Here is a 65,687-nt window from a genome sequence, read left to right on the forward strand (position 1 = left end):
ACGATACTAAATTAATTCCTGACTCAAATATTCAAATAAAATGTAAACATTTACGTAAGATAAAAAGAAGCTAGGAAAACAATATTGATGGTTCAAAAAATAGTATTAAATTCAAGCCCCTTTGAAAATTAATTACAGTAGAATACAAGTATATCTGTTTTTTTTTTAGTTTAAAATAAGACATGGTTAAATGTGTTGTAAAATTATTGTTTATAAAAATATATAAAAATAGCTTTTATAGATAAAAAATATACAATTTTTGCACACATATAAAAAAATGTGCAATTAATATTTGTTATGTTTTCACTTTATAAAACTTTTGGAACAGCTAATTTGTAGAGTAATAGCATAACAGACTTTAAGTAAAGTTAAAATCGTCCAAATACATGATAGCAAATACAATTTTTTTAACTAAAAATGCAAAATCTATGACAAATTCATTTAAAAAAGTATTGATTTAAAATAATTGGGATAATATATAATGTTTGACTATGGATACAATACTATACTTAATATCTAAAGTCAATGCTACAACTAACTTGTAAGTCTGCTTGTAGTTACCACGTTAAAATTGATCTTCTCTTTAGTTCTGTTAAAATATGTTGTCGAATACTATGAATAAGTACAAAGGTTACAGAAGTAATTTTTATATTATCTTAAATAAATTAACACAATCAAATAAACATATTTTAATCAATCCCATAAATAACAGAATAGTGTAGTAAAAACAGCTCTTTTGCAAAATATTTTCCTGACACTTTTTAATGAACACCCACCCATATAGGGGTTTTTTTTATAATGGTACCTAACTTTTACTTGATGTCAGCAGGAATAATTTTTAGTTGTGTGAATTTATTAGTTATATTTTTTTTATATTTTATTATGATGACACTTCTATTTTTGTACCATACTATTTAAGATGTTAATGAGTGAATAAAGAATTTGAATCAGGGGAAACAAATTTGTCCTTCAACCACACATTAAATTCAAAGAAGAGTATAAAAAATGAAGCTAACTCAAAGAGTTGAGAAGAATACAAACTAGAAGAATACATACTAAATTAAAAAACATAAAAAAATATATTTAGAAATTTTCCATATAAATTTTTCTTATAAATTAGCAGCAGAAATCAGAGAAATGTGATGGCACACATACATTACCTACAATATTTGTATACTTTATATGACAGTTAATACATTTCTTAATTTACGAATCTTAGGGAAATTTGATCACAAACGTTTAGCTTGGAAATTGTTTAAGTAGAACTTTTTCATACAGTTTGACTATTATAGTCAATTCTTGTCTGTTTCTCAAATTCGAAACTACATCTAACATTAATAAATTCTCTCTACACTAAAAGTATATATATTCCTAATACAAACTACTTTAAAATGTTAAGAAATTTTTAAAAAATCACACCAACCTCAACATACTTTTAATTTTACTTTATACATACAACACGCTAAAAGTTTGATAAATTATTAAAAGTATTTTAAAATATTATAATACTAACATAAAAATCAGGTATGTAAAAGGAAGGCCACAAAGTTGTTAGGCTGATTCAGTCTTAGCATTGTGGACAGGTTGTGCGACTTAAGTTTACAAACTACAAGACAAGCAAATAGTATTTAAAAATATAGCATCACACTTATTTGGTTTACGTTTTGTTTAAATGTACTAATACGCTTAACATACAAATAAAACAATGAATCTCAATACACAATTTGAAAATGACAAACATCAAACAATCAATATAAAATGCCACATTTTTTTTATAGAATAGCAGGCTTGCCAGGATAGAAATAGATCATTGTGCACAAGAAACAAATCTCTTTACACTAAACATATAAAATATAACATTTAACTATCACTTTTAAGCATTTTAAACAATGAAGGATTTAGTTTTTTGTGTCACAATGGACTCTTTCCCACTCAGGTAAGCATATCCTCCCGAAAATCCTTCAAAACTAGCGATCAATTAGATTTACTGTAGGCTACTGTTTAAACAGCAGTTTCAGAAATACTAAGTGTGATACTAATTGCAATATGGCAGGAAGAGTTTAAGTATATATCTCGACATGCTGTGCTACGCCAGCCACTTAAGTGTTGATGGGTTGTTGTTCTCCCAGGTTGGCTGCTTTCCTAGCCGCACTCAGGTTGGCAATAGCTGTCTGTCTCCACCGACCCTCGTCTCCGTGGATGTTCTGATCCTCGCAGACACACAGGAACAGTGTGTCTATCACTACCTACAACAAACACACAAGGCTGTAATTTTTGTTGAGTATTGTTTTAGATTTTTGAAATTATTTGCATAATTTATTGTTGCATGGGTTGAGCCAGACATAGTTTTGCACTTGGATATAGCACAATATTTAAAAAAGTTAATCTGATATTTTTTGCAACACGTTTATTGAATACAACTTATTGGTTTAATAAAATTCAGAAAGGTTTATAAAATACCTAGTATTTGAACATTTAAAAAGGAACAAAATTTCTGATATTTCAGGAATCATATTTAGGAAATACTAAATTTAGGCAATAAACGAAATAAAAATAGTAATTGTAATTCAGAAGTCAAAACTGTAGTCTAGTGGATTAGATTTCATCAATCTATCAACCAACAAAACCGATCATACTGTTCAACTATCAAGAGAAACATAAGAGCACAGGGTGTTTCAGTAAAGCGTAGCGGGCTATGCAGATTCAGATTCTACATGCAAAAATAGTTCAAAAATGTAGTGTATCTTTTTTTGATTTCGGCTTAGTTTAGCGGTAATCCGCCATTTTGTATTTTTTGAAAATAATTTATAACTCAAAAGCCCTTAGATATATGTTTCTGAAACTTGGTATACACTTTAAGTCTACAGCTAAAAACATTCTCCGAAAATATCTTTGATCAGGCTCATCGAATTTCAAAGTAGCGGCCACTTAAAGTCACATTCTATGAAAACCAGCTATTAAAATTTATTACAAATCGAATGACACTTTATTAGCGAAAAATCGCATATTAAATAAAAAAAAGTTCTATAACTTTTATAATGTTTTTGTCACTAGTTTCTATGGAATATAACTTTGTGAGTTTGAAATGACTGCCATTTTGATAACTACCTACTATTAATAATAAAAAGTTGCATAACTTTTTTTATTTATTAACCGTTTTTCACAAATAAAGTGTCATTCGATTTGTAATAAAAAGGGCTTAAAATATTGCGTTGCAAATTTTTTTATTGGGGATTTTCATGGAATTTGACTTTAAAAATTTTAAATGGCCACCATTTTGAAATTTGATGAGCCTGATCAAAGATATTTTCGGAGAATGTTTATAGCTGTAGAATTAAAGTGTATACCAAGTTTCATAAAAATATCTCTAAGGCCCCTATTAGACGAGGTAGCCTGGCGACGTCGCCAGCGACAGTAGCTGGCGACGCACTGGCCACCAAACCTAGTAGCCAGTTGAGTAGTTAGAATTTTACCGCCGTTACTCATTTTGTTGTGAGTGCTTGTCTTGCACTTGTACTTGTTGTGAGCGGTATGTTTACAGTGAATAATGAGTGATTATAAGTATCTTCTTATAAGTCTTCAGTATTCAACTTTGTGTCGGCCAACTTCTGACACTTTTTCATAAGTTCTTCTTGCTTTTTATTTGCTTCTTTCTTCTTTCTTTTGTTCACCTTTCGGAGGTTCTTCTTTTTTCTTCAATCTTCACATATCCCTTCGAATAAATCAGATGTAGACATTTTATCAACTGAATTGAACAATTCACCCACTCACAACACAACAGAACGCAAAAAAACAGTGAGCAAGTACCCCCGTGATATGAACTGACCGAGTGGCAACGTGATACTGGTGACCTAGTGTAATAAGCTCCATATGCTACAACGCAGCGTCGCCAATATGGGTAGCCAGTGGCGACGGGGCTCCGTAGCCAGTCGGTCGCCAAAGTGTGGCTGCGTCGCTGGCTACCCTCGTGTAATAACATCCATAAGAATCAATGACAAGCTGAGTAGCCAGTTTGGTCACTGGCGATGTCGCCAGGCTACCTCTTCTAATAGGGGCCTAAGGGCTTTTGAGTTGTAAATTATAAAAAAAAGCAAAATGGCGGATTACGGCTAAACTAAGCCGAAATCAAAAAAAGTTATATTACATTTTCGACTTATTTTTGCATGTAGAATTTGAATCTGCATAGCCCGCTACATTTTACTGAAACACCCTGTATAGCTTGAGAGCATAACTCAACCAAATAGCTTAAAGCTATAATTATACACCTAACTCATATTGTGACCTGGGAATAAAGTAAATAACCACTATGCTTGTGATTAAGTCCTGCAAATGAAATAGACAACTTGGTTTGATTAATTTTGCAAGGGATTTAATTATAATGTCTTTCTTTGGTGTGCAACTCATGAGGAGTTCTATGACAGAGCTAGGTGGGAGAGTGACAACAATATTAAACTGCAGACAGCTCTAGTAGAAGTTGATAAGATATATTCTAGTAAGTTGCTCAAATTAGGCGTTTTACTACTTTTTACATAAAGTTACTGTGAGTGACTCTACCAAAAACTTGTAAGAAAAGCTTAAGCCTACATCAAAGTATTTAAATTAACATCATCTAGTTTATTTACAAACCCCCCTCTTAAATAAACCACTTTCTAATCTAAAGTGAAATGTTTAACCATAGTTTTGTTCAGGATCCAGTCAAAATGCATTATCAACCATTACAAAATAATTGTAAAGTAAACAAATGTATGTACAAGTCTTCAGATTTGGAGAAGCAACCGTAACTCACCTCGTACAAACTAATGACACAGTGAGCGACGAAGTAAGCGAAAATGCAGACGACGAGTGTTGGAGCAGCATATAGATGCAAGTCGGGATCTTGCTTGAAGATGAACAGACCGATAACTCCAGTAATACACATGACTATCAGCTTGCCCAGGAACAGGATAAAGTCTCCAACACTATTCAGGGTAGCCAACCTCAGAGAATTGTTTACCAGGACATGCCAGGCCTACCAACACAAATAACAAAAACAAAACAGTATTAATACTATCAGTTAAGGTTCTAAGTACTAGATCATACTTCACAGGATCATTTCTGTAGTAATATCTTCATTTATAAATTATTTAACTACCAACCGTTACCAAGTAAACAAATAAGAATATTCATAATATTTCTCTAGTGGACTGAATTTAATCTATTTTTAAATTTAACAAACTGGGTAACTTTTTTACTTCCGTTGACTAGTTTTGAGTTTCGACCTCTAAGTAGTATTTTCAAAGGGGACGTTAAATTTAATTCATTGAATGTCGTCAATTTTCTTATTCAGAAGACGACATTCAATGAATGAAATTTAACCTTACGTTTTGAAAATGACTAGCCTACTTAGTTAGTAGTCAAAACTATCCAACGGTAGTTCGGCTGAGGAATAATGGACCTCAAGGTATGTAGCCTGTTACAATTGATTGACTGAAAAACAAAAATATATACGTCTAATAACACTTGTAATAATATATTTACACTTATACTGTTGACTCACAGGATGGTAAATACATATAAAAGTTGGTAAGTGGTGATCGATTTCGATGCTGATCAAGAAGTTATACAATTGATTACCAATTCTGGAAGGCTTTGACATGAATTAAAAGATTTTAATATGTTGAAGACATAAAAAGCTATCAATAAAATTAATTTAAAACAGAAAATCTTTTAATTATGGTTTAAAAGGATACCTTCATTTCATTTCATTTCATTTCATATAACTTTATTCATTAAAGTACAATACATAGATACAGGAATGGCGTCAAGAGTAATTTAATAAAACTAACTAACTAAAATACTCATCATTATCATGCATGGCATAATAACATACCATCAATATTAATAGCTTTTCAGATCAAATAAATTAAAACAAGCAGTGCAATATGAAAGTTTATACATGAAAATATCAAAATTAAAAATATAGATAAAACCTACCTTAGAGGTCTGCTAAAGGATATAGTATGATAAGTCCAACTTCGTTGAGTATTTTGTTCTTGACATTGTTATGAGTATTTCAAAATTTAGTTTAATGATATTATAGGGAATAGCTATCAATTGATTAATTGTTTCTCTATAGATCCAAAATTTAAATAATCAATAATTTTTTTTTTTTTAACCATACATAACTTTTATTGTACAGGGTTGGGCAAATGTGTGGATACCCCTAGTTAATTTTTTAATGGGCAACACCAGGAAAACTAAACTCCACATACCTTCATAAAAAATAAAACTGCACCTTTTGGACGGTATCCCAATTTTTCTCGGGACCCCAAATGGGGTATTTTGGGGGTAGCTCCAAAATTTTAAATGTAAAGCCCCATCGAGTGACACCTCATTTTAAAGGCCTTTATTAAAGAAGAATATCAGCGAAAACTAGAGGTCTCTATCTCAACCCAGTACGATATGGCAGTCATTTTAAATTTTCATCAGCCTGAGATAAACTTTTAATGAGGTTAAATTGTACGATGAATTTTCAAATGACCGCCATGTCGTACTGGGTTGAGATAGAGACCTCTAGTTTTGGCTGATATTCTTCTTTAATAAAGGCCTTTAAAATGAGGTGTCACTCAGTTGGGCTTTACTTTTAAAATTGTCGAGCTGCCCCCAAAATACCCCATTTCGGGGTCCGGGGCAAAATTGTGATACCGACCAAAAAGTGCATTTTTGTTTCTTATGAAGGTATGCGGAGTTTAGAACTCCTGGTATAACCCGCTAAAAAGTTAATATGGGATAGTGATGCCTACATTTACGTGGGTCCTCTCAGGCTGATAAAAATTTAAAATGACCACCACGTCGTACTCTGTTGAGATAGAGACCTCTAGTTTTCGCTGATATTATTTTTTAATAAAGGCCTTTAAAATGAGGTGTCACTCGATAAGGCTTTACATTTAAAATCTTGGAGCTACCCCCAAAAAACCCCATTTTGGGGTCCCGGGAAAAATTGGGATACCGTCCAAAAAGTGCAGTTTTATTTTTTATGAAGGTATGTGGAGTTTAGTTTTCCTGGTGTCGCCCATTAAAAAGTTAACTAGGGGTATCCACACATTTGCCCAACCCTGTATAAGAAAAGGTGAACAAGGAAGAAAATAAACTCTCAAGTCTTGACCAACTTGAAAATTTAAAATGCTATCGCATTGATATTAAATTGGCAACAGACATATTTTTAAGGGTTTTTTTTGAGGAATTATTGATTAAAAAATCATTCAATCTTATAAAAAAAGGATCAATATGGGAACTTATTCAAAATTCAAATTAAGTTCAACCGCATTGATAATTCACAAATATTAACTTTTCTAAATTTTACCTATAACTTATAGCGCAAAATTTATTTTACTTAAACTATTTTAGTTGAACCGACAGCATACCCTGGAAGCGGCTGGACAGAAGTTGATTCCCTGCATGGCGACCACAGTGTAAGCGTTGTGGTTTATGTAGCGTATGCAGTTCTCAAAAACATAGAGACAACAAGTACAACACTTGGCTAGGCACTGGGCCACCTCCGACTGCTCGTTCTTCTTCAACCTGTAATATTTATGTGTTGATCAAATGTAGTAAACCTTGAACAAGAAATATAAGACTCATCTGTCACCATTAAAAATTATCTGCTGGGTAGATGAGATGCCATAGTGCAGAGTCTTTTGATGGTTCAAAACCGAGTCCAGTTGTTCTTCATCATTTAGGCTTTTTCTTCATGGTTAAGTGATCAAGCTTACATTTTTTAAGTAGCCTAAGTCTGTGAGAAGATCTTTAACTGTTGATAGAACTAGACATTGCCAGTTTTAGAATTGAACCCCTGTTGATGAAGATCATTGATTTCTATTGAATACACCAAGTCAAGCTGATAGGATGACTTATCGTGAGCATTTAGCATATTCTTTATTACATCAACTATTTTAGTAACAAAAACCAAGGGAGGAATATAGTTTTAGCCCGTAGCACACTCTATGAGTAGCTCATTCAACAATATTCTTTAAAAATAAAATATATATATATACTACATAAAGTCCATTTAGATAGGAAGGCCAATTCATAGGTATGGTGTGCGGTTTTGTTGTGACTCACTTGGCGGAGATGTAGGACAGTATGAGGCGAGGCACCTTGAACAGTGTGATCAGTAGAGAGCCTAGAGCCATTGAGCCGAGGTGGTAACTGATGAGGTGACGGTACGCTGTCCACACTGGTGGCTTCGGATCCGTCTTGTCTCTGGAAAACCAGTTACTTAAAACAATTTTACCTACGACCGTTTTTTAAAGCAGCTGTTTCAGTTCAGTTCTTAGAATTGAAAAGTTTCCCATAGCCGAATTGTTTACAGAGGAATATTTATGATAAGCATTCTAAAGAACAGTGTAGATTTTAATACCTTGAGATGCATTTATTATGCACATATACATTTCCATCTAAGTTATGGAACAATTGTATAGGGAGGTAGTAATAAGAATAAGATGTTTTAACTGTTTTAAATTTAAAATATTAATTTAAAACTACCTATTAAACCTGTGTCCGTATAGAGAAATAGACTTCATAAATGATGTTAATCAAACCTTAGTTCTAAGACATTTCCTTGACTCTGCCATGCATGTAAACCAGTGTTATGGCAATAAAGTATTCTTATTCTTACTTTCATAACAGCATTTACTCATAACAACACGGGTAACGGACCAATGAGGTTCAAGGATTACTCATAACAACACGGATAACGGACCAATGAGGTTCAAGGATTGAGAGGGAAGAAGTAAAATTGTAATGATTCAAACGTCAACTAATCAGCTGTTCAGGCCAGTTTACTTGTTGAGTGGTGTAATAATTAGTGTTTGGCACAATGTTTTGTTGCATCACTGTCAGTGGCAATAAGAGGTTATAAACAAAAACATTACCTCTCTTAGAAGTTATGAGTATTGATTTTCAGTAATTAAAACACTGTCGTTGGTAAAGTAGTGTACGCAACTCGCCTAAATAGTGTTAACACTCACCAAGGCTCGTACGTTAAATTTTCTACTCGTGTTGTTGACACTATCTTTATGCAATCGTTGCGTAAACTACTATGAAAGATGTATCAATATATATTAGTTGAGACCCATTAATAAAAAAAAAAAATTCACTATGCCTACTTTGAACATTGATTTATTGAGAAAGAAGGGTGTTTTAATCTCTGTAAGGTAAACTCTCCACAGGTTTTTTCAAGACTGCAGTGAGAGGTACAGTAGACTCCCTCTTATCCGGACTCCTCGAAAACGAGGCCAATACGAATAACGGGTTTTCAGGTTAAACCGACGTCCCAAAAAAAAATTAAAATGGACCGTTTACTGTGATATATAACTTAAATTTAGGAGAGCATTGTATTTAAACACATGATCACTAGTCACAAATCTTTCCCACGAGAACAGTCGTTTCAGTACCGTCCACTTCCTACTAATCTAGTCCGGTTAAACCAATGTGCTGATAAAAATTGTCTGGATAAGAGGGAGTCTACTGTATTATTCTTTAAAAAGTGACTTGAATTAATTATAAGCCTAGCGTATTAAATATCTATATATTTAATACGCAGTTGTAACACTGTTTTCTCAGTAATTACTGGACCGATCTACAAGATTTATGTCTCAAATTAAAGGGGATAGTGTGTAGATTTGCCGAACTTCCTTAGAATTTACGTTTTTTCTAAGGGCTACGACCTACAGCCCTTTAAAGGTCGAGTCAATACAATTCTTATTGAAGAATATAATACATAGTTTATAAATTATTCGTCAGCTGCTTAATGTTTGTCAGACATTTGTTATTATTTTCATAACCTCACTTTCAGTATGCAATTATTAAACTTGGAGTTTCGGTTTATAAACACACGATTTTGATCAAGGAAAGTGTATTTGTTAACTTATTTTTGAAATGTTTTAGTTTTCCTTCAAAGTGATCTGAAGGAAAGTGGTAATTGAGTTTAAGTTTGAGTATGGAATGTGAAATAATACCCATAGTAGGAATGAAAACTTATTGTTTTGATCAATATAATTTATTCTTTACGGCCACCAGAATAATCATGGGGAAATCCGCTTGCAAGTTGTACATATAATTGCTAATGAGTGGGAAACATACAAACATTTTATAGTAGGTGACGAATCTTACTCAAGATCAGTGTTAGACGTTCAGTGGTACCAAACTTTACCTTCTCGAGATGGCGAGTACGCTGGGATACGTTGAACTACAATATATCAGTGAATTTCTTTTTCAAGTACACAGGGAAGTTGCTTGAGAACTAACTACAGATTAACTGGGACACAAAAATGTTTTAGTTTTCCTGCAAAGTTATCTGAAGGAAATTGGTAATTGAGTTTAAGTTTGAGTATGGAATGTGAAATAATACCCATAGTAGGGGACGAAAACTTATTGTTTTGATCAATATAATTTATTCTCTATAGCCACCTGAACAATCATAGAGAAATCCGCTTGCAAGTTGTACAGATAATTGCTAATGATTGGGAAACATACAAACATTTTATCGTAACTGATTAATCTTACTCAAGATCAGTGTTCGACGTCCAAATTTTACCTTCTCGAGATGGGGAGTACGCTGGGATATTTGGAACTAAAATTTATCAGTGAACTATACCCTAACTATATTTTTTCGAGTAGGCATACACAGGTATGTTGCTTGAGAAACTGTGACTTACGATTTCGGTTCTGGCGAAGAAGTATGTGACTTGATGTTTAATGGCAATGATGACTCGGGTTATTATAGCGTTATAAAACTTTATCATTAACCCCAGGATGTGAAAAGTACAAAAAGAAAAAGAAAAGGTAATCATCAACCGGGCGTAAAGAGACATACAGAACGAAAAAAAAACATGTAGAGAACCATCGAACTAAAAAGGTAAAGAGCAGTTATGGTGTTAAATGTGCTCTGGAAGTCCCTTCTAAAAAATAAAATTTTTTTTTAACTGGGGTCGTTAGATTGGATTTGTCAGTACTGCAAATCTATGAATTTTGAGTCAGAACAGACTAGGGGTGTGCGAAGCAGCAAAAAATTTTCGATTCGAAGCAACGATTCGATTCAAAAGATTTTCGATTCGATTCGATGCAACTCGATTCGAAGCAATACGGTATTTTTCTATTCATAATTGTCAATTGAGTGGATTAACAATAATTAAAATTTATCACATTTGTGTAATACAAATTTTTGTTGATGTGGTATTAGGCCTATTCATACTTGCATATGAATTTTAGGTGAAAAAATATTTATTTTCAATCATATGTATTAGAATAACTGCTGGAAATACCAGTGACCTGCTTTACTTGCCTATTTCATAATTTTTACTTGGAATTGGCTCAACTGCAAGAAAGAAGAAAATATTTTTTTTATCAAGACATTCATTCTCATTTTAATAACTGTTTCAATAACTAAATAGGTACCGGTAGCTAAATTACAACAAATTTGAATGGAACTTAATATAAAAAGACCATTAAGAAATAAATTTACATATCACAAGTTTAGGGCCTGTGGACCGGCTTCAGGACTGCAAGCAAGAAGAAAATAAAAATAATATGTTTCCACCATGCAACATGTATCATTCATTCCCTGCCTCCTAACCTCCTTAGTATAATAACCTCACACTTACATTATTTGTTACATCATCATAAATAAAGAATTATTAATGGCATCAGTAGGCCTACAGCTTTACATAGGCATTATTTTTATAGGGCCTAAAATAGTAATAGGCTAGAAGCAACATGTCAAGTGGAGAACTCATTGAAGAAAAGATATTGTGTAAACTAATTTCCTATAAAACTCAAATAACATCAACTCAACAGTAAATAACATACAAACATTGTTTATGGTATAATTAATAAGGACTAAAAAATGCATATCATGTCATACAGTAGTATAGACCTACCGGTACTGCAAGAGATTAAAATCCTATAAAACAACTGATTTTGATAGCTAATGAATGAAAAGAATTAAAAATCCATAAAATGAAGCTAAACAATATCACAACTAATTAGGTACCCGAAAAGTAACTCTTAAATAATATATAGAAGATTAAAATAATATTAAATCAAGAGACAAGAAAGTTAAATGCTATCTTCTAGTGCCCTTGGCAACACAGGTCAATGTTTTTAAACTACCCTCAATGTTTTTGGAACAGCAGGGCCTTTTTCTCTTAAGGAAGGGTAGTAGTATGTCAACAAAAACAATGAATCAGTCTCACCAGCCAGGCCCGGGCAACGATGTGTGAATTCAAGGTCATAGACCCTCCCCCTCCCCTCTTACACCACCCGGTTGCTACCCAGTTGCTTCAATTGCTGACAAAATGCAAGTGATGAAACAAGGAAGTAGAGACAAAGAAATATATTTCTTTATTCAAAAACACAAAACTGTTAGAGATTATTTTCAAAGAAATTAATTCAATGTAATTTGTGAGTTGTAAATATTGTATTGGATCTTAGAAATATATTTTTTTAACCCTATTTAACCAAGATACAGATCTGTTCACTATATCATATATTTCTTTTGTTTATAATTTATTATGTAAAATACTAAAATATATTTTTAATTAGGTATTGAATGAACAATAAATGATTATACTAGTATTTCTGGATAAATAGTCTTTCTATTCTTTTGACTTTGTTTTCTTTGCACTGTTAGTGTTGCGTCACGGCTTTTGTCTTGTTACTCTTATCAGTAGACGACTAGACCTGGCTCTGGCTAGTGGCAGTGCGGCAATTGCTCTGTTGTGTCTTTATTCTTAAAGGTCGTGAGCCAACTTAATTTTTAATTCTCATTTGAACATTTTAATTCCTCTGTAATAGATATAATAATATAAGAGTGTTTCTTTGGAAATAAATTATTCTTTTTTTTCTTTTGCCCCAACAAAAATTCGGGGACGGGGACCGACAGACACCTAACAAAAATACCAAATGTATTAGTCTATAACATTGATCTTACTAGTTAAGTATTAAGTAACAATTTTTCAGACTTATTTTTAAAATGATTTTGGAGTAACCTACCTTGTTTTGGCTAGGTTCACAGTAGTAAAATATTTCACACACTGCTCACATCAAGACATAAAACAAAACCTCTAATCATTTGCAATGTCAAAACAAAAAAATATAAAACAATTAAAGCTATATTTAATGCAAAGAATGTATTAAATAAGAACGCCTTCGTAAAGGAAACGCAACAGCAACGCGCTCCTGTATTGCGGGTATTGCATTGACTTTCTGCAGGCGTTTTTCGTATATGGATACTGACTCCCTCGTGAATCGAATCGTTTTTTGACCACCACTGAATCGAATCGCGATTCGATGCATCGAATCGAATCGAATCGAAATTTCGATGCATCGCACACCCCTAGAACAGACTAACTGGGACACAAACATTTTTTCCTTGTGTTGTCACAAGGGGAAGGTAAAATTAAAAAAAAAGAGGTTGGCGGCCTCTTTTAACCTTGCATTTGCCCGTCCACATAGACTAAGCACCCGTGCGTGGATCGTTTACAGCAAAGCAAGGAGTGAGCCGGTACAGTACAAAGGTGGACTGTACTGATAAAGTGTTATCGGCAGTGACCAGGATCCGAACCCACGACATCGCTGCCTTGGGCCCGAAGTCCGCGACGCTACCGACTGAGCCACCGACTCACTAAAATGAACTCCTTATCAACATTTTGAGTTTATGGAAAATCTTATCAACAGCGACTATAAAAAGTATTAAGGGTCAAAAGAGACAAAAAACTATTTGAGTAAAATATAATACAAATCTGCATTTGAAATGGCCAGTTCTAAGTCGCACTTGAATCAACATCTTTCTGGTAGTGGTAGTCTACATAGTTTTAAAATCCACGACTCCTTTTCCATCAAATTGGACCGTTAATACCCTCTAACATTGAACAAAGTATTCCCAACTTTATATATACGACGTAAACACAGCTTTTACTCACAGTATGGGTCAAAGATTCGTGAAATGCGACCAACTGCTGATGCGTGATTTACATGTAGGCTAAGTGACTATCTTTATTCCATACAACAAATGTAATGAAAAATAACCCCGCCGCAGCAAACCTGCCGACTAAGCGAATTTCCATTTGTCTGAATTGATTTTCAGTTAAATATATTTTTATAACATTAGGTTTAACGAGTACCTAGGTTTGCTGCTACAAGGAAACTAATAAAGTGTGTTTTTGAGTAAAATATTGATAGCTTAGTACAAAATAAATAAATTTGCCAAGTTTGATCAAAATATATCCATAAACAAGCAAACTACAACATTTTACAATATTCTCCTTAAGAATAACATGGGAATTTTAAATTTACAATTTTTTTAATTTTCTCTGTTACCAATAATCAAACAAAAATACTTTTATATACTAAATTATTTGTTTTTTTAAGCTATTTAAAAAGGTCTAAAGAGAAATCGGGAAATTTTGTGTTTTGAGGGTCAAAAGTGAGAAAAACCAATTTTTACCCCATAAAACCCCCCGTAAAGCCCCGTTCCCATGGTCCGATCGTGCTGGTTCGCGAACTCATTCAAGTTTATCCCGCTTTACACCTTTAAACCAAATTTCATCAAAATCGGACAAAAATAACTCAAGTTATCGCGTTCACGGACGTATATATATATTTAACAGCTCAAACTCAAAATTTAAACTAAGTTATAAAACAAGGAATAACGCTTTTAACATCATTCAAAAAAGAACAAATCCGAGACCCAACCCACCAAATTTATATAAGAAATCAGGAATTTACAAATTATCATGTAACAACTGTGAAAAATACTATATTGGTCAAACAGGTCGAACATTCGAAGTCAGGTACAAAGAGAATATACAGGCAATCAGATCAAACAATATGACAACACAAAAATCCTCATACGCCGAACATATACTTCAGACCGACCATACATACTCAGAAATGAATAAAAATATGCACATTCTGGATGTTGAAAATAAAGGTGAAAAAATGAATACAAAAGAAGACTTTTATATTTATACTCATCATATTAATGACAAAGACAATTTACTAAACTTGACACAAATTCAAAATCAAAACGTAATATTCAATGAAATTATACATCTTAAAGAAAACACCTCCTTCCCTTAACATAAAAATTATCACCTGTTCTTTAATAAGAAATATCTAATAATGTTTGTAAATAAAAGAAACTAATAGGTTATGTACTATACTGTGATCATGGCATTAATGTCCGAAACATGTAAGTAATATAAAATAAAATGTTTTTAGGGTACTGTGGTATTTTGATTAGCTTAGTAACATTTAAAGTAGCCCTCATTGATGTATACAATAACAAAATAAGTCTATATATATACATATATAAAAATTTGAACGAATGGTGTTTTTGGCCTCTGGGGACATCAAAATGAAAAAGTAAATCGGTCCCGGGTCTAGGTCTTACCGTGCCACCTATGGTAATAGCTACTTCCCTATAGGGAAATTCGCTAAAACGACGAATATAGGAATATACTTGAGCAAATTATCTAAATAGCATAAATAGCTGCTTATTAGGTTATCAGCATTGCCCAGTTCGTATACTAGGCCTATTTATTTTTCAAATGAAACTCGAATTAATATAAAACATTCATTTGGTTAAAATAATATATCGGTTTGATTAACATAAAATAGTTTATACATTCAAACTATCAGTTCTATTTCATGTAAAAAATTAAATAACCCCTAAATAAAATACAAAGATAAACAGTATTTGTTAATTATTATTTCTTTTATTGCTGACAATATTCCCGTGGCGGAGCACGGGCGGTTAACTAGTATAGATTAAATAGGCCTACCAATGTTATGTCAATGCTATAGGGACTAACCGTCATAGGGTTGAAGGCCTATATTATCATAGTGTATCATAGTGGTTGAGGAAGGGCCATAGTGTTGAGAAACTAGACTGCCAAAACAACTTACGAGTTTGAGTTAAATTTCTGAAGATGGAGAATTTAGGATGGGAAATACAAACAATTCCACTGATAATCAGAAGGCAGCAGGTTTGGTCCAGATAAAATCAGCAGCTTTTTGTGGTTTGAAACTGGCACAGTCCTTGATCATTGGGCTTTAAAAATTGGCATAGAAAGTAGTAGAACTTTGTTGAAGTAGTACTAACTTGTTGAAGTACCAGCGAGCGACGGCTCCTGCTATGACCATCTGTTGACAAGCCAAGATGAACTCCGAAGTCCACACAAGGCCAATGAAGTAGACCCACCAGACGTAGCGCACCCATGTACCATCAGTGTAGTCCACTAGGGTGAAGGCTGTTGAACGAGTATTGAACGATAATTTTTAACATGAAAGTTGATCAAATTCAAAAACTCCAAAATTAATAAAAAACCTTATTTCTTTAATAGTAAGGTTTATGTCTACAGAATACTTAAAAAATATTTATGGAATCATCTTCAATATCAAATAAGCATTCCATATTAATAACTCAATGTATTACTTAAAACATCAAATCAGGTTTAATTGAATTGGTACATTACAGATCAAGTCAAATGAGTTTACAAAAATTTTGAATCGATAATTACGTGTGAATGATGCAGCTGATATATTTTTCAACTCCATTAGATTTTTGTTGCTATCAACTGATTTGTTGACTGCGAACTGGAGAGTTTCAAGGACAGAATCACTTGAGAACGGCCTCAACGGCTTTGCACCTGGGTAGTCTGCAATAAATCAAATAAATGTTAGATATACCAGGATTAATATTCATTGTACTTAATAATTTACCAGGTTTGAGAGAAGTTTCACATCTGGGGCCCTATTTTTGAAATGGTTGACTGTTGAGTTGACTGATGAGTCACTCACTTTCCAATCGTTTCGTATTTTTCAAACGATTGACATTTGACTTATCCAACCAAAAGGTCCAAAACTATTCACCACCTATTGAGCTGTTGCATGGACGGTTGATTAGGGGGTGCGCATCCCCCCTAAGGCTTATGACGCAAATTTCCCCCAAATCAGTCGTAGAGTTCTGGGTTCACCCCATAAATCAAGTGTCACTTTAACCGTTCAATAGTTCATTGCTTGTACATTTACCCACTTACCACTGATTATTGAAACGAAACATTATAGTTACAAACAGATTGGCTAAATAAACTAAAAAATAGCATACAATTTTCAGTTGATGCTAAAAATAAAAGTAAAGTAAATGAAATTAAGTTTTATAAAATTCTCTTTCGTTTAATTGAAGCCGGTGTTTAGTAAATACTTAATCTATCGAGGAAAGGTAATGTCAGTTGCAAAATGAGTTAATTTAAAATATAAGAGTAAACATTTTGCCTACTGCTAGTATTAATCAGTGCATTCCAACACAACCATGCATGAAACATACGTAAAAAAGGTTACAAAATTGTTCAATAGGATGTGAATACTGCTTGCAATATCAAAAGTCAATGATAAAAGACTGTATTGTTGTTGCAACTTCTCAGAACTTTAAGTTTGGTAGAAACTAAAAATCATGATTACAAAATTGCTCAACAAAGCAAATCATGTACTGTAGTTGTGGAGTTCTCTAAAAAATTATAATTATGTGTATAGTATATCACCTTGTTTTAATAAACATGCATATTTAAAGGCCTAATCCAACCACATGTTAAGCAATTTAAAATCATAAACAACAATTTGTTAAAATATATTAAAACATTTTAAATTTACAGTTTCCACAAAAGTCTATTAAGAGAATAATTCCCACAAGCTTGATGTTTACAACTAGAGGGAAGAGGTTAATACAGCAACGGTTATACAATATTACTTATTTCCTTTGACCAATAAACATTTAAGACCTACTACTTAGCTGTACAAAATATTGTTGTACAACTAAATCGGCTGCTAGAATATTTAAGAATTGAAATAGAACACATAGTATTTTATCATAAACCAGTTCATCCTGTTACCAGACAAATAGGTCTGAACGTATTAATAGTTATGGCATTTACACATAGTATAAATAAATAAACAATACATAGGCCATGCCATTTTATCCAAATGCTGAAAAGTGTTGCACACGCTGAATATTTGCAACTGTCAACTTCAATAAATGTGCCTACCAAAATCAATGGCCTAGGCCTACTAAAAGCTAATCTAGAACGTTTGCATCGGCTGCTAGACTTTTTAAAAACTAAAATCAATTTGAAACAAAATTGAGACCAAAAATTTAAATTGTGGCTTTGACATTCCCTCACTCTTAAAACTATCGTTATTTAAACAGAAGAATTTAAAAGAATCCTTTGACAAATGGTTGGCTCAGGATCTTGGAATAAAAAATCCCCACATGTTACAATTTAAGAGGTTTTTCTCTTGATTTATTTTGAATATATAAACATATTTCTTCATTCAATGTGCCAACTATTTAATACATTTTCTGTTGCCTTGTAATTTTTTAACATTAATGCAAAAGGTATTCACATGGAAATTAGAGTTTTTTGTTAGCGTATATACCAACGGCCACTATACCTGCTTCACCGAAAGAATGTAAAACGCCAGTGTTCCGGTGCAGCTGTAAAACAGCTGATATTGGTTAGTCAGAAAGCTAAACACATTGTCTAAACTCCCTTCTACACTCACCATGCATAATTCAGCTTGTATGCACCTTGGTGTGAGTCGCTACATCATGAATTGATTTATTAGAGTTCTATAACAGTGAATCTTAAATGTCTATGATGTATATAATGTATTGAACCACACAGGTAGAACGTATACTCCAGTCCTATAACTTAAAAATCTAGTCTAGTGTATCTCTGGTAATAACTTAACAATCCGATGAAGTATTAAACTTACTGGCCGTAGCGAGACAGACAACAACGAGTAGCCAGAAGGCGTAGAAGATAATCAGCTGTACAAAAGAGACAACAGGCTGCAAGTAGAGTGATGGCAACGCAGCTAGACAGTCGGCAGCTTCCTTGAACAGAGTGGCAACAAAATCTACCCTACTGCGCATCACCAGCACTAGTAGTAGAATGATCACCTATAAACAAGAATAAACAGTTTGGTAAGCCAAGTGAAATGATGAACATGACATAAAAATTATTTGAAAACTGTAAAAAACTCAAACTTATATGAGATGCAATAATTTTTAGAAAATCCAAAACACACAGATTTTTGTTTCTTTGTGGGCTCTATTGCATATATAGCTTACAATGTATCTTTAAGCAAATACCTATAGGGAAGTAGCTACTATCGTAGGTGGCACAGTAAGACCTCGAGCCAGGACCGATATACTTTTTCATTTTGATGTCCCTAGAAGCCAACACTTTCGTTCAAATCTAATATATATATATATAGTCTGTGAACGCGATAACTTGAGTAATTTTCTTCCGATTTTGATGAAATTTGGTTTGAAGGTGTAAGGCGGGATAAAGTTTGAATGAGTTCGCGAACCAGCATGATCGGACCATGGAGACAAGGTTTTACGTTTTATGAGGTAAAAATTGGTTTTTCTAATTTTTAACCTTAAAAATACACAATTTCCTAATTCATACAGAACTTTATCAAAATCAAATTTTACATATAAACTGAAAGAGACTTTGAGCCAAAAAGCGTATTACAAAATTCAGACGTTTTTTAAAGATAAATTGTAATAGTTTTTACTCTTGTCAGGGTATAATTAGATTAAGGAACCTAGATATAAATTAGATATAAATTGACCATGTACCAGCTTGGGAATTACTTTTGTAATTATTGTATCAGGCGTTATGTACAATAAAGCTTTGTCTATTGTCTATTGTCTATTTAAATTTTAATTTAAAATCGAGTCAGGCAAATGGAAATTTGCTTAGTCTGCAGGTTTGATGCAGCAGGGGTATTTTTATCACAAGTGAGTGTTTTTAGGGTTGAAATATCAAAGATGAACTCACTGAAAGATTGATTAAGCTTTGCTTTAATGATCTACAATAACTAAGCTGCAATCCTAAGGCTAATGGTATTTTTTTTAACAAGGGTTTAAAAACATCTCATGCAGGATAAATATTCAAGGTTAAGACAAAAAACCTGTACATTTACATATGTGTCAAAAAACATCACTATCATTATCATTACCACTTGAAGAGAAATTTCAAATTTTAAATCAGGTAATCATGTTGTTTGACACAAACACATAATATTTTAGTAAAACATAAGATCAGGAGAGACTAAAATGAGTTTTTCAATCTTTTGAAAGACTTACAGTGACAATTGTAGCGATGATGGAGTAGATACAGAATGCCCTCTCGTTCTGTACGGCCTCGTCTAACAGCTGATCAGAAGACGTGCTGTCTAGCTGAGACTTGAGCTGGTAGAATGTTACCCACAAATATCCAGTGGCACCTGTGTCACAAGCTCATTGTAGTCATGTGAACCGTTTAATAATAGTCACTCTACCCCTGCCGCAGCAAACTGCAGACTAAGAAAATTTCCATTTGCCTTATTTGATATTCTCTAAAATAGTTACTTAATCTTGTTAGATTGATTTTCTATTTAAATACAACATTAGATTATTTAGGTTTGCTCCTACAGGTAAGTTAAAAGAGTGTGTTTTTAGTGAAATGTCAATACCTAAGTATGAAGTAAACAAATTTGCCAAATGGGATCAAAATATATATAAACAAGCAAAAAACAACAATTTTCTTATCTTACTACAATTATAAATGTGAAAGTTTGTGTGTTTGTTTGAAGTTTAATCACGCATCAACTACTGGAAGGATTGGGCTGAAATTTGGCATGATGATAGCTCACATTCCCGATTAACATATAGGCATATTCTTATCTCAAAAATCCTTTCGGGCTCCACCCCAGCGGCTCTGTAGTTCCCCATGTTAACCTTATGAGTATTCATATTTAATGGGAATTCAAGAATTTAGTCAGCTGTTTCAAGTAAAAAAGTTGGTTCTATGATATGCAAAAGCATTAAAAAGTTATAAAATCTATAAACAGGAACAGCACTATTATTATTTTTTGCATTTTATGAAAACAGCTAATTTGAACCAAGCAGCAACAAAAAGCTATGATACGCAATTAAAACTGTCAAAGTAGGATTGTTTACAGTTATGTTAATGTTTTTAATTTAATGAATGATTTTGTGATATTTTGAAAATTTTTGATAATTTGTTTCTCTCTATTGTTTTGTGAATTGTCAAAATCTTTATAATTACAATAAAGACTGGGACGGGTGGCGTCGTCCTGTAATCCAGCTACTACGAATTGTGGATATTTATAGGCATGCACTGTGGATGCGATACTCCCTGGTGTGGATTAACGTCCGCACGGGTGAGTACTACGACTATCCGCAGAGACCAATTCGTAATTACCAAGGCAAAAATGCGGTTCCGATTCCACTATAAACTGTAGGTCCCTTAGTTGCCATTAGCTGTATGGGCTGTATGGCAAACAGCTGTGTCTAAGAAACATGTCGGCCTTAGTCACTAACAAGACTACAAGATCGCGCCACTCATCCTACACTCATCCTTCACTCATATTTGGGTTAAAATATGCACATAGTGGCGTCCCCATCTTAAATAATTGATAATTGATAGATAATTAATAGTAAACTGGTTTCTACAGTAGCTTCAAAGATCTCCTACATGATTACATTCTCTGTTTCTCTGTTTGTGGGTAAAACTTGTGATCCTTACCAATGCACACCAAGCTGACAGCCACAAGAATGATGTGAGCAACAAAACTGGCCACCAGGTAGAACAGAGATACCATCAGGAGTGACAATACTGTAACACAAACATCAGTGGTTGACATTTACAATATATACTTAATACTCCCTGCTACCAAGGACCCTTTCCACTCCATGGGCTATTCAGTGATTTCACTATGCCTATTTTTTTATAATGTTGTTCCTATTAACATAAAGATCCAAATAAATTATTCCAAACAAGTTTTTCTGCAACTCGTGAGTAGTTTACCTCACTTTAGCGGAGCTTGATGAGAGTAGCCGACCTAAAATACACAAATGACAGGTCATGAAGGGTGAACCCTCAAATGTGGTATTTTTTTCAACACACACGTTCACCGTGCACTCCAACTTTTGTCCGTAACCCACTATTTGCGGCACACCAACAATCTGAAATGGCAGAGGCTATTCGCACGTCAGACGTGCGCCGCAACCGTGCACGTCTGTTCCAAATGACACCACATTACGTTCCTAATCCAGTTACTTTTATAACTGTTTGGGAACAGGTTGCACACAACGATAACCTTGTATTAGGAACGTTAGTACCTACTACCTCTTAACCTCATTAGCTGAAATCCGAAATGGATGGAATCAACTTTACGTTATCTGCCCGCAAGTGTAATATTGATTATGAAATGAAACTGTTTAATCTTAACTAAACTAGCCTAACCAAACTTGCTGTAACATTTCAAAATTCTGTTTAATAGCAGAATTCTGAAATGAAACTGTTCTTAATTAATCTAACCTAACCAAACTTTCTGTACGGTAACATTTTCAAAAATTCCTTTTGATAGCAGTGGCGTTCACACTCCATCGACCGTTCTAGAACATTCAATCCTTAACTGAATATGCTCTTCTTTTTCTTTTTTTAAAATAAATTCTTTAACGCTTCAAAATAGCAAAATTTTAAATGAACCTCCATATTCACCGAAATTAATTTGAGTGAGTAAGTGAAAGTAATTCAAAACGGCTTCTAGAAGTAACTAACTGTTCCCTTTGCATTATTTTGCAATACTGGAACGGGAACGGGTTGTTACGTCATTTTGACATGCGAATGAATAGTCACTTCGATCTGAAATACATTGAGTGTGTGTAATGTGTGCGCCACCAGTTTACACATCTACTTGTAATGTTCTACAGATAAACGACATAGTGGTTTGCCTTTGTGGGCTGTGATGTCTGCACTAATTTTCTGTAGGCCTATTGATTGTGTAAAATATAGTTTGGATTTTGAATTGAAATGCTAAAAATATCAGGTAAAACAACAATTGATACAAGAATTTATTAATACACTGAATTATCAATGGGGTTCAATGGAACAATTGAGGCTTTAACATACATCCTTAAAATAAATAAACAGACAAAATTAATACATGAAGACAAAATATTATTAAAATTAACATGTATTTAAAGAAAGCACATTTTTATAGTTTTAGGCTCCATAGCAACTTATAAATTTTTTGTCATAAAATATGTTTCAAGGTGTATAAAATTTCTAATTACTTCAGAGTAAAACAAAATTTTACGTCATAAAACTCTGCTATTCAAAACACCACAATGAATGAAGAAAAATTAGCCTGCGGTGATGCAAATTCCACCGATGATTTAGTTCTAAGTCCATCTTTGACTGAACTTTTACCGCTCCCTGGTGAAGAAAAACAGCCCAATGATCACAAGTACTTATGGCGGTATCCAGTGACATCATTGGAAAGGTTACAAAAGGATCAACAACATAAGCAAACAAAGATTGTCCCTATAGGAAGCACAAAGAAAATAAGAACCCAAGATAAATCAAAACAAGATACAAAACTATCCCACAAAGATATTATTGGTAAAAATTCCAGCAAAACCAATAATCTGAGGGGTAGTCATAGCGACTGTTTAACACTAATGGAGAATGAAATAACAATGAACTTTGTAAATGCTGCAAAACTGTTCTCGTGTCAGGTTTGCCACATGACACCTATGACATCGAAGACCGTTCACATGTGTAAACATGGCCATCAAGTGTGCGGTAACTGCTATAACCACAACATCATGTGTTTAGAGTGCAATGAACCTCTCATAGGCCGTAACCAGCCGGTAGAAGCAGCTCTTCAACAGTTCAAATTACTCCAACCTCAGTTGTTCCATAGCGATTTTTCTGATCAATCCAACAAAGAGCGTTATGACAATGCCACACCTAACAGAATCGCTTGTCAATCCTCCCACAAGCCCGTGAACTGCCCTCATCTCGCTTGTCAGAAGACAGTGGCCTATAACGGATTCCTACAACATTTCAAGTTCGACCATTCCACTGTCCCTGTAGTAACTTCAGCTCCTCAACAAACACACAATTTCTACCTGCCTAGAAACATTTTAGACACAACCGCAAGAGTTGTAAGTGTTTTCAAAGTGAGGATATTTGAAACAAGGCTTAAGAAAGTAGATGGGGATCCAGTCATTTGCTGTCTTCAGTCCGCTTTGATGCAGGTTGGATGTGTTGATAGCTTGGCAGTGTGGTGTTCAAGTATCCAAGACGGTAATGTACCATTGCTTGTCTACTATTTAAAATCGCTGAATCCTCGAAGAACGGTGACCTACCGTGGTCCGTTGTCTTCCCTGCATGAGAGGCCAGACAATATACTGAGAGAAGGCAGGTGTCTATTGGTTCCAGCTGGTTCAACGCTCGAAGAAGACATATTCCAGATTGAGTTCTACATCAATAACCGCTAATTTATAGCTAATGCAACCCTTTAAGACTCAATACAATGGAATTATGTGGTATGTTTTGACTTCTTTATATGATTTTAGTGATTCCAAAGTGACTCCGTAGTATACAATCTTAGACTAAGTTAAATTCAATTTGGTTTAGTACTTCTTAGGATCGTTTTACCTTCAAATATTGGTCATATGAATCTTTTCTCTGAGCCTTAATAAGTTAATGCTTGCTAAAAGTGCCACTCTTGTCAATAAAATCGTCAACTTTTAAATTTTACAGTGAAATAATAGAAAATGTATCTTTGCGAGGGTTATATCCTTGTACTTTTTTTATCTATTCTCCCCAATAAACCTGGGCTTGAAAATTAGTTTTACAAGCAAAGTGAGATGAAGCCAATAAATGAAGCAGCACTAAAATTAAAAATGTAATGCAAATACAAGGATTTTAAAGTCTTCTAACTACCAACTCACCCTAACATCAATGGAATGAGTTTGATGAGGCAGGATAGTTGATTGGATTGACAAGCATTAGATGGCAGCTCATATAGCAACGTCCAGCAAATTGGCTCGGCCGAATTCCCGCATATTTTCCCAAGGCATTTTTTTAGGGTAAATTTGGCAAAAGTTTATCACACACTCACACAAGCACGCAAAACATGTGCACATCACCACTCAACAAAGCCAATCTATGGGGCAGGAGAGGTAAGGCCTCTAGCTGGGGTAACGGTTACGTCTTAGTGGCTATTAGTGCCGTAGCGCGTAGCGGACATAGCGGTTAACCCGGTGAGCGGTGTATACCAGGCTTGCCAGGTTTATTTATGCCAACATTACACGCAAAACAGATCATGACGCGGGAAACTTTAATTTAATCAATGCTGGTATTTAAATTAAATATTAACAACATAAAATTTTCTTGTTAAGTCACTATATATTCCACAGAAAACTACACTGTTAAGCTGTTAAGCAATAACACATTTTTGCCAACCTTAGTGGATAGTTATAGACAGTGGCGTAACTAGAACATGGCTTTTGGGGGGATGGAGGAGCCCCAGCACCGGGGAGCCTGGGGGGTCCGGGGAAAATTTTGAAAAATTAGAACTCCAAACTCACGTTTTCAGACATTCCAAAGGTGTAATCACATTCAAAAGAACTCAAAAAATCAACCCAATTGAGGCTGTCTCTAAATAGCAAATAGCTAACTAAATCATAATCACAACACAACTAACAAACAAATGATCATTAAGTTGTTGTATTGTAGCCTGTAGAGCTGCCGTATCTACTTAGTTTTTATAATAAATTGATTTTAACAGGCTGAAAACTTAAATTTACAGTGCATGAGCGGCAGTTTTGCCAACCTAATACTATGATTTTCCATGTAATCGCTACTGAAAATCCCCAATTTTATTCAAATTCAAATAGTTTATTGCCATTAAGTATACATATCATACAATAGGCCCGGTCAATGGAGATAATATACAATTCATAGTACAATGTACAGTCAGATGTAAATAGATGAACATGCTATACTAATAAACTAATAATACTGGTTTTTATACGAAAGTATTTGAGATGTATTGATAATGATGGCAATAATACTGTTGATAGTCAAGCAAACAAGTCGGGCAAGTGCCTATATAAAAGTAATTAGGGCTAAAATTGGCAGTGAGATACAGCTTAAAACTAAATGACAACACATTTTTAAATAAAATTGACAGTAATAGCATTATTATGAAAGACCACAGTTCATGAAACCATTGTTACATACTTTAAAAACGATATCCTACTTAACAATTAGAATTTTACAGAAAATCATCATGTTTAAAAGACAAGAATTTTCCTCGATAGAGTAGATAACCTTTCTGTTCAAAAAATCGGTCAATACATTTTTCAGTGACTTAATAGGCAAGTTGCGTACAGTTTCAGGGAGGGCATTGAAAAGTTTGAGTTGTAATAATATTTATAGCTGCGCTGTGTTGAGGCCAGTCTTAATGATGGTAACTCTAAATTATTCCTTAGTCTGGTGTAATGATTGTGAGTTAATGAGCGAGATGAAAATTGTTCAATATTTGATTTTACAAACGATATTCTGCAAAATGTACACACTTGGTAAAGTGAGAATTTTGTATTCAGAGAAAAAGGTCTTACAACTAACTCTACTTTTTATACCAGCTAGGATACGGATTGCTTTACTTTTTTCTGTTTTTTAAAAACCTTAACTGCCCCGCTACTGCTGCCCCACAAATCTTTTTTTTAAAACCTTAACTGCCCTGCTACTACTGCCCCAGAAAATTACCCCATAAACTAAGTGACAATGAAAGAAGGCATAATAAACATTAATTAACATACTTAAACTAACATGATTTTTCAACCTCCTGAGCAGAAACGAAGAGTTGCTTAACTTTGCAACAATAATTTCAGTATGACTACGCCAAGATAACTTACAGTCTAATATGATTCCTAGCAGTTTAGCATTTGATACTTCAGATAAAAGATTTGTCTGTGAAAAAGTTATAGAAACAGTTTTATCATTGTTTACTGAAAATTTATTTGCTTTAAACCAACTATCGGCTGCTATTTTCATCTCCTCAGTTTTAATTTTTACCTCTTGCAAAGATTTGCTTGAGAATATTAAGGAAGTGTCATCTGCATATAGTACTGATTTTGAAGGGAGATTAGATGGAAGATCATTTATTGCAATTAAAAACAAAAAAGGGCCAAGTACAGAACTCTGTGGTACTCCTGCTGTGACTTCTTTCCACTGAGAGGTTTTATTGTTGCTGATCCCATCTGATATCTATCTCCTAAGTATGATTTAAATAGACTGAAGTTTATCCTTTACACCATAGTAACTTAACTTGTCAATCAACCGAAACACAATCAAATGCTTTACTAAAATCTTTCTTTGCTTTACTTAAATTCGCAAAGATTATGAAATTACCCGTGAAAATTCCTGATTGATCCTCTGTGAACAATGTTCATTATTAAACCATCACGGAGGAGGTTATTCAGCCTAACTAAAGCAGCTTTTTTTTTGCCTTTGGGGGGGGGGGGTTCTATGCCCCTCATCCCCCCCCCCACGGTATTAGTTATGCCACTGGTTATAGCAACTTAAACATTTTTTTCTATCTATAGGCCTATAACCTGTTCAGTACAAGCAAAATTCTGTAGGAATGTAAAAATAAGTAGGAATGTTAAAGAATTTTCAAGGGTCAGTGACAAAGGTAAAAAGGTATTTAGGCATGTTGGATTGGTCATTGGAATTGAATGAATCATCAATAATATTACAAAGCACTTGGGAGTAGGGAGAGTTGTACAGAATTGTGGGTTAGGGGTGAGAAGCTGGTGATTTGTTGCACCATTTTGATGGACTTTACAAATTAATGAGTTATTTACAATAATAAATCAATTTGGAGCAACCTTTACACTGTACCACTTACATCTACTATAGTTACGACAACGAGTGAAATTCTATGTTACAATTATTTTGAATATTAAAACCCCACTAATCAAAAGGATTTAAGAGCGGGTTTGAAATTCCAAAAAGTAATTTCCCTTGAATTACATTTAAAACAAAGCCTTAAAATTATATAATCATGAAGAAATCCAAACATTTGAATAGATTTTCTTAAATATTTACTAATTTTCTAATTTTATTTAACGAACAAATTCAGACAGTTAAAAAAAGTTCTATTTAAGCTAATACTAATCGATCTAAATTATAATCTAGAGTTACTGAGGCTGTTTCACTGGAGCTTTTGGAACAATAACAACAACATTGAACACACAAAAAACTTCTTTGTGTACTTCTATAAAATATATATTGGTTCAAAAAAGTAGGGTTTAGGCTCACCTAAGGACAAGAATGTGAGGCCAGCAATGTATTCCCAAGCAGAGAATATGTCGCTGAGGATTTGCTCTCCAAAGTCCCAGCTGTTAAGAAGTCCGTAGATGTCTCGGACAAAGGTTCTGACAATATCAGTGACAGGCTCTGGCACGCAGCGGTTTAGTATTGGGACACTGTAACAGTAATGTTGAAATAAAACTTACTATGTCTCTTTGTGTGATTCTACCACCGTAGATATTTGGTATAAGAATGCTTTCAGGAATTGAACACAAATTTCATTCCATTCAAATTCTGGCTTTGCCCAGCACTTTGTGAATAAGTGATGTGATATTTGAGTTATGAAATGTAATAATATGGGTATTGGTACTTTGATTAGGACTCGTGGGCAATTGTTACAAACGTTTAAGATTCACACAACATACTGTAGATACAACTCCTAAGGACGGCATAATGATGACATTGTAAGTAAGCTATGGGACATATTTCAAAAGAAACGTTGATATTGAAGTACTGTACCAGTATGTCAGTGGTTTTCATCTGGGGGTCAGTTAGCAAAATATGTAGTGTAGTGTGTCGAAACACATAAAACCTTTGGCTTTGGGTCCATGTCAGATGATGTTAAGTTTCATCTAAGACTATGGGGTTTAAAATTTTTTTTTATTGAGGGTTTTATTCAAGTAAATGAGCAAAATTTTTCAAGTTGCTCTATCTAGTTTTTACTATTCATATTTTTTTTTATATTATTTTATTTTGGAATAAAATAAAGACTTTTCTGAGTTTTGAGTTCAATTTCCTGGAGTATGACTATTTGAGTAGTTGAGGGTGAACCTAAAGGTAGCCACAAGGTTTCTCACATCACAGAAGGCTTAGTCAATGACAAAACTATTTGTTTCCTTTTCCCAATAAGTTTCAATCCCAATAAATTTCATTCTGCCTTTAAGTAACAAATTTGAGTACTCTTAAAAATTTTTATTACAAACATTTTTTTAAATGTTCGTTTAAAAAGAGACGTAAACCTTAATCAACGAAATTTCATGAAAAATTTGTACCTTTTATACACAGGTAATGGAGGACATGGGCCGAGAGATGACAGGACTGTGGCTGTCTCACTTAGGTTGTGAGGAGCTCCTTTGTAGTTCTCCAGGTCAAAGTCATATCTGCAACATAAAACATAATTTATTTGTATTGTGTACTTAGGTGGTCAATGGTTATATTACTTTCCTCCACAAAAAAACCATTCAAAACTGGTACCATTTATATTTAACTACCAAATGTGTGGTAAAAATAAATGTAATCCTACTAATATTATAAATGAGAAAGTTTGGATGTATGGATGTATGGATGGATGTATGGATGTATGTTTGTGACAAGTGAACGCGAAAAATACTGGTCGGATTGGGCTGAAATTTGGCATGATGATAGCTCACATTCCCGATTAACATATAGGCATATTCTTATTTCAAAAATCCTTTCGGGCTCCGCCCCAGTGGCTCTGGAGTTTCCCATGTTAACCTTATGAGAAATGAAATTATTGAATCTTAACAGCTGTTTCAATTAAACAAGTTGGTTCTGTTCTGTGATGTTCAATAGCATTTAAGTTACAAAAATTACCAACAGGGTGCAGCACTATTATTTCTTTTACATTTATGACAACAGCTAATTTGCAACCAAAAGGTGAGTGAGCGTAGCGAACGAACTTCAACCTGGAGGCGAGTTAGCGTAGCAAACGAGCTAACCTGAAGGCAAGTGAGCGCAGCGAACGAGCTCCAACCTAAAGGTGAGTGAGCGTAGCGAACGAGCTCTAACCTAAAGGTGAGTGAGCGTAGCGAACGAGCTCCAACCTAAAGGTGAGTGAGCGTAGCGAACAAACTTCAACCAGGACGTGATTGAGCCATGCGAACGAGATAATCTTGAAAATTAAGAAGTTAAACGGGGCAAAGCCCGCGGGTTACAGCTAGTTACTTGTATAAATGTAATGGCTTTTTGATTAATTTAATAATTACAAAAATTGAAAAACCATTATGCCAAACTCTTAAAAATTCAACAGACAGAACACTAACTAGGCTTTTGTACACAAAAATTCCTTTGGTACATTAACTTTGCTAAAGTCATAATTGACAACAGTAGGTATAACTTGAACTACTTATTTGTAAGTTTGTCAACTTACCTGCACAAACTGGAGCCAGTGTCCTTATAAAATTGCTGTAACTCTTGTATTGAGTCAATGTTTCTGTCTGGACACTTTTTGACGCAGAGCTGGAGGGAATTTCTGATATTTCGAATGTCCGTGAAGAACAAATACCTGTGGATGAAAAATAATTTATCTTCAACTTTCACTCAAAGGCAAATTACAAAATACACTTCGTTATTATTAAGCATTTTCAAAATGTATTGACTTCTGTTGTCTGAGGTAACATATTTACAGTGGTACAATACCTTGATAACAAAACTCTCATGGGGCAAATAAGACCAAATAAGACTCAAATAAGACTCAAATAAGTGTCAAATAAGACTTGTTATCAATGTTTACTTCTTATTGGGGTTTGCAATAACATGGTTCCACTGTGTGTAGTATAGCAATAAAAAAACAACTTTCACAAAACAAAATGTTATATTTCATCACTAGGGCGTAAAGTGTCTCTTTTCGACCCAAGCTCAAAAGGCAAAGCAGAGGCCCGAAAATGAGAGAGGATTGAAATAGTAGATTTCATCACTAGGAGCGAAAGTGGCTCTTTTTGGTACCCAATCGTGTTTTGCAAGCGAGGCGCAGCCGAGGAATCTAGTTAGGTTGGTTATTGTGAATATTCCAACGGATACAAACTGATCCATTCTAAGCAACCTTATTCGATTATAAAAGCACGTGATGTTTTTGTAGAAGATCAAAGTCATGCCTCTGATGTGAATGATGACCTGAAAAATGAAAGTCAACTAGTTGAATATACTGTTATAAACAGTAGCACAACTGAACTTGTTGGAATATCAAACAATGTTATATCATCTGTTGACAGCAGATAAAATCTTGTTAATTCTGACAGTGAAGGTGAACTAGAATAGTCAGAAAATGAAAATTCTTACCTAGACAAATCACATGATGAAAATGAACAGCAAGTTTTGGACGAAGGAAATTCTTTGATTAAAAGATCTGAACGTGATTGTGGAAACCTACAATGGATGAACGACTTTGTTTCATATCAAGCTGTCAATGTTTTGATGAGCCACAAACTTTCAACGAGGCAATTAAAAGTAATTCAAAAGAAGAATGGATGAATGCCATGGATGAAGAGTATAATTCTCTGATTAAGAACAATGTTTGGGAGATGGTTGATGGGAGTTGGTTTGGGAGTTCGTCCGAAGAATGAAAATTTTGGTTAAACGGAAGTGGGTGTATAAAACTAAGAAAAATGCTGATGGTGATCTTGAGAAGTTCAAAGCACGTCTTGTTGCCAAAGGTCAAGAATATGGTTAAGAAGTTCATTGAAATCAAATGCCAAGTGAAAATATGACGGCTGATATTTTAACCAAATCTTACGTGAAAAATGTAATCACTTTGTGACGGACTTGGGACTTAAAAGACTCTGATTAAATTAAAAAAAGATGTTTGATTAAGGGGGGAGGTTGAGGATTTTATATAGTATTGCTTTGCTTGTAGTATATTATAATCAAATATCTCTTTAATGTATCTTGTTATATTAGCTGCTTTATTACGTTATGTTGTTCACATACATATTAGAACAACGTAGCATAATAAAGCAACTATGAACATTCACAACTTGAAGTGTTAATGTTTTAATACTTTTACATTTTCATTAAATTATTAATAAAGTATTTTACTTATTTTATTTCATTTGTTTCATCAAAAACATAAAACGATACAGTATGAACATGCTTATCAAACCAATGCAGTATGGACATGCAAAATAGTCAAACAATTAAAATCGTGTCTGTAAAAATTGATAAAGGCCTACAACAAGGTAACTAACCAATATTTAAGGCTATTACAAAAAGACTGATGGTTCAGTTCAGCAGCTATATTGGGTTTTTAATCAACACAAGAAAGCATAATATTTAATTTTAAAACAGAAAAAGTTAGAAATATTATGTTCAACATCTTGTTAGTTAGTGTTTTTACCTTCTGTCTAAAGTGTTGATGCCTGACAGATTCTGATTGATGAGTATATCATCGTTGTAGGACGAGCCACAAGTGTTTCCGAAACTGTCGTAGCCGTGAATCAACCGCAGTGGATTACCGTAAACTAGAGCAAATCCAGCAATCAAAATCTGCAATCATTTGAACCAAGGTAAAAAAAATAACTAAAACCATGGTGGAATCATTTTTTTATTACCTTACCTACCTTACCTCCTTGGCCACTCAAACCTAAGAAGGTTTTTGGCCTCGCCAACAAGTTGCCTCCACTGCTGCCTATCTGCCGCCATGTCAAGAGATGCCCCCACTCTGCGTAGGTCCTTCTGGACTTGGTCTCTCCATCTCAACTTCGGTCTTCCTAGCGGGCGAGTGCCTCGTGGTTGTCCATTGGCATTTTTTTATAAGCAATAAAAATTTTAAATAAGAACTCTAATTCTAAGAGGAGATCTACATAGCTAGCGCAACCATACTTTTATAGACCTTAATTGATTTTTTACATAGCTTTAGCCAAGTGACATTGAACCAAATAATATTGCACTCTTATTGTATTAACTTAAACTCTATCATTTAAAATAGTTGTTAAATTATTACGTTGTATGTCTCAACATGACTATTAGAGCTAAAATGTAAAAAAGCTTCTGAACATTTTCAATTAGCTACTAACTTACGTCTTAAACTTGAAACACCATCTTAAACCTGCAAACAAAACTGTTGACCCTTGTTGTAAAATATATTAGGCTATTTGGAAAGCTAAGTTGGTTGGAGTCGGAAGTAATTTTAAATTGAGAATTATTGAATAATGAATGTATGCTGCTTGAATGCTCCACCCTTGGGTAATCAAGGTTCTGCTATTGGGTAATCTACAGTTTATTTGACTGTTCAAGCCTAGGGATGACTCTATTGTTTTAAGCATATATAAGTTAGGCCCTACCTAAAAGTGTTACGATATAGTGCTTAAAAAAACCTCCACATTCGTTTAGCCCTTAAGCAGTAAAAAACATAGATCCATTTTAAGTTAGATAGGGACAAAATTGATTCAAAAGATAGCCTAGGTAATTGCAAGAGTAGTAAATCTACTGATAAAAATTGTACTTTTACGTATACATTTATAGAAAAAACTAGCTGACCCGGCGAACTTCGTATCGCCAAAGTTATAGGTTTCCCCTAAGACAGACCGATGGAAAGAAAGTACCGTTAAGTTTAATTTTCAAGATGATCTCGTTGGCATCGCTCAATCACGTCCTGGTTGAAGTTCGTTCGCTACGCTCACTCACCTTTGGGTTGGAGCTCGTTCGCTACGCTCACTCACCTTTAGGTTGGAGCTCGTTCGCTGCGCTCACTTGCCTTCAGGTTAGCTCGTTCGCTACGCTAACTCGCCTCCAGGTTGAAGTTCGTTCGCTACGCTCACTCACCTTTGGGTTGGAGCTCGTTCGCTACGCTCACTCACCTTTAGGTTGGAGCTCGATCGCTGCGCTCACTTGCCTTCAGGTTAGCTCGTTCGCTACGCTAACTCGCCTCCAGGTTGAAGTTCGTTCGCTACGCTCACTCACCTTTTGGTTGCAAATTAGCTGTTGTCATAAATGTAAAAGAAATAATAGTGCTGCACCCTGTTGGTAATCCTTGTAACTTTAATGCTATTGAACATCATAGAACAGAACCAACTTGTTTAATTGAAACAGCTGTTAAGATTCATTAATTCCATTTCTCATAAGGTTAACATGGGAAACTCCAGAGCCACTGGGGCGGAGCCCTTTTAAGAATTTCGAAACGGGAAATAGTTTACTTTCTATTCGCATACCTACAGAATTTACACACCAAATTTCATAACGATCGGTGAAGTCGTTCCGGAGGAGTTTGCAGACAAACACTGTGACACGAGAATTTTATATATTAGATAAGATGTGCCTTACCATTAAAAACCAGAAGAGTATGTAAATGATAAGCCAAAACACGTCAGTGCAGCCCCGTATTTTGACAGACTCTTGGTTTTCATCCTCAGACCCTGTGTCATCGCAACAAGCCATAACTGCAACAAAAATGAGTTCAAATTGAATTTGTATAGAGTAAACTGTACGATTTAATATAAACTACTACTACTGTATCTCCAGCTCTGTTATTGTTAAATCCTCCTAGGCTGCACAAAACATTTTCCTAACTTTGGTACCTATCCAAATCCATAGAAATATAAAAAAATGTTGGCAGTTCAACTCTGGAACTGGTTGTCTGCATACAACGTAAAGACAAAACTTTGATATCCGACTCCAATTAGCATATACAATGTTACTTCGGTAAGTAATAGAAAGTTTGTGTTTTGGTTAGTTAAGTGAGTTTTTGGGTTAGTAAGGGTTTTGGTAAGTTTGGCTATTGTTTGAATCAATACTTTTAATTGTTTGTTAATCAGTTATGCTACAAAGGAGTCAAATATCAAGGCTTCGCCTACATAAATAGCCTAATTCATAAATTCTGGGCAACTTATCAACATTTAAATAAACCTTTTACGCTATAAGTTATATCTTAGTTTATATCGGTCCCTATCGAAATTGTAAAAAAACCTGAAAGCAGGGCTAACTTAGCGCTGATGGGTTGCCTACACCAAGTGGCGGCGCTTCCATAAGGGACAAGTGGGCCGGGCCCACCACAGTACGATAAACAGTAAAGTGTATTTTTAAATGCTTTATATAGGCTATTTGGTTGATATTATTCAATAAACTAATACATAAATTAGTTTTGAACTTTCAACGAGTCATAACTTATTGTTGAAATACAATGCAATCATCTCGTAAAACATTGGAGGGCCACAGATTTTGGACCCTTCTAGCCACCATAAGAATGTAATGGACAAGACAACACAGCCGGCAGCACTTGACTATAGGTAAGGGAACAATGCATTGGTAGGCATATGGTATATGGTACGGTGGGCGGATTTGACCTGGCCCACTGGACGTTGATTCTCAATATTCTCGCTGAGAGTGCTGAGCACTAGTGTATCTTTGTTTACATCCCGCTGTGTATGTTGTACACCAACCGACAAACAAACGGGTTGTAGTTATACCGTAATATTTTATAAAATAATAATTACTTAGCCTAACACTTTTAGTTAGTTTTGTAATATCATTCGTAGGCCTACAGATTAATTAGAGTAAGCCATACTAGTGTACATGTTGCTCGAATTCGAGCAATTGCAAAGTATTACAGGAGTTATTTCAAAACGAATAACAGTCATATTTACAATGAGTTTAAAAGAGTCAACTCAAAGACAACACAGGCAACACAGGTGATTGATAGAGGGCCAATTGAGAACGGAAAGTCGTGTTGGGGTAGTGTTGGGCCAGGGTCAGGTGCTGAATGTGTTGAGTTAAACACAGAAAACATACTACTAAACCTATTACGCGCCACTGTTCTGTAGTTGCGGTCGTTATCACGATTAAACTCCTGTCTATGTTTCGTTGTCGTCGCGTCGGCGGCATTTAAAAGAAAAAAAACAACAAATAAACAAATTATATCTACACAAAACAACGATAAATGCACAAATTTAAGTTACAATCATGCTAACACGATCCGTCATAGCGACACAAAACAACGATAAATACACAAATTTAAGATACAACCATACTAACACTATTCGACTTGGGGGTTATGTTTAAACAAACTCAAATAGTAAATAAACATAGGCCTACTCAATGTGTTTCATTGGATTGAAAAATAAATAACAGCAGTTAAATTATACAGCTGATCAAAATGTAAACAATTATGTTCTTCATAAGGATAACATGGGAACTTTCAAAGCCACTGGGGCAGAGCCCAAGGGACTTTTTTCAAAAATAAAAGGCCAGTTTGCAAATCTACGCGGCACGCTCTTTCCAATGAGACGTCAATGGATAAAATCGGTTAAGAAATGGCGGAGGAGTTCAACAGACAAAGTTTCATGTAGCGTATTAATTATATAGATTACATTTTTTAGTGATCATAAATTTAACGCAGAGGATACGCGCCGGTAACCGGACGTGGTTTAGGCGTCCAGCAGTTACTGTCATAACCTAACCAAACTTGCTGATAATGAAAAACTCTAATGAAGGTTTAATTCTGTTCATAAAATAAAATTATAAATGCCAAAAATTCTAACAAAAGATGTAGCCTACAGTTAAGAAGAAATGGCATTCAAAGCAAAATCTTTGACAAAAAGTTAAGTTTAAGGTACTTATGGGATTCGAACCAGGGACTTCTAAGTTAGCATATCAGCCAAGCACTCCATCAACTACACCACGAACACCAATGGCTGTACATCGTATCGTTGTGGTAATGGCGTTCCGGGCCCCCACAACCCGGTGACATCACTGCCGGACGCCTAAACTTAATCCACGTTACCAGACCCATAAGATATCCTCTATGTAAATTTATAGGCGTGATGGTGATGTTATTGTGAAGTGTGTTTGTGTTCATGGTTCAAATGTGGTTAGGCCTACTTCAACGGTAGTGCAATCTCCAGAATTGTGTGTTATTAACTTATTAAAAAAATGCAGTTCTTGCCATGATTTAAATAGTAAATTTACTGGCTACGGCTACCCTCTGCTACCTGCTACCCCCTGGCCCACCCTACTGTTCAGGTAAAGCGCCGTTTTTCACTAACTACACCCACCACAAAAATAGTACCTATCTTTACAATTTTCACCAGTCCTGCCTGCCCAGTGCCAAACCCTTTTATCAATGTTGATGGGGTAAGTAATAATAATCAAACTGAGTAATAATGATCAAGGGTGTTTACCTGAGTTCCCTGGTTCGTCAATGTCAGTTTCCTAGAGGTATTAGATAAAGTGAACCTCGTAAACGTAAACTCACCGCTTCGGGCTTCCTCCCTCTTGAAATTATTGATGCTTGATGTAAACAAATATGATGCTTGATGTAAACAAATAGGTAAATAAAATAACAATAACAAAACGAATGAATGACGCTTTGCTTGGGTTGGATTATTTTTGGATTAGATTTGGATTGGAACTAAACTTGGGGGTCGAGTTCGCGCAAGGCTCACGGGACGCTCCATGAATGACGTCATAGTAATGGAACGTTCTCATATTCCAGCTTTCCAAGATTACTAATCTGCACTTTTGTGACAGTGTTGTACTGTACTTGTAGTCTCGTCTGCCTTTACAAATTAATGTCAAAAGTGTCAAATCGCAAAAATTGGTTGTTTATTTAAAATGTTTAATATTGATAGATCGTTGTTATTATTTCAACTTGACATAGGATAATGTATTAATTCCTACAGTTCTTGATGTGGTACGGTGAAATATATACAATAAATTGTCAAATAAAAATAACTATATTTTGAAAGAGCTCTATTTGTTAGCTGGATAACCTCTCCATCCCCACTTTTATTTAGGGTAACAAGACGCTCCATCCATACAAAATATTGGTAACTTAGCCTTAAAAGATGTGATTTAGCATCGCCTATTACGCCATAAAATTGGTAAAAACCAAATTGATTATACATTTCATATTAACTTCAGTTATTTACATAATTTAAAGCGTCAATTCGCTCAGACCCCCCCCCCTCCTTTTAACATTAAGATAAATTCCTTTCTACTTCCAACTCAGGTTAGGTTATTATGACTTTCATTAAAAAAGTAATTAAAAACTAAGCTTTGTATTTTGTTAAAAACTAACTTGCACTCTGTGAATGGCTCATTCAACAGCACTTTGTTTTAATAAAAATTCGCAACAGCTGGACCTTGGATGGGATGTTTTTTGCTTTGCTTTAGTAACCAAAAGTCAATGAAATTAGTTAAATATATAAAAATATTTTACCCCACACTATACAGTTTTAACCACGAATACTATAGAAAAATACTTTAACAAACGAGCTTCCCACTCAAGGATTTTGTCCACAAAACAGCTGTTTTTGCTGCCAGCTTAATCAAATGGGGTTTCATTACGTTACTGTACTCACTCACTATGCTGTTCCACTAAAGAATAAGACAGGGTTGGTGGTTACAGAAGCCATTAAAACCATTCTTAAGGCTGTTAAAAAAATTCAATCTGAATGGAAAAGAATTTTTTAAATGAATATTTTAGCAAACTAATGACAAAATTAAATATTAATCACTATCACACTTGTTCTACAATTAAAGGCTGCAATTGTGGAAAGTTTCACAGAACTTTAAAGAATTGGTAACATATATGGAATTTAGTGTTCAGGGGAGTTATAAATGGTTGGATTTACTCCCAAAGTTAATTAGAAAATATAATAATAAGGTGCATAGGTTTTTTGGAATGAAGCCAAACCAAGTGAGTGTTAAAAATAGTAAATATGTGCATGAGTGGTTGACTTCTAAAGTGTAAGTTAAAGCCGAGATATAAGGTGGGTGATAGCGTAAGAATTTCCAGTTATAAACATATGTTTAGTAAAGTGTGTGTTGAGTCGGTACCGTCACGGACTTCGGGCCCAAGGCAGCGATATCGTGGGTTCGTATCCTGGTCACTGCCAAAAACATTTTATCAGTACAGTTCACCTTTTCTCTGTACCGGCTCACCCCTTGCTTTGCTGGATACGTTCCACGCACGGACAGTCAGTCTATGTGGACCGGCAAATGCAAGTTTAAAAGAGGCCATCAACCTCTTTTATATAAAAAAAGCTATATATAGGCCTACCCCAAATTGGACGGGGGAGCTATTTACAATAGCAGAAGTTAAGAAAACAAGGTCTCTGACTTATATTTTGAAAGATGAAAATGGCAATATAATCAGGGCAGGGTTCTATACAGAGAAGTTGTTAAAGACCAAGTATAAAGACACGTACTTGGTAGATAAGGTGATTAAGAGGAAGGGTAATTTAATATATGTCAAATGGATTGGGTTTCCAAGGAGCCAGAACTCATGGATTTCCACAAAGGATGTTGGCATTTCACCACCCCCTATCACTAGCTTGTAGGATGAACAATAAAAAGTTACTCTTTGTGAACATGGTAATTTTTTTATTTAAACTTTCAGTGGGAAAAGTATAGATGATTAGATTAGATGTTTCAATCGTATCACCGCTGGAGACGAGAAATAATATGGGTCGAGAGCGCGCCGTAGTTCTCGTGCAAATATCGCGTGATTTTGAAAACATATGGGAATGGATATGGATTGGAAATGTTTATGGAGTTGGACAATAGTATGGAACATTTGTAGTATAGGGTGGATAGGCCGAGAGCAAGGCCACACTAAAAAAACGCCTTGCCGAGAGCAGGGTCTTTAAAAAGTGTGGCTAAAAGTTATCACCATGTTATTCTTATGGGGAAAAAGCTCAAAGCGTCGTCTCTTTGTGCCACTGCCACTACTTAAGCCAACCAGCCTATACATCATCATATATGTAATACGTAATTTTCATTTTCGTTAAGACTTTGACATGCTTCGACTTGACACTTTCTAAATCATAAGTAAAATCTAGTCTGGGTCTAGTAACGTAAGTCCTAAAAACTAATTCGTCTATTAGTAAAAAAGCGTTTTATTGTAGTAGTCAATGTGTCAATAGCTATTAAAGTTGTAAAGCTCGAAGGAGTATAATACAATACATGTTGTTTGAAAGTAATGATGAAGTTTTCTTCCTAAGCAATTTTTCCTAGTTGGTCATCCTGATTAATTTTGATTTCCTATCTGAAACTCTATAACATACATTTAACCTAACCTCACTTTTCCCTTGAGTTGGCCGACCCTTTTCCGGTTTTCGTTCTTCGTCAAATCGAAAATGGTGAGCAATTGTCATTACTATATCTGTCTTTTTATTTATAATCCTAGTAATTCTAAGGTGCTATATGTGTTTAACTTTGTCTTTTACTCATATAATCCTATATTTGCGTCGTATTTAAGTAATTATCCTTCGCTAAAATAACACTACTAAGTTATCTCTCCTTTATAACTGAACTAGGCCTAGTCTGTTACCAGTATTTTATTCAACTTACTTGTAATGCCAAGCTTTTTACTAGATTTCAGTTATTTTTATTTAGCTTATTGCTCAGTCAAGTTATTCATACAAACTTCCGCGATAAGCCTACATGCCTCCTATATAATATTAAGGCTGTTGACCTAACATCTGAGGATTAGGCCCAAGCCTGTTGACATGCTGGCAAGGTAAATTTCATAATTACAAACACTTGGGATTTTTAAGTGATTTTGTCACCAAGACTTAAAATGCATAGTGCATCTAAAATAAATGGGTTGAAATCATAGGCCTATCCACAGGCCTAACTTACCATCTACTTAAGTTAAGCCCTGTTCACACTCGGCGAGTTTACAAGCTACACGCCGGCTTTTTTACACGCAGCTAGTAAAATAGCTTAGTGTGAATAAGGTTGCCATATCCCCGGAGATACCGGAGGTTAGATTAGGAAGGTAAAGTTTTAAGTTACAACTAAATGAATTGAGATGTTGGTTTATTACGTTACTTATAGAATGTTTTTGTACAAATAAAACCACATATTTACACGCAGCTAGTAAAATAGCTTAGCGTTCGAATAGGGTTGCCATATCCCTGGAGATAACCTACAGGAGGTTAGATTAGGAAGGTAAAGTTTAAGTTAGCCTATAATGAATTGAGATATTGGTTTACGTTACTTAAAGACTGTTTGTGTACAATTAAAACCCTGAAAAAACACTTCAAAACACTGCTGCTAAAATGCCAAACCTAAGCTTAATTGATTAGCAAGCATTTACTCTGGGAAAGATGTCACGTTTATTTTCAATCCAAACAAACTTTCAGCTCTAATCACAGGCCTATCTTTGGAAAAATCTTAAAAAGCAAGTTTCTTATTTCAGATATGCCTGTATTACTTATTGATCCTCTGGTGAATAGCATAGTTTGTTGAGATTTTTAAACAATTCTTTGTATTTGGTATTATACTGACCACACCGATAAATTCCGATAAATTGTCATCTAAATAAGTTTAATTGCCTAGTTTAGGTTATATTTACGAGGTGTGGTCGTTATAATACCAAAGTAGGCCTACCCAATTCTTTCATAAATCAACAGAACACAGAAATAAATCGTTGAGTTTCTTTGATTTAAATTATTAAACTTAAGGACTAACTTAGGCCTACTATTATTGGATACTTATCTAAGTTGCGAGTAAAATAATATTGTCTTTTTAACATTCAACCCTAACTGAGTGTAGTTCTAGGCCTAGTCCTTTTCTAAGGTTAGCCTATAGCTTATTATTGTATAAATGCAGAGAATCATTGTTACCCAAAGTCTTTTAATTTCAAATTTATTTCTATTTCAGACGAAGGGTACATCAAGCTTTGGTAAACGGCGCAACAAGACCCACACCTTGTGCAGGCGGTGTGGTCGCTCGTCATATCACATCCAAAAGTCAAAGTGTGCCCAGTGCGGATACCCCAACTCCAAACTTAGACATTGTAAGTATTTAGTATTACCTTTAAGTTTTTTGTAATTTGTTTCATATATAACTTAAGTTATAAATGGTGGCTTCTTAAGGCATGAAATGAAATGTACCAATTGTGGGTAATTTAAATCCTCAGATATTTGAAATTTGATCACCAATAGACTTACCCCCGCTAAGAAGTATCTACCGCATGTAATATTTATCACCATATGCAGCTCAACCTGGGTTCTAATACAGGGTTATTAACAAAGAATGCAAAAGAGTGCAAAAATAAATTATTGGTACCGGTACTTCTGTTTCCATGATTTCAAATAGGCCTAGCTGATTGTTACACCAATGGAAAGGGTGTTTTTATTAAGTTTTTTTTGACAAGGTTATGGTTTGTCTCAGTTCCTTAGTTGAGTACCAAGAATCCTGTCATCAAAATCAAATACATTATATAACTAACCTCAATATAACAAATTCCTTGATATAACGAATATTTTTATATCCCCTAGAACTCTCCATAAGACACAATGAATAACTTATTTTACCTCTACATAACAAACAAACCAATGAATTTATTATTGCCAGAACCTCTTCATAGCGAATTTAACACTGTGTTTGAGGTTATTTGTGAAAACGAATGAATTCTCTATGTCTTTCTCTCGATATATAACGAACCCCACCCCCACATTATTACTGTTTTTGAAACATCACAGTTTTTTGATGAAAATGAAATGGAAAGGTGATGTCAACGCTTGCACTAACATTCGTCTGCTCTGTTTTACACGTCTGTCTGCTTTGCGCTATGTCCCAACTGATTTCATTCACAGAGGACTGATGACGATGTAATGCTTAGTAAACTGGGATTGGGTGATAAGTAACTACCGGCAACTTGTTGAATTTTTTTACGAAGGGAAACCTAAGAAAGAACTAAAAAACAAGAGAAAGAATAGCAATGTTTTTTTTTTACACCTGGATTAGTGTTAAGGTTTGCCATCTTTTTTATACCATGTTGGATAACTGTGGTTTTCGTTTTCACTACGGTACCTATCCATAGTCTCCCTCCACCTTATTACCCCGGATAATCCAGGTTCTACTTTACAATGTAAACACTGTATTGTAAAGTATTGTAGTAGCCTTTGCTACTTAATTGTGTTTTAATGAAGTAAAATCTCAACCTATATTTACCGATGCAGTTTCTGAGCCTCGACTTCTTGCAAACCTAACCTCAATATAAAAAACCTTGTATTAACAAAATCCTTGATATAACGAAAATTTAGTTCGGTCTCTTCAGATTCGTTAAACTGAGGTTGGACTGTAGCATCAACAACAAGAATCAAAGCTATCATGGCAAAAGTATAAATGTGTTTTGGCTTGTCAGTAAGCTTCAATGCTTGTAATAGCTGCAGTTTGTACGGTATCGTCTCAAAAGCTTAGGTAAAACCGGCGACTGCGGTATTGTAAATTCCCTACTAGTTTTGACTGTCAAAAGTTTTTGGACTCTGTGCAAACTTGGCCTCGATTCTCTTCCCAGTGTCTGGCGGAGTCTGAGGACAGCCCGAGCTTTTCCCGGCATACAAATATATAGTTGTCTTGAATTGACTCATCCAACCTGGCATTTCCAAAACCTGTTCACCCTATCTCCTATGGTTTGAGAAGCCAGTTCAATATAGACATGCAAAAAACAAAACTGTGATTTTTGAAAACCATCTATTTTACAAAGGCATTGAACTGTTAAATGTACTGCCCGTTCCCCTGAAGATGAAAACCAATGCAGACAAATTTGGTAAAGCATGGTGTATCCTGGAAAACTCCAGGAATTAACCCAAACCACCGGGAATCCAGAGCCAGACAATCGGAAATGTTGGTTAACCGAAAGACTACCGCTGGTGTTGCCACGATCGCAGGAAACGATCATTGTTGTCGCCGAAACCGCAAAATGACAATGGGTATTGCCGCGATCGCTGGAACCGATTAAAGTTTTGTTTCAAAGTTGTAGTGTCAAACAGCACCAGTTATTGAAAAATATATATAATACAATTTCTAACTTACTATTTCTGATGTTCCTAGAAGGTATTATGTGATCAAAATGATGAATTCTTTAAAAATCTTTATAAAAAATTTTAAGTTACTTAATTTAAAACGGCTTGATAAAGTTGATAGTAGGGTTCCCAATAGTAGTTCTTAAAATTCAGAAATTTGTCTTGAATTCTTCTGGAAAGCTCCTTGAATTTTTCAAACCAGATTTAGTAGGCAGGGTGTAAAGGAGTTTAGGACTCTTCTCTCTTCTTTTGTCACGCTGTTGCTAACTGTGTCAGAGGACTTTTATACTACAGTATCTTTAATATTGTATTACTTAATAATGCAATCGTATTCTAAACCTACAAACCTTTTCCTTGTTTTGCCGTAGCCATTTTGTTTGCAGGCTTCGTGGTACTAACATAACACATTCGTGGTACAAAACATAACCTTGTCAAAAGAAACTTATATCATTATCCACACCCTTTCCATTGGTGTAACAATAAGCTGTTTTAAAGCACGAGACTGACCCAACCGTTTAGTTTTGCACCATTCTTTTTTAATAATCCTGTCGTGTCTAGATGGACTACAACAAATTGTACCTAATGTTTAAGGTTACCGTTTACTTTTCTTAACATTACAATAAGGTATCCATTGCATAGCCTTAGTTAGGCCTACTAATGAGTTTTATTTTTGTCAGATAACTGGAGTGTCAAGGCTCAGAGCAGGAAGACCACTGGCACTGGCCGCATGCGTCACCTCAAGGTCGTTCGCAGGAGGTTCAGGTAAACTATCACCCTAATAACAAACTGTCTTTGATATGTGGGTAATTTTGAAACCAGTTCTATTAAGGGAATTGCAGAATGTACTGATAGAAATTTGAATCAGCTATGAGTGTGTTGCTAGCCTAGTGGTTTGCGTCTAGGGCTATGGTGCAAGAGGGGTGGGTTTAATTCCTGACATATTTATCTACAAAACATTTAATGGGTATGGTCCGCTTTCCCTTAAATGTGTTCATATTACCTTCTTTAAAACTCACATTTTGACATTTCGGAATCTTAACTTATACAAAGCTTATACTTAGGAATGACATGGTGTGACACCTAAGTTAATGATAATCACTGACCTGAAAGTGCCGTGATAAAGTGAATTTGTATTGCTATGCGCGGCCGCTAGATCAATTCTGACTTCGTCTGTTGTTTTTGTTAGGTTACTATATGAATGTGTACAACAGATTTTCGGTATTACATTTTGATATAGATTATTATATTTTAAATAATACTAGTACAAAATGATGTTTTTCTTGATTTTTGTCAATATTTACAGACGCTGCGCGACCAGAAGATATTAACATACAATACTTTTATTTAAATATCGATTCTTCCACTATTACATATTAAAAATCAAAATTTTAAAATTGTCAAAATTTCTGATAATATATTTCATTTAATTTCATATAACTTTATTCATTTAAGTACAATACATCAATACAGGAATGGCGCCAAGAGTAATTTAATAAAACTAACTTAATTAACTAAAATACTCATCATTATCATGCATGGCATAACAACATACCATCCATTTTAATAGCTTTCCAGATCAAATAAATTAAAACAAGCAATGCAATATGAAAGTTTACATAAAAATATCAAAATTAAAAATACAGATAAAATTATTTTAAAACCAAAAGTTTCAATTTAAATGAAATAGAGCAATTAATAATTAGAATAATATAGAACTAAAACTCTCCAAAGGAGTAGGCCTACATAGCCTTGTTGATAAGAAACTTTTTCAATTTTGATTTAAATTTATTTTTGGAAGTTTCTAATTTAATTTCTTTAGGATATGGGTTTTTCATTTTTTGTTCAAACTTTAGAGCACATGTGCGACCAGAAGACCTAAGATCCAATTTTTAAAATATTTTAACCCTGTTTTGGTCCTACAATTTAGCAATTTTTCCATGGTACTATTACAACTCGAAAAAAAAAAATATTGATTTGTTTCGACTTACCCTAGTGCATACCTTCAATTTGAGACCTCAATCATGAAAATCGGTCGCGTAGAAGAGCCAAACGAACTTGGAAAAGAAAAACCAAATTTTTTAAATTATAAGATGTTTGTGTAATTGTGTATAATATAGGTAATATAGGTAGTGCTAGCTAGATTTGGGGGGCAACGCGGCAGAACAGAGTTCCGTTAGGTACCTTTCTTTCGGAATGATAAAAATATTGGCATAAATAGGTTCAAATCATACTAAATAGGTTACAGTTCCAGCACCTCATTTTTACAGAGTACCGTACTAGTTGGGTATAGGATATGTGCTGTACCAAGTTAATCTATATAAACAAAATTACAGTTTATTACATTGAGTAGAATCATGCAGATTTTGGTTATTTTTACGTTTCATAGCTTAAGAAAGCCGAAACGAGTCTTATCTCAATTTCTGTCTGTCTGTCATTCTGTCTGTAACGCCATATTGTCAATTTATGCGGCCTACTCCGAGAAAACTACAGTACTGATCAAGATACAAATCATTTTTATGTATTTTTTTTTCTTGTGTCTACGCCAGTGGCATTTTTGTAATGAAGTCAAACACTCTTAAGGGAAAGCGGTCCAAACCCATTAAAGTTTTGTGGATGTGCCGGGGATCGAACCCGTCCCTCCTGCACCGAAGTCCGAGACGCTAACCACTAGCACAGAAAACATATTACTATAACCCAGAATGCCAACCGCGTGGTAAAAAGCATTAAGTGTTTTGAGAGAGCTTTGCCTGTCAATCGTAGGCAGCGCCACCAGCGTTGCCATGCACTCAGCATAGCAACGCTGGTGGCGCTGCCTACGATTGACAGGCAAAGCTCTCTCAAAACACTTAATGCTTTTTACCATGCGGTTGGCATTCTGGGTTGTAGTAGTATGTCTTCTGTGCCACTAGGCTAGCAAAACACCCAATTCACTGGACTAGTGAGAGTGATTTTGGCCATTAAAATATGGCGCAATTACTTTGGAAATAAAATAATGAACTTTCAAAACCCCATTTTTGTACGGTTTTTGTCAAGTTTTCTCCTAATGTTTTACCATATAAGTCATCTATGAAATAACAAACAGCTGTTTGGATAAAGATTATTATTTTTATAGCTGTCACTGATATGTTTATATTAAATAATGTTGTTATATTAAATAACCATCATCAGGCTGCACGAGGACAGTTTTCTTTTTTCATACGAAGAGCGTCATATTTACACGAAAATAAATAAACATTTAAACACGACACAAACACGAATACGAGACATTTATGGTAACTGTCTGTTTATTTAACTGATCAGTTACCATAAAAGTCTCGTATTCGTGTTTAAATGTTTATTTATTTTTGTGTAAATATGACGCTCTTCGTATGAAGAAAGAAAACTGTCCTTGTGCAGCCTGATGATGGTGTCACACAGACACCGAAACTAGTTGTGCTAACAACAAAATTGGATTGCCTAATAGCAGGTATTTAAACCTTTTCTAATATTATTTGGCAATCCGGAGGCTAACAACTACAATGAAGGAAGCCTGCAAACCAAGCTGAAAAGATTGACAATGCCTTGGTTGATGAAATATGGCAAGACAAATTTTTAAGAGTTTATCAGGCCAACCATCATGGGGCATTGTTAGACCTCTAATAAAGTAAAGTATTGTATTTATGACCATTTATAACAGTTACTCTCTGTTTGTTTTAGGAATGGATTCCGTGAAGGAGGCAAGCCAGCTCCCCGCAAGACTGGTTCATCATAAACATTTTTATCTTGAGTAATTAAACGGATATTTTGTTAAGCTGTTTTTATTTAATAAACTATCTTTTTAATTACTCTAGTCTAGAATTACTTGATTCTATAAATATCCATTGTACCTGTAGTTAATCAGAAAAAGAAAAACCCTTTAATACCTTTTTTTGCTCTACGTCTTACTAGTATTTAAGTTGTGTCCTATTCGATTTCGGTCGTTCAGTATAGTAAAGCCTTTTCAATATTCTGGAACTACAACATTAAGCAGGAGCACGTAAAAAGACTACTCTAACTAATAAAGAAGTAACTTGATATAATCTTGAACTTAACTTCAAAAACATCTCTCTGGGTTTTAAAATACAGTACGGTAAATACTTTGTCAATATTTTGTAATTTTTATTTCATGAGGCCTTTTCCCAATAATCGGTAACATCACAAAATCTGAAGGCTATATTGACAATAAATATAAATTTTAAAATCTATATGGGTAGTTAAAAAGGAATTATTATTTTTTTAAGTCCATTTAGGTAAAATTATATAAAATTTAAAAAGATATACAATAGAACCCTTCATATCCGACCATGACAGGTCCGGGCCAAGGTCGGAACGGCCAAAAGATATGATATCGGGAGGAGCATAACTTGGGCTCTTCGTGACATCAGTAATCGTCTCCCGCGACATCGGCAACAGACGTGAGCCTTGGGGTGGGCCAAATTGCTAGTATTAGAATGAAAACAAAAAGTAAACACAAACATCAGCCAATAATAATTGAATACCCTGCTGAACAACGTTGAAATTGAGATTTTTAAAGAACAACTATGCAATAGTTATTTGTGTAACTAGTGGTGAAAGTGGCACTTTGCTGCACACGAGAGCAACGTTTACGCACGAGCCGCAGGCGAGTGCGGAATGATCTCGAGTGCAGCAAAGGCCTTATTCACTCGTGTTACACATTATATTTTTCCTACAGTCACTATAAAACATAAATAATTAGTCTTTCAAACACTATACAACACGTTTTTAGGTTCAGCTAGCAACACAATTACACAAATGGTGCCCTGGAGAAAGTAGTACCCGTGGTCCGTATCACTCCGCTATTTTTCCTCGGCAAGAAATGTGCTCCGTCTTTTGAGAATATAGTTCCGTATGTTTTTGTAATTTGAAGTGGTTTCCGCGCCTAAAAAAAATGCTTTAATGGTATTTTCTTGTTTATTAAGACCGTAGGAATGTTTTAAAAACGTTTAAAAGAAAAGTCCAGAAAGTTCAGAAATACCAAAACTATAAACACGAAATGACAGGTTAAATCGTAGTTATAATAGTCAATCAGCTGTTCATAGTATTATTATCTTTAAGTGTTGCCAACCTATTTCCAAGCGTACACGGATTACGTGCATAATAAAACCACGCTGTTTTGTGTTGTTTGGTTGGAATCCTGATGTGCGGCAAAGTATAAACCGTGCGGCAAAGTATAAACCGTACGGCAAAGTATAAATATGCAGCAATTAGCAGCTTTCTGTACTATAAACAGTACAGGGAAGCCAACTTTGTCGGGTGACTGTAGGAAAATTACTTTCTATAGCGTGGTGTTTATTTCGTTTTAAAAGATAAACAGTATAGGTTGCAAGGTTGGTAGCACTTACAATTGATGGAATACACAGGAGCGGCCACTCCTGTGCCGCTCCGTTGACCATTGGCACGGCCAGAAAATTTTTATGTTTTCTGAAAAGATTCACTTTTATTACTTAAATGTTCGGCAGAGCTATTCAATTGGAATTTAGTAAATAAGAGACACAACAAATTTTAGTTTATTTACTTTATAATATTTTTAAACCTGCAGACTGAGCGAATTTCCATTTATCTGGTTGGACTTTTGCCAGATTATCTATATACTTTTATTCTAAATACCTACTTTATACTTTTATACGTTTTATCTATATACTTTTTTTTGTGAAAATTACTCCTCCAAAACTACTGAACCGATTGACATGTTTTTGGTGTCATTGGAAAGAGTGTAACGCAAAGTTGTGCAGGTAACTTTCTTTTTAGGGAAATAGTTAAAGAGTGAGGCCCTGGGGCCCTTTAAAGTTTTGTATTCCTCCGTAAGATTAACATGGGATGAAACTCCAGCTGTTGTCAAATTAAAAGTGAGAAGAAGAACGTATGTTAATTGTGAACAGTCAATCAGTTTGCTACAAACATTTACTGACTTGGTTGAAATGAAATATTTACGATTTGAATTTGGGTTGGCGTAAATATTACAATAGAAAAAAGCGAGAGAGCTTGGATAATTTGATATACTAGAAAGAAAACTGAATTAATACGGTGCTGCATTTCTAATCATTGAAAGAGCCGATTTGCAAACTATGGAAACATAGGAAAGTCATAGAACATCACCATGGAGAAGAAATAGAAATAATGTTATTTTTAGAATTTATAATTGTTATTATGGACAACCTAATGCGGCTATAAGTAAGGCCATTTGTAGAAAACATAAAAAACAAGATCAGCTTTTGAAAAATTATAAGATATTTACAAGAAATGTTGATTATATCGATCTGTTATGTACATCTTGAGTATTTCCATTATCTTTGAGTCAAATTGTTTAAAGTCATCAGAAATTATGACTGTTATTTGTTTTTGGTTTATATAACGTCTGTAATACTACTTAGCAATTGCTCGCATTCAAGCAACAGGTACACTAATTCCCTTAATACTGTCAGATTTATTTCCCTTCTAAATAAAAATTTCAGTGAGCTGTACTTAGGTTAGTACAAGGATGGTAATAAAGTGTTATTTTACTAAAATGTTAATAGCTCAGTAAGATATCAAAAACAATTATGGGAACATATACCCAAACAAGAAACAACAACAATTGATTCTCCATAAAAATAGCATGGCAATTTTAAATTAATATATGGTACAAGTTTTAAAAATTTCGGTGGATCAGATGATGTAATATTTTATTGTGCATTTACTGTAACTACTGTATTGGTAGGTAGAGCTGTGTTTGTACTTCATCATAACTCTAAACTGAAATGTTTTACAAGCTAATCATATGAAGTCTGTGACTAATGTGTTTAGCAGTTGATGTTTAGTTTCCTAATATGAAGTTACACTTCATTTCACTGTTTGTTGTAAGTAAAAATCTTGGATTCATTGTTTTCATTTATCAGTCTATTTTTAAACACTGCATGCCAGCTTGTTATTTATTTTAACTTTCCATTACCTTAAATGTATAATTAAGTTTTTCCAATAAGTGCCAAACTCTTTGAAATGGTTCTACGGGTCAAAAGAAAGAGAAAATCAAGAATGATTTCCTAATATGTAACTTTTTCATGTATCTGCCAGTTTAAATTTTGTACTCACAATTTTTATCTTTAGACTGTTTAACTGATCTGATCTTTAATACTTTACTTTGAAATGGCGACCAAACGATTGTAGGTATTTTAAGCCAAGTATGAATGCTGAATGCAGATGAGTGTAGGATGAGTGGAACGATCTTGTATGAAACTCTGTAGACATGTTAAAGGTATAAGCACAGCCACCTCTAATACAAGGCCGCGACGTTCGAACTGGCAACGCCGCAATCACACCCCCTCTGCGTCCGTCTTCACACGCGCTAGGCTATGAACATCAATGAGAGTATTGCTGCTCTGTATCAATGAATGAAAGTATTTAAATATGTAGTAACATATTTTAGTAGATTTTAAGGTATAGTAAAATAAGACAAAATTGGAATCTAGGTTGTTTATTTAGTGAAAAATTGCAACATACCGCAATATGTCTAAAACTAAAAAAATATACAAACATAATGTTTTTGGTTGCATTTATCTTATTGTAAGTATGATGAATGTGGAAATAGATGGACTTTAAATATTTCCTTTGTTAATTTGATAATCTACACTATTATATAACAATCTCATGGTGTCTGTATACATGTGTGTTAATCAACATAGTAAAAACTACTAGACAGACTGTGCTTAAATTTTACAAAATAAAGCTACTATACTAAGAATGGTTATACAGTAGGACTAACTTATTGTCACTTCAATATTTGTAGAGACTTTGGGATTTGTAGAGACTAACATCTAACAATTTGTTCTGATAAAACATTATTAGAGGTATAAAACTGTATTAGAGGTTTTTTTTTTTTTTTTTTTTTTTTTTTAAGGGAGAGGAGGGAAAATGCTTTTACGCACACAGGTAGCCAGCCTGTAGTGTGAGACTCCTGAATCTATCGCAGACTACTCACTAAAAAACCTCCTCTACTCTGTTGGACACAGACCTGGAATTGTTTGTCACATTACTTCAAGTCAGGCCAACATGTTACCTAAGCCCTCAGGGCTCTCACCGTTTATGGCATTTGGATACTTTATGACCTACACCGCATCCCGGTCAAGGTCGAGCTTCTTGGCGCGGAGAATACCCTGGATGTAATGTGACACACAGGTCCAATTGTCCTCACCCTCCGTCATCATCGGTATGACCGTGTCCACCGACAGCAGTCCTACTAACTGTTGAGCCTCCAGGCGGGGCCTTTCCCAACGCTGGCAGTGGAAAAAGGTATGTTCCACGTCATCGGGAATGCCTGGGCAGTATATGCAATCGGGTGACACGGCTTTGCCCATCCTGAACAGGTACGACCGGAAAAAGCCGTGACCCGTCAGAAATTGGGTGAGGTAGAAGTCCACCTCTCCGCACCGCCGATTAACCCAAGGTCGGACTTGCTTTATCAGTCGCCTGGTCCAGCGTCCCCGAGTCTCCTGTTCCCAGCTCTCCTGCCACAGCTGGTAGGTGCGGGTGCGTTCCTCTGTTCGTGCCTGGTCCTCCCCACGGCGCTGATAAATTGCTTTTCTCTCAGCCGCCAAAAGTTTGACGGGGATGACTCCAGCAACCACCAGGACGGCGGGTTCGGACACTGTTCGGTAGGCGGATGCAACTCTTAGTGCTGCCTGACGCTGCACTCGGGCAAGCTGCATCCTATATACCTCCTTATTTAGAGCGTCTGCCCACACCTCAGCACCGTACAAGAGCACAGACTGGACAGAAGACATTAACAGCCTTCTACGGCTGGACCGAGGCCCTCCGACATTGGCCATCAACCGGCTAAGAGAGGAGACCACCCTAGCGGCTTTGTCCGCCGTACGGAAAATCTGATCCCGCCAGCTAAGCTTGCTGTCCACCATAATCCCAAGGTACTTGGCAGAACGAACGGTCTGGACTTCAACGGCCCCTACCCTCAACGGCACGATGGTGTCAATCCGTTTTTTTGTTAATATCACGATCTCAGTTTTGCTCAAAGCAAGCGAGAGACCGTGGTCTGTCATCCATGCGCTTATAGTACGCATAACTCGGTTCAGCTTTAGCTGAGCCAGCTCAACGCTACGTGCAGCTATCAAAACTGCAACGTCGTCCGCGTACCCAACCAGAACAGTTTCCTCAGGCATTTCAGACCTCAGGAGGCTGTCATACGCGACATTCCAGAGGTCCGGGCCGAGTATGGAACCTTGGGCAGCACCGGAAGTGACACTCATCGTCCGTGGGCCCTCTGTAGTGTCATACAAGAGGAGGCGGAACCGGAGATAATTTTCTATGATACGCATGAGGTATGCCGGGACGTGGAAGGTGTTCTCCAGAGCATCCAGCATATCGCACCACCTCGCCGAATTAAATGCGTTTCGCACATCGAGAGTGACAAGCAGCACAACCCTTCGAGAGTAGTGGTTAAAATCCTCAGCTTTCATCACGGCTTGCTTCACCTCTTCAACAGCGTCAACCGTAGATCGCCCCATCCTGAATCCATACTGCCGAGGGGACAGGTCCCCCGCAGCGACCACGGCTGAATTCAGTCGGGAACGTATCAACTTCTCGAGGACTTTTCCAGCCGTATCCAACATACACAGAGGTCTGTAAGAGGATGGCAGGTCTGGGTCTCCCTTTCCCTTCCCAACAAGCACAAGCCTAGCTGTTTTCCAGCACGAAGGGAAAACTCCTTCGACTAGGCAGGCATTGTACATGCGCAAAAGGATCAAGGGGTTAATAGTCAAAACCTTTTTGAGAACTTCGCCGGGTACCCCATCGGGTCCAGGAGCCTTATTGTTCTTCAGGGATAGGACGGCCGCCTCCACCTCTCCAAGACTAAAAAGTGGTACGTCATCCACCCTTCCGAAATCCCGCAGTGGGCGCAACGTGTGAGCCGGGAAAAGGGACTCGACTATCCTCTCCATAGTGGCCCCATCCATGACGGAAGGTGGAGAGCGGGTGCCAAGTTTCTTCAGGGGCGTCGCCTTGGGGGGGGTAGGGGGGGGGAGCCTCCCCCCCCTAGAATCTGGGAAAGAGAAAAGTTGGGAATTTCCTTGCCATGAGTTGGGACAGTTGGGAAGTCGGATACAAGAAAAATATATTTTTAAACTAAACAAAATTTAAATATTTGCAAAAATCCATCAAAGGGAAAAATTTCTTTGACTTGGACAAATAAACTTGACGCTTCTTTGATTTAATTTAACTTTGATTAAACAAGGCTAAACCATGGCTAAACACGCCTTATTTTAAGAAATCAATAATCAATTAGCGGTAAAGCTTGTTGGAATTTCGTTTACGAGAAATTTTGTTCCTTATTGGACGCATGTTGGGTACCTTGATCCTGTCCTGTGTTGATTATTCTGAATGATTCGTCTGCAAGTTTGAATTTTGAAAGTGCAAGCAATGTAGCTCTTCTGTTCAATTATGTTGTTTGTTAGTGTTTACAAGAAATTCAAAAATATTTTTCACGTCAGTCACATGAAATATATTTTATACCTTTTTTGTGGTATTTGGAGCAGGCTAACTGACCGGAGTACTTGCTAATAAGCAGATTAAAATAACATTAAACATAGGTTTTGTGTATCGGTATTACCTTTAAAACTCTTATTTTTTAATAAACTAAATGGAATATTTATTCTCTGAATATATTTTAAAAATCTACACAAGTTATTTAACACTCCTAATTAAGGATTTACAAAAATGAATCAACTAATCACTCTGAAACAGATCTACGTGGACAAAACATAACCTAAAATTTGATGTTTGACTTTCACTCTAAGTTTGATTTTTGTCTAAGTTCTAGTTTGATGAAGATGAAGGTTAACATTTTTATTGTATGTATAAGTTTATTATCAACCAAGTTGAACGTTTTTATTTTATACGAGTCTTACTTTAGGTTTATTCCTTTCTAGGCTAGAGTAATATTATTCACAACACTGATATTAATATTTCATCATTACAAACTTGTTTAGGCCTACCCTAGCTGTAAGTTTTATGAAAGTTAAAATGTTGATCTTAACTTCTAAAAGTATTTTAATTTCATTATTTTGTAATAAAATATATTTTCTATACCCACTAATTTGTACTCTGAGGCTTATTTTATATCACTAAAATTTTACACTGCTACGTCTGCTACCACAATGGTTTTTAAAGTTTTTTGGATTCGAAACATTACTTGTTCAAGCTTTTTGAAGTCATAAAATTTCATTATGAATTGGTAGAAGTTTTAGAAATTGAGTAATTTTGTATAGGATGTAAAACTAGCTATGTTTTGTTAATGCGAGTTTATAAATACTGAATTGAATGTTACTGCAGTGTAGTATAATAATTTGTAGATTTTTAAAAATAGTACCGGTACAGAAATTGATTTAAAAAAAAAAATAGTTGGGAAATCTATGTTAGGCAGTTGGGAAATTTGAGGCTTCTCCCCCCCCTGGAATTTAACCAAGCAACGCCACTGAGTTTCTTGGTTACCAGTTTGTAACCCAAGCCCCACGGATTGGAATCGATATCGTCCCTTAATGTCTCCCAGCAACTACGTTTACTCCGGTTGATGGCTCGACGAAGAGACCTCCTAGCCACTCTGTAAGCATCCGACTTACGACGTCTGTCTACAGGTTCTCTGGCCCTGGTAGCAAGTCTTCTGGCTCTCAATGCTGACCGACGCAATTCCGCAATCTCGGCAGTCCACCAGTACACAGGTCGCTTATTGCACCGGGATCTTCCGCGAGGCATAGACTCATCGCAAGCGGAGACGATTAGTCCCATCATGGATGTAACTAACACCTCTGCATGAGCCACGCTAGTTGCGGGGGGAACCACCGGTGTTTCTCGTAAGATGGCTTCATTGAATTTTGCCACGTCCAATTTTTTAATATTCCATCGAACGGGCACTTGACGAAACGCGGCTACTTGTCTCTGATGACCATCCAGGACATCAAAAATAATGTACTGGTGGTCACTGCCCGTGTAATCCTCCAGAACTCTCCAGGCTCTGATCCTTGGCAAAAGGGACTCAGATGCAAGGGTAATGTCTGGGATCGTTCCCCGCATCCCAGGGCGCCGGAAAGTTGGCGTGTTTCCCTCGTTGACGACAACGAGTCCGGCTCTGGCAGCAAAGTCCAGAATGTACTTGCCCCGGGAATTGGTGAGGGTCATTCCCCACTCGACAGCCCTAGCATTAAAATCCCCACCCACGACGACGTGTCCTGTGGTATTTCGCACGCTCTCTTCCAGGCGGTCTATTTTCTCGCGAAATTCACGGATGGCCTCGTTGGGAGTGAGGTAGACACTAAAGTAAGTGACATCCCGGCACCGAACCCAAACGAAACCTCGGCCCTTCACGTGACCCCGTACTTGTACTTTTGCTGCATTACGCGCCCAGAATGCAGCAGTACCAAGACTATCAGGGAACCAAAAAGATGGGTCCCTATCACGGTACTGGTACTGTTCGCTGACTAAGAGCGCGTCGACATCGTGTTCTAGGGCAAGCTGACATAGAAGTGCGTCAGCCGACCTGGATCGCTCAAGATTGCACTGAAGGATTCTTATCTTCGTGAAAGGACTTTCGCTTGCTGTAGTGCAGATTTGAATACACTACACTGTCCAGACCCAGCTATATGCTTCAATTGTTTGTCAGCGAGCCCATTTTCTTTGCAAAGGAAACAGGACTCGACTTGGCAGTCCTTACGGACGTGACCGACCTCCCCGCACCGAAGGCAGTTCTTGCTTCGGTCGGGTCCCTTGCAGTTTCGGGAGGAATGGCCGAAACAGAGGCATTTAAAACACCTCTTCACTTCCACTCTCCGTCTGAGCCTGCAGTTGACCCAGCCGACTCTCAGATGCTGGAGTCCCAGCACCTTCGTGGCATGTGCGTCTCCCATTTCGGCGACCGCCATCCGCTGCTGACTCCTGTTCGGTTTTGTGAGCCACACCTTAAGGAAAGCCGTTTGCCCGCCAAGCTCGGGGACAGCTTTCTTCAGGGCCTCAACAACATCAACCTCCGTCGACACACAATCAATGTCTCGAACCTCGACTGATGTCTTTGGTTCAAGAGCACGGACGGTGCCCTGGCCTTCAACAGCTGCCTTCAGTTCGGCAGTAAAGGCTGCTTTGTCTTTCGACTTACCCAGTTCAAGGAGAACGTCCCCGTCCCGGGTTCGTCTAATCGACCGTACAACCGTATCGGTCTGCTCTGGCTTAGCCTTGGCCTTAATTGCACCCAAGACCTCGGCGAAAGATCTCCCCCCTGAGGGCTTGACCAGGATTGCCTCCGTCCTGGGCTTTTTTGGCCGGGACTTTTTCGGAGCAGAGACCGAGCCGGACCCAGTTTGGGCCACGCCGGTCGGCTGTGCCTTCACTGCCACATTCTTTATAGAGGCGACCTCCGCCCGCCTCAACTGCCTCTTCTCCTTTCGGGAACGACGTTTTTCCCACGCAGCCCCAGGTGTCTCTACGACTGACCCCTTTCGGGAGCTTCCCTGAAGGGGGGTCGTAGGTAGCTGTGGTTGTTGGCTCTTTGCAGGAGCTGCAGCTATGTCCGAAAAGGATCTGGGCACAGCAGACAATAGGTCAGTCTGAGTCGCCTTGGCCTTTACCGTGGTCCTTTTGGTTTGGACGCCTTCTTCTCTTTTTTGAGGACTGTCCGATGTGGGAGGCCTTTTACGTTTCTTAGAAGGCAGTGTTCTTTCGTCAGACAGAGACACAACCTTCTCGGCAATCTTCTCCATGGCTGCCTTACTCACCACCCGGCAGGCAAAAACGAAGCCAAGGTCATCCTCCAGTTTGGCCATGCCGTTTTTGACCACTTGATTTACGGCTTTCTGGGTCCGGAAGGTGTCCAGCATAGCCTTGATCGTTGCTTCCATGTCTTGGAGCCGGGTTTCAATGTCACTCTCTGCGTCAAGATATTCCTGACGCAGAAGCACCATCTCAGAGCCTTCCGACCTCAGCGGTGCTTTGAATGGCTCCTCCGGCATCCTTACAGCAGAACTGGCAGAGTGGGGGAGAGTTGCTGGCAACAGAAGCTCGACACCTACATCTCCGACGTTTTCCGCACCGTTCCCAGCTCCACTTGCCGAAGGAGCTCCTAAATGGGGGAACTCCTTAGTGCATTTGAAGGTGGCAGGTGGGGGAGATGTCCTCACGTTTTTCGGTGGTGGCGACCGCTGCACCTTGGAGCTACGGACAAAAGCGTTCCGCTCCACTTCCAACGTCTTTTCTGGCTCATTTGAGCTCTTAATCAAAAATGTGTTATGAGGGGTTTTATTTAAAGCCATCGTGTTTATTCCAGCGCATCGTGCGGCAAGGAGCGGCCCGGAATCAGTCAGGAACGGGTATACCCTCGGGGACAAAAACCCCTACCCCAGTTCCCCGGGGCCTGACCTCCGTTTGCCCAGCACCGGATACCTGACGTGCCGGGGGTCGCCCGTCGCAATGCAGAGCCCGACCTCTACATCCATGCCGCACTCCCTGACCAAGGACCGAAGTGGCTGGCTTCTCACGACCCACTAAGAATACCCATCGGCAGTGCAGAGCACACATCAACCCCTGCAACACAACAGGGGCACTCCCAGGGACTCCCAGTGAGTTCGTCGGTCACCCTTTTAGTCGCCTCTTACGACAAGCCCGAGAAGGCTGCGGTGCTATTCTAACCCGGTACCGCACGGGGTACTGTATTAGAGGTGGCTGTGGTATAAGTGATATATATTTTTTTAATCAACTTGGTCCAATTCAAAATTTTGTAAAATAGCTTTCATTCAAAAATTTCAAATAAAAAACCAATGAAAACCTAAACAAATTACAAAGAACAATTTATTTTCATTCTATCAATACAGTAATTCCCATAATTGTATCTTGGTTGATTTTAGTCTGACTATCATGATTTTGGTATGTTGTTTGTAAAATAGCTTTCATTCAAAAATTTTAAATAAAAAAACCAATGAAAACCTAAACAAATTACAAAGAACAATTTATTTTCATTCTATCAATACAGTATACTGTATTGATACTGTAGTATACTGTATTGATAGAATGAAAATAAATTGTTCTTTGTAATTTGTTTAGGTTTTCATTGGTTTTTTATTTAAAATTTTTGAATGAAAGCTATTTTACATACAACATACCAAAATCATGATTGTCAGACTAAAATCAACCAAGATCGATTCATTGAAACCATCAGTGAAAACACGTTAAGTATTGGTGAAATCAAATTAAATACAGAATATAATCTTGAGCAAAACATAAAATTACAAACTTTTTACAGTTTAACAGTTACAAGAAGTACTAGCGTACCTGTTGCTCAAAATCAAGCAATTGTCAAGTTCCGGTATTATACAGGAGTTATTTTAAAACTAATAGCAGTCATAATTTTGAGTGCTCAAATTCAAGCAATTATCAAATAGTGGTATTATACAGGAGTTATTTTAAAACTACAGTAATAACAGTCATAATTTTCAATGAGTTTAAAACACTCAACTAAAAGCTTATATGTAACTAATGGAAATACTGTACTAACGCTGTAAATAACAGTTTGATATAATTAACACTTTTTGTAAATATTTTATTATTTTTTAGAAGCTGTCCTTGTTTATTAGTGTTTTCTACAGTCTCCCGACTTACCCATAGCTGTTGCCAGTAAACATTTCTGGCATTTATTCATTTGATCTGACATTAGGCAGGTTTACTTTACTACTCTGACAACATGATTTGTACCTATACTAGCGTCCCTGTTGCTTGAATTCGAGCAATTTCTAAGTATTAGAGGAGTTATTTTAAAAGTAATAACGTTCATAATTTCTGATGACATTAAAAGATTTGACCCAAAGATTATGGAAATATTCAAGATGTACATAACAGAATATATCAATTTATACAGGCTCTCTCGCTTTTTTCCATTGTAATATTGACGCCAACCCGAATTCAAATAGTAAATATTTCATTTCAACCAAGTCATGTTTGTAGCAAACTGTTAAATTAGCAAACTTATTGACTGTTTTCAATTAACATATGCTCTTCTTCTCACTTTTAATTTCTGACAACAGCTGGAGTTGCATGAAAATTTTTGTGTCCCATGTTAATCTTATGGAGAAATACGAAACTTTAAAGGGCCCCAGGGCCTCACTCTCTGATTATTTCCCTAAAAAGAAAGTTTCCTGCACAACTTCACGTTACGCTCTTTCCAATGACACCAAAAACATGTCAATCGGTTCAGTAGTTTCGGAGGAGTAATTGTCACAAAAAACCTGCTTGCGTATTAAATAAGTATATATAGATTCTTCATGTTTTTTCACTTCTAAAGTAAGTTGCATAGCAGAACTGGCAAATATTATTCATCTCTCCAAGTGAGTGTGTATCTGGATTCCTTACGGTTAGATCATACCAAACATACACATAAGATCTCTCATTAATTGTCTCCTCCTGTTTTCAATATTTCTTCTTTGAACTCAAGGCATTTTCCATTCTTTACAAAACTGATTAACTGTTTACATTGGTTTATAACCTCCTGAATATTACAAACATCAGTATTAATTTACTCTCCAAAAAGCTGCTGAGTTTTTTTAATTAACAGCTGTCTTTGTCTTTAGTTTTTTAATTTGTTGTATCTTTGACTATTAATGGTTCTATGTAATTCTTATGGTGAAAACCCGACCTTTGAGAGCGCCTTGCGGCTTTTTAAGGGTAAGAATTTTTGAATAAAGCCTTATTGCAAAACTACAAATTGAGACAAATTTTCTGACACCTCAAACGTTGAAATTGGTCCACAATAAGGGAGGAGTAGTGTTTACAAAAAATAGTTTCACATATTTTCATTTGTATGACACAAACAATGCTGTTTCTCATTGACTCATTCTTTCAAATAACTATACTTTCAAGGCTCTTATTTTTAGAATGCTTTAAATTAATTGTTAAGTTATTTTAGTACTATTCTCCACACATACATAGACAATGCTAAATGTGCTATGTTAACTAATATTCAGTTACTTAAACATGTTAAGTATCCATGTTTGGAAAATTATTAAAAAAACAACTTACAATATCAAATAGTATTCTGCAAAAAGAATCTTGATGTAAAAAACCTTTAGTGTAATCCAAAAAAGTAATAGGTACAGGTTAATTTCACGGCCAGACTACCTGCAGTACTTTTATTACATTAAAAACGAACGTTTGCAGGTTGTTTGTAGCGTAGTTGGCTATGGGGGAGCAACTCCTACTGGTGATTCAAATCCTTTTCAGAGTAAGTTCTCTATGAAGATAATGATGAACAATGGGCACGTTCTGGGAACATATATTAATACACCGATGCAGATGATCCTGTGACTTTCTCACTGGTACTGCCCCAGGGCAAGAGTCCCGGACTCCCAGATCAGTTAGTCTCTGTTTTACAGTCACATCGGATTGTAATTTACACTTCAACCTACTCTTTCTTTTATATTAACATCTAACACCCCCGCCGCAGCAAACCTGCAGGCTAAGCGAATTTCCATTTACCTGGCTGGATTTCTACAAAACAAATTTCTGAAAATGGTAAGATTTTTTACTTTTAAAAAAAAAACATTAATTTTAATGAGTACCTAGGTTTGCTGCTACAGGGAAGGTAGGTGTTTTTTATTGACATTTTGATAGCTTAGTATGAAATAAACAAAATTGCCAATTTTGATTAAAATATATCCATAAATAAGCAAACTACAATCATTGATTTATTCTCCGTAACCGTTACAAGGCATACAACAACACTTCAATATACAAAATTATTTTTTTTTTAAGCTCTACAAAATGGTTTGGAAAGAAATTGTGAAATTTTATGTTTTTTAAGTCAACAATGTGAAAAACCAACTTTTACCCCATAAACCCCTGTTCCCATAGTCCGATCATGGTGGTTCGCGAACTGAACTCGTTCGAATAAACGTAGGCTTACACGTTTCTACCAAATGTTATCAAAATCGGATCATTTTTGCTTGAGTTATCGCACTAATGGGCATATATACATATATATATATACATATAAATTTGAACGGAGGGTGTTTTTGGCCTCTGGGGACCTCAAAACAAAAAAGTAAATCCGTTCCGGGTCCAGGTCTTGCCATGAGTACTACGGTAATAGCTTATTCCCTATATGGGAAATTCGCTAACAATCAGACAATCTTACCCTCACAGAATACATTATTTACTTACTTTATAATAATCCATCAAACTGATAAACAATTAAACATTTATTCTATGAACCCGCCATCTTGCCGTAGCTAGATACTGGTGTTCAAGAAACTGACCAATCAGAGGCCGCTGGTGTATTACACACCGTATGATAATGATAATTAATATGCACTTAACATACAAACTTGTGAAAATCACATGTACAGGTGCTTCGTCTTGATTTCTTAAAATTCGTTTGTCAGTCCTTAACTATTCTAAAACATAAATTATTTCCTATGATGTTGATCACAGTTTAAAACGATGGAGGAAAAAGATGAAATAGCTGTCTGCTAGTAAACTCACCGGCAGGGCCGCGTTAAGGGTCAGTGGTGCCCTGGGCAAACCCAAGAGCAGCGCCCCCCTTTTTTCCTAGTGCTGTCCGGCGGTGGTTTGGCACTGAAGCCCCTGGTCATATGCCCAGACTGCCCGTTTATAAAGCGGGCCTGCTCACCGGTCTCCCAGAACGACGCATTTATGCACACCGGTTCGTGTTCCCGGAACGTGCTCAATGACACACCAATGGTGTTCTAATATTTGTTTTTACAGTAGGCTAGTTAATTTAACAAACTAGAATACACGTTGCTCAAATTCGAGCAATTGCAAAGTATTACAGAAGTTATTTCAAAACGAATAACAGTCATATTTACAATGAGTTTAAACCTGTATCCAATAGTCAATGGTTTAACCAACTTGTTAAGTTTAAACAGCTGACAAAATTCTTTAATTCCTTTTAAGTATGAATACTCATAAGGTAACATGGGAAATTCCAGGGCTACTGGAGCGGAGCCCCGAAGGGGTTTTGAGATAAGAATAGGCTTAACACTAATACCGAAACCCCGGTCTGACAGGCCCACGGGAATTTTCAAAAACGCATGTTGGCAACACTGTTTACTTGGTAGATTCCATTCCCCCAATACCTTCCCCCCTTTTCCTCCCCTACCTATTGATATATCATTTGTTCATTATGCATGGGTGCCGTGACCTTGACAGGTCGTCTGTTCATAACATGTCCATCTCAGAAGCCCAGCATTAGTGTATTTTAAAGCGGGGTCTCACAGACCGAGGGTTTCGGTTTGTGTGTTTCTAAGCGGGGTCCTTTATTTTTCAAATGGGGTCTCACAGACCGGGGGTTTCGGTTAACGTCAGCCTAGGTGGGTTTTCGGTATTAGTGTTAAACATCTAAGCTATCATAATGCCAAATTTCAGCCCAATCCAACCAGTGTACCTAGTTGAAATGTGATTGAACTTCAAACAAACTCACATTTATTAATATTAGTATGATAAAAATCAGTCATACTGGTTTATAAGCACTTGAAAACATTAACATACAAAATTAACAGGCTTTAAACTTTAAATATCACCATATCTAGTTTATAAAAAAGCCACTGATTTCAAATTTTAAAATTGAAGTGTTTTTTGAGGCAAAGAAATTTGGTCAAAATGTTTTTGCTTATAAAGTGGTTTGATGATGATGAAGTTTTAAAAAAAATTAAAATGTATGTATAATAGTACTGTATTGTGATACTAAGGGTAATATCTTAATGTGTTTGGTCCTACACTTAACATCTTGCTAAAAATGTGTTCAATATTATAACATTTTTTTTTATTAATAAGTATTAATAATATTTTTAAGCTATTTAATCTATGTAGTTTTGGGCAGAAATGCACTTTTTACCTAACAATATTCTAAACATTCACTCAGTAGAACTCAGAAGATGTACACTCAGGATGAGACCTAAGGGTTTTGGGAACCACTTTTAACAACACAAATATTTTGTTTAAAAATGTTTTGAATAATTCGGAGTATGATATTTTTTCTGTTTTAGTCGTCCTTCTTGGAGTACCCGAAACTATAACTGATGAAAAGAATGTAGAGGGAAAGCACATGGTGGTTGAAGCCACCTACCAATGGGGAAGTGACTTGATCGAAAAATGTGATTACAAAGTGAAAGCTGAAGCTATTAAAGTTACCAATCACAAAATGCTTAGTCTAGTATTGAAAAGAAGATTCTTTGTGAAAATTTACGTTGATCATAGGCTTTTGGATATTGTTGAATACACAAATGCAGTGAAATTCGGTGACAAAGTGATAAAAGATGGACTCTTCATCAACAAAGTGATTGCTTATGATTGCAAGAAACTTGAATTTGAATATCTCATGAAGATTGGAAAATGCTGTTATTCTAAAACATATGAAATGCAAAGAATTTTTAGAGAAAATGTTGACTTAAAGTATGAAAACTGGGGATGGAAGGCTTTTGATCAGGAAATGTGCGAGAACAGCAAGTCACGAAACTTTGAGGTAGAAGTTAAACAGAAGCAAGAAAAATATCCATTTGTGATTGAGTCTTAAGAACAAACAGTACGTGATTGTTAGTCTTATGCAAGGGGGTCCATAGGGAACTTTGTCAAGGGTTGGGGGAAAGGCCTTCTATTAATTAATATGAAACACATTAAACAATTTTTTGCTGTCTACAGACCAGCATTCCAATCAAAGTCATAAGTAACACATTATTTTAATGTAATGTTGCATTATTATTGCAAAGTATCTGTTTTTCATTAAAATGATTATGATTTTAAAACCGTATACTTTTTGAGTACTGACTTGCCCATTGCAAAAGAAAGTTTTTACTCCCCCCTATACATAAGTATATGGAGAAAGTATTGTTTTTTGTCCAAATTTTTGAGTTTTTGGTGGATATGTTATTCGTTTTGGGTCCCCCAGAACCCAAAAAAGTGGATTTAAAACTTATGTGTGTGTGTGGATGCTTACAGAGCTATAATTTTTTATACAAACCACACATTTGATTCGATTATGATGAAATTTGGTCTGTGGGTACTAATCTATGGTACTATTTTGTGATTTTTATCAATAAAATATCATAGTTACCCCACGCCTGAATGGTTTGCATTAAAATTTTGTATGTTATGCTCCTTTTTACTTTAAAAAATTGTACAATCCCCATTGCTGTAAAAGTTATGGTTCAAAAGTTACTGCAACTTATGTGAATTTCCCTTAAAAAAATCCACAAAATAAAATAAAAATAAGAAAACCGCTTAACCAACTGATTTAGATTAAAATTTAGGATGCTATGGTCCTTGTAACTATAAACAAAATGGTACAACTTCCTATACTAAAAATTAAGCTTCAAAAGGTATTCTCAACTTTGTGATTTTACCTATAAAATACCATAGAACTCCCACCACCTGTATATTAATTTCCCTATAATTTTGTATGTTTTCTCCCATTATTATCCCATAATAATAACATGTTAGCAGTAATTTTAAATGTTTCTCCCTTTTATGTGTATTTGATACAATCATGTACGCTAAATATTAATCTTGACCGAGAAAAAATCTGAATCATCAATCTTCAATTCAGTCTCTCAGTCAAGGAGAAGGCACCTTACACCACTTTGCTATTGATCAGACCTGTCTGCTACACAAACAACCACAGGGACACGGAACACCTGATAGCCTGATCTATGACCTCCTGATGTTATGCCTCCCCCAAAGATCCTATTCTGACTAAACCACTGGCTATGGTAGTCTTATCAACCAGGTCCGCCGCACGGCGCACATTGGAGCGAGGCGAGGTGCAGGAGAGGTAAGTATGATTCTGTAAGGCCGGTATCCACAGTGCGAGGCAGCTCACTGTGAATGCCTCGTT

The 65,687-nt window shown here is 35.9% G+C and overlaps 2 protein-coding genes and 1 pseudogene across 3 annotated transcripts; 2 read left to right on the plus strand and 1 right to left on the minus strand.

Annotated features, from left to right (window-relative positions):
* Positions 1 to 235: 235 nt before the first annotated feature.
* LOC128994334 (choline transporter-like 1) lies at positions 236 to 37,325 on the minus strand. 2 transcript variants are annotated; one of them, XM_054418798.1, is made up of 15 exons: positions 37,216 to 37,325; positions 34,290 to 34,405; positions 32,365 to 32,513; positions 30,403 to 30,537; positions 29,285 to 29,392; positions 28,242 to 28,408; positions 21,642 to 21,731; positions 20,198 to 20,337; positions 18,814 to 19,000; positions 16,563 to 16,700; positions 16,145 to 16,292; positions 8,101 to 8,241; positions 7,404 to 7,560; positions 4,787 to 5,008; positions 236 to 2,246 (listed from the first exon to the last, which is right to left on the minus strand). In XM_054418798.1, the coding sequence occupies exons 2-15, from the start codon at positions 34,401 to 34,403 to the stop codon at positions 2,100 to 2,102; spliced, it is 2,043 nt and encodes a 680-aa protein (XP_054274773.1). In that variant the 5' UTR covers positions 34,404 to 34,405; positions 37,216 to 37,325; the 3' UTR covers positions 236 to 2,099. The 2 variants fall into 2 exon arrangements, with proteins under 2 accessions (XP_054274773.1, XP_054274772.1); XM_054418797.1 differs by having other exon boundaries at positions 37,142 to 37,231.
* On the plus strand, positions 5,070 to 5,146 carry LOC128996062 (small nucleolar RNA U3; annotated as a pseudogene).
* A 2,714-nt stretch (positions 37,326 to 40,039) lies between the features above and the next one.
* On the plus strand, positions 40,040 to 47,612 carry LOC128994336 (60S ribosomal protein L37-like). Its single transcript, XM_054418799.1, has 4 exons — positions 40,040 to 40,105; positions 41,634 to 41,769; positions 44,461 to 44,545; positions 47,480 to 47,612. Exons 1-4 carry the CDS (start codon positions 40,103 to 40,105, stop codon positions 47,532 to 47,534), a joined length of 279 nt encoding a protein of 92 aa, XP_054274774.1. The 5' UTR covers positions 40,040 to 40,102; the 3' UTR covers positions 47,535 to 47,612.
* Positions 47,613 to 65,687: the final 18,075 nt, after the last annotated feature.

This window comes from Macrosteles quadrilineatus, unplaced genomic scaffold (assembly GCF_028750875.1).
Source record: "Macrosteles quadrilineatus isolate MER2022 unplaced genomic scaffold, UCM_ALF_1.0 Scaffold_5__1_contigs__length_97177068, whole genome shotgun sequence".
Classification (NCBI taxonomy): Eukaryota; Metazoa; Arthropoda; class Insecta; order Hemiptera; family Cicadellidae; genus Macrosteles; species Macrosteles quadrilineatus.

Bases quoted from the DNA above. Each gene is read 5' to 3' on its own strand.
- LOC128994334 (XM_054418798.1), bottom strand. From the start codon at position 34,403: ATGGCTTGTTGCGATGACACAGGGTCTGAGGATGAAAACCAAGAGTCT. The intron at 32,514-34,289 runs GTAAGGCACATC...AAATGATTGCAG, and splicing joins TACTCTTCTGGTTTTTAATG to ATTTTGATTGCTGGATTTGC. The intron at 5,009-7,403 runs GTATGCTGTCGG...TTGTGTTGGTAG, and splicing joins TCTGTCCAGCCGCTTCCAGG to GCCTGGCATGTCCTGGTAAA.
- LOC128994336 (XM_054418799.1), top strand. The intron at 41,770-44,460 runs GTAAGTATTTAG...TATTTTTGTCAG, and splicing joins CAACTCCAAACTTAGACATT to ATAACTGGAGTGTCAAGGCT. The intron at 44,546-47,479 runs GTAAACTATCAC...TGTTTGTTTTAG, and splicing joins GTCGTTCGCAGGAGGTTCAG to GAATGGATTCCGTGAAGGAG.